A 60948-nucleotide genomic window follows, 5' to 3' on the forward strand; every position below is an offset into this window, starting at 1 on the left:
AGAGTTCCTGAGGATACTGGGATTCTGGCTGCTTGTGGAAAGCAGGGATCCATATCCAGCTGCTCTGGGACAAAAACCTATACCTTTGTGACCGGCCCACTGGCTCAGGCAGTGGAGACAGCCACAGCAGCCGGGAGGTTGGCAACAGCTCTTTCCTCCCCCCAGGCATGAGTACTGCTCCCCTGCAACCCCAACATTGCTTCAGGGGCTGAGCAGCTCCAGAATAGCGCTCCTGGACACTAGACGGTGCCATATACAAACATGAAACGCCAAAGGAACCTTGTCCAGAGTAAAATTGTTAATACAACTCCTGAGAAAGATTTAAATGACATGGACCTCATGACTCTTCCTGAAAGAGATTTCAAAATAAAAATCATCAACATTCTAATGGAGGTATGGAAAGACATCCAAGAACTCAGGAATGAATTCAAGTCAGAGATCCAATCATTGAAGAGCATGATGGAGGGATTAAAGGCAGGTTGGATACAGTGGAGGAGACAATAAATTAAATAGAAACTAGAGAAGAGGAACACAAAGAAGCTGAGGCACAGAGAGAAAAAAGGATCTCTAAAAATGAAAGAATATTGAGAGAGCTGTGTGACCAATTCAAGCGGAACAATAGGGATACCAGAAGAAGAAGAAGAAGAGAGAGAATGAGATAGAAAGTGTCTTTGAGGAGGTAGTTGCTGAAAACTTCCCCAATCTGGGGAAAGAGACAGTCTCTCAGGCCATGGAGATCCATAGATCTTGCAACACAAGGGACCCAAGGAAGACAACACCAAGACATATAGTAATAAAACTGGGAAAGATCAAGGATAAGGACAGACTATTAAAAGCAGCCAGAGAGAGAAATAAGATCACATACAAAGGAAAGCCCATCAGGCTAACATCAGACTTCTCAGCAGAAACCTTACAGGCCAGAAGGGAGTGGCATGGTGTATTAAATGCCATGAAGCAGAAGGGCCTGGAACCAAGATTACTTTACCCAACAAGATTATGATTTAAATTTGAAGGAGTGATTAAACAATTTCCAGGTAAGCAAAAGTTGAGAGAATTTACCTCCCACAAACCATCTCTACAGTCTATTTTGGAGGTACTGCTATAGATGGAAGTGTTCCTAATGTTGAATAGCTGTCACCAGAAGTAATAAAACCACAGTAAAGAAAGTAGAACAGTTAATTATGAAGCAAATGCAAAATTAAATTAACTATATCCAAAGGCAATCAAGGGATAGACAAAAAGTACATAATTTGATACCTAATATATAAAGAATGAAGGAGGAAGAAAAAGGAGGAGAAATAGAAAAGAACCTTTAGATTGTGTTTGTAACAGCATACTAAGTGAGTTAAGTTAGACTCTTAGATAGTAAGGAAAGTAACCTGGAACCTTTGGTAACAACGAATCTAAAACCTGAAATGGCAATAAGTACCATCTATATGCTGCTTACAAGAGACTCACCTCAAACCCAAAGACATGCACAGACTAAAAGTCAAGGGATGGAAAAAGATATTTCATGCAAACAATAGGGAGGAAAAAGCAGGTGTTGCAGTACTAGTATCAGACAAAATAGACTTCAAAACAAAGAAAGTAACAAGAGATAAAGAACAACACAGTAGAGCAGATGGACCTAATAGACATTATAGAACTCTACACCCAAAAGCAACAGGATACACATTCTTCTCAAGTGCACATGGAACATTCTCCAGAATAGACCACATACTAGGCCACAAAAAGAGCCTTAGGAAATTCAAAAAGACTGAAATCCTACCAACCAACTTTTCATACCACAAAGGTGTAAAACTAGAAATAATTTGTACAAAGAAAGCAAAAAGGCTCACAAACACATGGAGGCTTAACAACATGCTCCTAAATAGTCAATGGATCAATGACCAAATTAAAATGGAGATACAGCAATATACGGAAGTAAATGACAACAACAACACTAAGCCCCAACTTCTGTGGGACACAGCAAAAGCAGTTTTATGAGGAAAGTATATGGCAATCCAGGCATATTTAAAGAAGGAAGAACAAACTCAAATGAATAGTCTAACATCACAATTATCAAAACTGGAGAAAGAAGAACAAATGAAGCCTAAAGTCAGCAGAAGGAGGGACATAATAAAGATCAGAGAAGAAATACATAAAATTGAGAAGAATAAAACAATAGAAAAAAATCAATGAAACCAAGAGCTGGTTCTCTGAGAAAATAAACAAAATAGATAAGCCTCTAGCCAGACTTATAATGAGAAAAAGAGAATCAACACACATCAACAGAATCAGAAACGAGAAAGGAAACGTCATGATGGACCCAACAGAAATACAAAGAATTATTAGAGACTACTATGAAAACCTATATGCTAAGAAGCTGGAAAACCTAGAAGAAATGGACAACCTCCTAGAAAAATACAACCTTCCAAGACTGACCAAGGAAGAAACACAAAATCTAAACAAACCAATTACCAGCAACGAAATTGAAGTGGTAATCAAAAAACTACCCAAGAAAAAACCACGGGCCAGATGGATTTACCTCAGAATTTTATCAGACATATAGAGAAGATATAATACCCATTCTCCTTAAAGTTTTCCAAAAAATAGAAGAGGAGGGAATACTCCCAAACTCATTCTATGAAGCCAATATCACCCTAATACCAAAACCAGGCAAAGACCCCACCAAAAAAGAAAATTACAAACCAATATCCCTGATGAACATAGATGCAAAAATACTCAACAAAATATTAGCAAACTGAATTCAAAAATACATCAAAAGGATCATACACCATGACCAAGTAGGATTCATCCCAGGTCTGCAAGGATGCTACAACATCTGAAAATCCATCAACATAATCCACCACATAAACAAAAAGAAGGACAAAACCACATGATCATCTCCATAGATGCTGAAAAAGCATTCGACAAAATTCAACATCCATTCATGATAAAAAGTCTCAACAAACTGGGTATAGAGGGCAGGTACCTCAACATAAGGCTATATATGATAAACCCACAGACAACATCATACTGAACAGTGAAAAGCTGAAGGCTTTTCCTCTGAAATCGGGAACGAGACAGGGATGCCCACTCTCCCCACTGTTATTCAACATAGTACTGGAGGTCCCAGCCATGGCAATTAGACAAAAGAAAGAAATAGAAGGAATCCAAATTGGTAAAGAAGAAGTTAAACTGTCACTATTTGCAGATGACATGATATTGTACACAAAAAAACCTAAAGACTCCACTCCAAAGCTACTAGAACTGATATCGGAATACAGCAAAGTTGCAGGATACTAAATTAACACACAGAAATCGGTGGCTTTCCTATACACTAACAATGAACTAATAGAAAGAGAAATCAGGAAAACAATTCCATTCACAACTGCATCAAAAAGAATAAAATACTTAGGTATAAACCTTACCAAGGAAGTGAAAGACCTATACCCTGAAAACTATAAGACACTATTAAGAGAAATTAAAGAGGTCACTAACAAATGGAAACTCATCCCATGCTCTTGGCTAGGAAAAACTAATATTGTCAAAATGGCCATCCTGCCCAAAGCAATATATGTATTTGATGCAATCCCTATCAAATTACCAACAATATTCTTCAACAAACTAGAACAAATAGTTCAAAAATTCATATGGAAACACCAAAGACCCCAAATAGCCAAAGCAATCCTGAGAAGGAAGAATAAAGTCAGGGGGATCTCGCTCCCCAACTTCAAGCTCTACTACAAAGCTACAGTAATCAAGACAGTTTGGTACTGGCACAAGAACAGAGCCACAGACCAGTGGAACAGAATAGAGACTCCAGACATTAACTGAAACATATATGGTCAATTAATATATGATAAAGGAGCGATGGACATACAATGGGGAAATGACAGTCTCTTCAACAGATGGGGCTGGCAAAACTGGACAGCTACATGTAAGAGAATGAAACTGGATCACTGTCTAACCCCATACACAAAAGTAAATTCGAAATGGATCAAAGACCTGAATGTAAGTCATGAAACCATAAAACTCTTAGAAAAAAACATAGGCAAAAATCTCTTGGACATAAACATGAGCAACTTCTTCATGAACATATCTCCCTGGGCAAGGGAAACAAAAGCAAAAATGAACAAGTGGGACTATATCAAGCTAAAAAGCTTCTGTACAGCAAAGGACACCATCAATAAAACAAAAAGGTACCCTACAGTATGGGAGAATATATTCATAAATGACAGATCCAATAAAGGGTTGACATCCACAATATATAAAGAGCTCACACACCTCAACAAACAAAAAGTGAACAATCCAATTAAAAAATGGGCAGAGGAGATGAACAGACAGTTCTCCAAAGAAGAAATTCAGGTGGCAAACAGACACATGAAAAGATGTTCCACATCACTTGTTATCAGAGAAATGCAAATTAAAACCACAATGAGATATCACCTCACACCAATAAGGATGGCTACCATCCAAAAGACAAACAACAACAAATGTTGGTGAGGTTGCAGAGAAAGGGAAACCCTCCTACACTGCTGGTGGGAATGCAAATTAGTTCAACCATTGTGGAAAGCAGTATGGAGGTTCCCCAAAAGGCTCAAAATAGAAATACCATTTGACCCAGGAATTCCACTTCTAGGAATTTGCCCTAAGGATGCAGCACTCCAGTTTGAAAAAGACAGATGCACCCCTATGTTTATCGCAGCACTATTTACAATAGCCAATAAATGGAAGCAACCTAAGTGTCCATCAACAGATGAATGGATAAAGAAGATGTGGTACAGATACACAATGAAACATTATTCAGCCATAAGAAGAAAACAAATCCTACCATTTGCAACAACATGGATGGAGCTAGAGGGTATTATGCTCAGTGAAATAAGCCATGCAGAGAAAGAAAAGTACCAAATGATTTCACTCATATGTGGAGTATAAGAACAAAGAACAACTGAAGGAACAAAACAGCAGCAGAATCACAGAACCCAAGAATGGGCTAACGGTTACCAAAGGGAAAGGGACTGGGCAGGAGGGGTGGGAAGGGAGGAATAAGGGCAGGGAAAAAGAAAGGGGGACTTATGGTTAGCATGTATTATGTTGGGGGAGCATAAGGAGGGATGTGCAACACAGAGAAGACAAGTAGTGAGTCTACAGCATCTTACTATGCTGATGGACAGTGACTGTAATCGGGTTTGTGGGGAGGGACTTGGTGAAGGGGGGAGTCTAGTAACCATAATGTTCTTCATGTAATTGTAGATTAATGATAATAAAATGAATAAAAGAAAAGAATATGATACCAAGTATATAAAGAATGGAGGAGAAAGAAAAAGGATGGGAAAAAAAGGACCTTAGATTGTGTTTGCAGTAGCATAGTCAGTGAGTTAAATTAGACTGTTAAATAGTAAGGAAGTTACCCTTGAACCTTTCATAACCACGAATCTGAAGTCTGCTGTGGCAGTAAGTACACACCTATCGAAAATCAATTTAATTGTAAATGGTCTGAATGCACCAATGAAAAGACATAGAGTCACTGAATGGATAAAAAAAAAAGACCCATCTGTATGCTGCCTGCAAGAGACTCACTTAAAATCCCAAAACACACACAGTCTAAAACTGAAGGGATGGAAATAGATATTTCATGCAACAAATAGGGAGAAAAAAAGCAGTAGTTGCGGTACGTGTGTCAGACAAAATAGACTTCAAAACAAAGAAAGCAACAAGATGAAAAGAAGAACATCACATAATGATAAAGGGGTCAGTCCACAAGAGGATATAACCATTATAAATATCTTTGCACCCAACACAGAGTACCTAAATTTGTGAAACAAATACTAACAGAGCAAAAGTGGGAAATAGAAAACAGTGCATTTATTTTAGGACACTTCATCACAACACTCAGTCCAAAGGACAGATCAACCAGACAGAAAATAGGTAAGGAGACAGAGGCACCGAACAGCACATTAGAACAGATGGACCTAACAGACATCTACAGAACACTCCACCCAGAAATCAGCACAATACACATTCTTGTCAAGTGCCCATGGCATTGTGTCAAGGACGTATTGGGAGGGTGTGTCAGAATAAGTCTAGACCCTCTTGCAGGAGACTTAACCAAGAAAATGGAAGGGTCTTAGCCTTTTGTTGTATGTGAGTCTGTAGGTGGATTTCTTGGGTTTTGATAGCCTGTTGTACTTCTTTGAGAAGTACGTTTTCAAGAATAGATTGTAAGATAAATTCTAGCTGAAATAAGCAGGCGAAGAGAGGCAACAAAGGGCCAGGTAGTTTATTTGAATGCAAATACCTGGGTGAGATTTCCCCACTCTATAGAAATGGAGGCTGGGGAATTCGCACATAAGCAGACAGGCAGTGAGTTTTTAAAGAAGGTAGGTGGGGGACAGAGCTTAGATTTACAGCAGTGCGAGGATTGGCTATAGCCCAAGGCACATTTTTCAGGTTGGGAGGGGGCAGCAGCTGGGGACTTTGGCACGTCATCAGTGTCCAATGTGCTTGCTCCTCCTATCAGTGCCCCCAGCCTTACATTTCAGCCTTTTGGTTATAATGGGCACCGACTCGATCTGGCTACTTCTGGCTGAGGAGGGGCGATGTGGAGGGGGTTAAGGCTGGTTGACGGCCGGAGGCTCAGTCGGGAGGGGCAAGTACTTGTACAGCAACAGTTGATTGATTTTTATGTGTGTCATTACTGCTATGCGCTGTTGAAGGAACTTAAAAACACATGGACCAATAAGGAGTATGAAACAGATTGCTGCAACAGGGCCTAGGAGAGGCTCTAACCAGGCCATAATAGGGGATTGAAACCAGCTGTACGGACTATTACCTGATATGCTGGTTCCTTGGAGTTCCCTTTTTAGTTCTTGTAGTTTGTGAACATTCTGCTCTACAAGTCCCGACTCATTGATATAGTAACAACACTGTTCCTGGAGGAATAGACAGGTCCCTCCCTTCTCTGCAGTAAGGAGGTCTAAAGCATGGCAGTTTTGGAGGGTTACTTTGGCCAAGGAGGTGACTTGCCTCTGGAGGGATGCCAGAGAGGCTGCAGATGCTTGGACAGTTACCTCGAGCCATCGTTCTAGTTTTTCTAGGGATCTAATACTGTAACCCAGGGCACCAGCGCTCACTCCCATGGCTAGAATGGAGGAAGTGAGGGAGATTCCCACCACTAAAGGCAGGAGGACTGCTCTCTTGTGATGGGATTCTAAGGCCCAGGAGTTGGTGAACTCAGCTCCCCCATACAGGGTCAGCCTAGGGACTAGGGTGACTACCAGGCAAGAAGCATTTGCAAAGTTGGTTTCATATAGGGTCCCATTGCACCACAGGAAAATGCCTGGTGGGAAGCAGAGAAAGGAAGACTGCTTATAGTGATGTCTCGAGGTCACATTTGCTTCAGGTGTTTCGAATAACAGTATCTCACCAATAAGTTTGGGCTTTGAGGGAGGGCTTGGGGGGCAGGGTAGGCTCTCTCTTGGTGGTATCTGAACTGCCACCACAGGGGTTTCTATAAGGGAAGTGCAGAGGAAGCATTGTGTCAAGGACGTATTGGGGAGGGTGTGTCAGAATAAGTCTAGACCCTCTTGCAGGAGACTTAACCAAGAAAAGGGAAGGGTCTTAGCCTTTTGTTGTATGTGAGTCTGTAGGTGGATTTCTTGGGTTTTAATGGCCTGTTGTACTTCTTCGAGATGTTTGGGGGCATTTACCTCTAGGTATCAGCGAATCGTGATAGTCTGGCATGGGTATGCTTGAAAATTATTTAAATAAACACCTCCTGTAACGCCCTCATTCCAGCGATTATGTAAGGGGTCCTCGATGTTTAAATATCTCTTTGCCCGGGGTGCCCAGTGTTGAAAAGTAAGCATATGGCAGCTATCGCCCAGGCGGCCTTCTACCACCCAATTCATGATACAGGAGGCCTAGGGGCACCCAAAATTTTCTTTAACCCACTGTGTTCTGCACTTTCCTGTTTGCTGAAAGGTGAAGCAGAGGGCCATGTGGGTAGGTGTCTCTCCATCAGGGCACCAAACTCGGTTAAGAGGGAGGGCAATTATGGGCTGACAATTGTCAACTTCACAAAAGGCTGTCCCAATCATCTCTTCTCCCCACCCATTTTTTATGGTGTATTGTTGGGTGGCTTCAAATTGATTCCTGATGGGAGAGGGCGAGGCTACTCCACTATGTAGGAGGAGGAGTAGAATGAGGAGCCCTTCAGAGTTGGATCCGTAAAGGTCCAACTTGTTCTGCTTGCCAAACATCATCGGGAAGGGGGACTCTTTTTAGTCGGGAAATATGGTACCACGCAGGGTGTCCTGATAGTTTGGAAGCAGTGGAGGTTGTGAGGATTACAGGGTACACTCCTGTCCAGTGAGGCTGGAGTGATCGAGGCTGGAGTTCATTTACAAGTACCTCATCTCCTGGCTGAAGGAGATCCGCGTCCTCTGGGTTGTCAGACGATGTGGGCTGGGGTAGGAGCTGGTCTGCATGTTCTCTGAGAAGATGTCTCAACAGTGAAAAATAAGGAAGGTAGGAGGCTAAAGGAGGAGAGGCAGCAGGCAGGCTTGTGTTCAGTAAGAAGGGCCTGCCATACATTAGCTCAAATGCACTTAGCCCAACAGGTTCCCAAGGGACAGCACGCAGCCGAGCGAGAGCGATGGGAAGAAGATTGGGCCACGAGAGCTTTACCTCTAGAGACAGCTTAGTTAGTTGGTCTTTTAGGAGACCATTAGCCCTTTCAACTTTATGTGATGATTGGGGGTGATAGGGTATATGGAGGTTCCAGGTGATGTTGAGAGCTTCGGCTGGTAGTTGAGTGACCCGAGAAACAAAAGCAGGCCCGTTGTCCAACTGTAGTGAGGCAGGCAGGCCACAACGGGGGATGATTTGTGCCACTAACGTCTGTGCCACTACTGAGGCTGTTTCTTGGCTGGTGGGGAAGGCTTCAATCCACCCTGAAAAGGTATCAACCGAAACTAGTAAATACCAGAGCTTTTTATGCTTAGGCATGTGGCTGAAATCGACCTGCCAATCTTGTCCTGGGATCGTTCCTCTCATCTGGTGGAGGGCCATCTGGGTTTTCAGAGCACCTTGAGACAAGATGCAATGACAAGTAGTGCAGGTTTGGTACACCTGATTTATGGTCTTGCAGAGACCATAAGGGGCAAATATGGGGGAGAGAAACCGGTGCATGGCCTCCAGCCCAATGTGTGGGAACTGATGAATTTTGGATATGACATCTCTGCCTTGGGTTTGGGGGAGGGCAATTCGTCCCCTGAGGTATATCCATCCCTGATCTCCTAACACCCCCCTTGATGTAGGAGCAGTCGCCATTCATCATCGGGGTGTTGGGGCAGTAGAGAGGAGGAAAGAAACAGCACAGAGGGTGACCTAGACCCGGATGTTAATTGTCGGGCCATGGCATCTGCCAGTGCATTACCCCTGGTTACTGGATCATTTCCAGTCTGATGTCCTTTACAATGCATGATGGCCACCTCCTTGGGGTCCTGTAGGGCCTGTAGCAAGTGGCTGATAGCCCTGCTGTTGATGATTGGGTTCCCTTGGTGGTGAGGAAGCCCCTTTCCTTCCAAATCGCAGCATGAGTGTGTGTAATCAGGGAGGCATATTTAGAGTCAGTGTAATGGTGGCCCTTCTCCCGGCTGCCAGCTGTAACGCCCGGGGAAGAGCCACTGATTCGGCTTCCTGGGAGGTGGTCCCAGATGGGAGTAGGTTTGCTTCTATCACCTGTGACGGAGTCACCACTGCATAGGCCGCCCTTCACGCCCCATCACTCCCCTTCACCGAGCTTCCATCTACAAAAAAGGTCAAGTCAGGGTTCTTGAGGGGCACGTCCTGTAGGCCCTCTCTAGGTTTTCTAAGAGCCTCTACAACCTCTACCCAGGCATGAGTGGGCAGATCTGCCTGATCGCTGACGGGAAGCACGGAGGCTAGGCTAAGGGGTGGAGAGACGTGCAGGGTTACCTGTGGATGTTCAGTGAATAGGAGGTGGAATTCTTGTGCTCTTGAAGGACTCAAGGAGGCCAGGGATTTATGACTCAGAAGATCCTGTAACCGGTGTGGGGAATACACAGTAATGGGCTATTGGAGCGTTAATTTCAGGGCCTCTTCGGCCAGACTTCCCGCAGCTTCCAGGGCTCGGAGGCAGGACTGCCGCCCTCTGGCAGTGGCATCTAACTGTTCGGAGAGAAAGGCAACGGGACGGCACCCCAGCCCCACTGGCTGTACCAGCACTCCGGTGGCCACCCCTGCCCTCTGCTGTATATAGGGTAAAGGGCTTAGTTAAGTCGGGGAGCATCAATGGGGGGAGGGATGAGAGCAACGCATCCCACAACTGACTGAAAGCAGAAGCTACTTCAGTGGGTGAAGTTAGCGGCCCAGTAGGAGTCTCTGTATCAGTCGCATAGAGCGGCTTGGCCAGAAGGGAAAAGTCAGGCACCCAGTGGCTGAAAAACCCTACTAATCCTAGAAAGGATAGGATCTTGGCTCCTGAAGTAGGTGGCAGGAGAGTTTTAATTGCAGCTGCTCGGTCTGCCATTAGGGCTTTAGTGGTGGGAGTTAGAGTTAGCCCAAGGTATGTAACTTGGGGTACAGATAGCTGTGCTTTGGCAGGGGATACCCTGTACCCCAGGTCTGCCAGGAAATTAAGGAGAGATGTGGTGTCTAGAACTGAGGCTTCTTTTGAGGGGCTGCAAAGTAAAAGATCATCTACATATTGGAGGAGAGTACTCTCGCCCATTGAATGTTGCGATAGATCTTCTGCCAGGGCCTGTCCAAAAAGATGGGGGCTAGCTCTAAAACCTTGAGGTAGAACTGTCCAGGTCAGTTGTCTAGATCGACAGGTGTCAGGGCCTTCCACATGAAGGCAAATAGCAGCTGCAATTCTGAGTGGAGAGGTATAGTGAAAAAGGCATCTTTAAGGTCTAGTACAGTAAAATGACAGGTACCGGATGGGACCTGAGACAGAAGAGTATATGGGTTAGGCACTACTGGGTGTAAGGAAATAACAGCCTCGTTAATTATTCGGAGGTCCTGAATGAGGCGATACGCTCCAGAAGGCTTTTTTACTGGCAAGATGGGAGTATTGCATGGAGAGTTAGTCGGTATTAAAAGCCCTTGCGAGAGTAGACGATTAACAATAGGCTGTAATCCCCTTCGGTGAGCTTGTGAAATAGGAAATTGAGGCCGAGAAAGGAAGTGGGATGGGTCTTTAAGGCATATTAAAACTGTGGTTTGGTGGGTTGCCACCACAGGGGTGGAGATGTCCCACACGACTGGATTGACAGCAGTCTAGGGAGTTGGGAGACTCAGGTCTCTGTCGTCTAACTCTCCTTTGCCGACTAAAGCAATGAGGGAGTTTCTGGCATCTTGTAAGCATTTAAAAGGTGGGAGGGAAATAGAGGCTCCTAACTTATAGAGCAAATCCCATCCTAACAGATGGGTAGGACAGGAAGGCATGACTGGAAAGGAATGAGTAAATGGGATGCTTTGAAAGGTGCAGGCTACTGGGCCTGTCTCTAAAGGCTTGGAAGAGGTTCCCATGACTCCAACTACGGAGACCTTGGCAGGGTATAAAGGCCCTTTAAAGGAGGGGAGAACAGAGTAGGTAGCTCCTGTGTCCACCAAGAAGGAGATGGGCTTACCTGCTACCCACAGCTTAGCCCTGGGCTCAGCGAGGGTGATCGGGGTGTCTGAGTCCAGGCATCTTCAATCTTCGAGGATGCCCAGCAGGTCTGAAAGGTAGTCCTTCGAGGGCGTCTGCCCCCCGTGGGGCTCTTCTGCTGGGGGAGGACCACCCCCTAGTGGACAGTCTACTTTCCAATGACCTCACTTACCACAGCTGGGGCATGGTTTGGTCGGTTTGCGTGGGTTGGGGCACTTCCATGCCCAGTTCCCTTCTTCACCGCACTGAAAGCAGGGGCCCGGAGGTTTGAGTCAATCTTCAGGGACACCCCGACGATCTCCACAAGCTGGCCACAGAGCAGCTGTTATAGCGCGGGTCTGTTCTGCCATTCGGGCAGCTGACCTCCTCTCGCTCTCATCCTCTTGGGCATGAAAAACTTTAAATGCCATATCTACCAGGTCTCCTAGAGGGGTCTGGGGACCATCCTCAGGCTTTTCAAGCTTGCTCCTGATGTCAGGAGCTGAGTTATAAAATGCATGACCAGGAGAGAGGAACGTAATATTGAAGCTGGGTCAATCTTAGTGAAAGCTCCCAGAGTTTCTTTCAGGCACTTAAGAAATTCTGATGGGTTTTCATCAGGTTTCTGGATAATTTCTCTAAGCTTATCATAATTGATAGCTTTTTGGGCAGTTGAGTTCATACCTGCCAATAAGTAGCAAACCATGTGATCCCGGACGCTTCACCCTCAGGAGAATTATAATCCCACAGGGGTTCCTGTAGAGGAATAGCTTCTCTGCCCATAGGTTCCCGCTCATCTGTGGCATGGGCCCCATTGGCACAGTGCTGTGCCGCTGCCATGACACGGTCATATCCCTCAGGGGTTAGAGTGGATTGGAGGACTACATGTACATCGTGCCAGGTGAGCTTGTAAGCTTGAGTGAGATACTTAAACTGCTTAGCGAACATTACGGGGTTGAAGGAAAAGGACCCCAATCACTGTTCTACTTGGGACAAGTCTGCCAGGGAAAAGGAAACATGAACCTGCACTACCCCTTCACCCCCGCCACCTCCCTCAGAGGAGCCATCACGTGAGCTTGAGACCGCTGTGACTTAGAGCAAGTCACGGGAGGGCCAGACCATTTGGGCGCCAGCCGCGGCGAGTAAGGCGGTGGTGGGTTTGAAGGAGGGGACGGAGGAGGTGACCTTGGTAGTGGGGGATACAACCTGGGAATCAGTGCAGAACTTGAAGGCAGGGGACTAGGATATGGGGGAGTTTTATCTGAAGTGGAGTTGGCACCTGTGGAGCAAAATGGTGGCGTGACCAGAAGAGAAGGGGAACAAGGTGAAGGAGAGACCGGAAGAGAAGGAGAACAAGATGGAGGACATGAACACTGAGGAAGGGAGCTGGCCCCTGTGGTGGGCCTGGAGGAGCGGGAAGGGGGGTAGCTGAAATCCTCCGCCGAGTCTGCCAGAGAAGAGCCTCCCAGTAATAGGAGTGGTAGAGCCCGGCGGTCCTTGGTGGAGGCCTGGGCCAACAAAACTTGGGAAGGAGAACACTTAACACATAGATCTGGGCCAGTGCGCAAAGTCCAAAAGACCTGCACATATGGGATTTCACTCCACTTTCCGCTCCGGTGGTAATAATTAGTTAAGTCGGTGAGGAGGCCAAAATCGAAAGTTCCCTCAGGGGGTCAGCGAGATTGATTGTCCAAGGGATACTGAGGCCTGGCCTCAGAGCAAAGAAAGACTAGCTTCTATTTGTGAACTTCCTGGGACAAATATAGAGTAGCCAGATTAGAAATGAGACACCACAGCAGGGTCTGAGCCTCTGCTTTTGAGGGCTGGTTCCCCATGTCTGTGTCACCCCCCAACTAATCCCGCTGAGAGAAGCGCCCAGCGTCCCATGTGCGCCAAGTCAGGGGAGACGTCCTGGGAGCCTGGGTGAGGGACGCCTCCCCCACTGCAGGGGGCCAGGGATGGGCTGGATGTCCGCAGAGGGTGGGCCGAATGCCCAGGGGCCGGGTGCCCCACTCTGGACGTAGCTACGATTTCTAATGGACCAGGTGAAATGGAGTTAGGGAGGGAAACAGACTGGGGGAAACTGAGGGACTCACTGGAAAATAGTCCACGCAGCGGAGAGCAGGCTGAGGTCCCGGGTCGGGGAAGGAGGGGGCGGGGCTGCCAGTGGCCAGTCTGGCCCCACACTCACGCTCCTCCCTGGGTTTTGGCACCAAATGTAAGATAAATTCTAGCCAAAATAAGCAGGCAAAGAGAGGCAACAAAGGGCCAGGCAGTTTATTTGAACGCAAATACCTGGGCAAGATTTCCCCAGTCTATAGAAATGGAGGCTGGGGAATTTACACGTAAGCAGACAGGCAGTGAATTTTTAAAGAAGGTAGGGGCAGGCAGAGCTTAGATTTACAGCGGCACGAGGATTGGCTAGCCCAAGGCACATTTTTCAGCTTGGTAGGGGGCAGCAGCCGGGGACTTTGGCACATCATCAGTGTCTGATGTGCTTGCTCCTCCCATCAGTGCCCCCAGACTTACACAGATCATACACGAGGCCACAAAAAAGATCCTCAGTAAATTCAAAGAGATTGAAATCGTACCAACCAGCTTCTCGGACCACAAAGGTCTGAAATTAGATATAAATTACACCAAGAAGACAAGAAAGCCCACAAGCACATGGAGGCTTAACAATATGCTCCTATATAATCAATGCATCGATGACCAAATTAAAACAGAGATGAAACAATACATGGAGACAAATGACAACAGTAACTCAACACTGCAGAATCTCTGGGATGCAGCAAATGCTGTGCTCAGAGGGAAGTATATTGCAGTACAGGCCTCCCTCAGGAAAGAAGAACAATCCCATATGAACAGGCTAAATTTACAATTAATAAAAAGAGAAACAAATGAGGCCCAAAGTCAGAAGAAGGAGGGACATAATAAAGATTAGAGCAGAAATAAATAATATTGAGAAGAATAAAATAGAAAGACTCAATGAAAGCAGTAGCTGGTTTTCGAGAAAATAAACAAAACAGATAAACCAATAGTCAGACTTATCAAGAAAAAAAGAGTCTACACACAGACAGAATCAGAAATGAGAAAGGAAAAATCACTACAGACACCACAGAAACACAAAGAATTATTAGAAAATACTGTGAAAAATTGTATGCAACCAAATTGGATAACCTACAAGAAATGGACAACTTTCTAGAAAAACACAACTTTCCAAGGCTGACCCAGGAAGAAACAAAATCTGAACACACCAATTACCAGCAATGAAATTGAATTGGTAATCAAAAAACCACCTAAGAACAAAATTCCTGGAACAGATGTCTGCACTACTGAATTTCATCAAACATTTAGTGAAGACCTAATACCCATCCTCCTTAAAGTTTTTCAGAAAGCAGAGGAGGAGGGAATACTTCCAAACTCATTCTAGGAGGCCAGCATCACTCTTGTATCAAAACCAGGCCAAGACACCACAGTAAAAGAAAATGACAGACCAATATCCCTGATAAACACAGATGCTAATATACTCAACAAAATGTTAGCAAGTCAAATTAGAAATACATCAAAAGAAACATCCATCATGATCAAGTAGGATTTATTCCAGGGATGCAAGGATGGTACAATATTTGAAAATCTATCAACATCATCCACCACATCAACAAAAAGAAGGACAAAAACCACATGATCATCTCCATAGATGCTGAGAAAGCATTCGACAAAATTCAACATCCATTCACGATAAAAACTCTCAACAAAATGGGTATAGAGGGCAAGTACCACAAAATAATAAAGGCCATATATGACAAACCCACAGCCAACATTATACTTAATGGTGAGAATCTGAAATATTTTCCTTTAAGATCGGGAACAAGACAAGGCTGCCCACTCTTCCCACTTTTGTTCAACGTAGTTCTGGAGGTCCTCACCACGGCACTCAGACAACACAAAGAAATAAAAGGCATCCAAATTGGTTAGGAAGAAGTTAAACTGTCACTGTTTGCAGATGATATGATATTTTATGTAGAAAACCCTAAAGAATACACCCCAAAACTACTAGAACTAACAACTGAATTCAGCAAAGTTGCAGGATACAAAATTAATATACAGATATCTGTTGCATTCCTGTATACTAACAATAAACTAGCAGAGAGAGAAATCAAGAAAACAATTCCATTCACAATTGCATCAAAAAGAATAAATACCTAGGATTCAACCTAACCAAGGAAGTGAAAGACCTATACCCTGAAACCTACAAGACACTCATGAGAGAAATTAAAGAAGATAACAGTACATGGAAATTAATATTATTAAACACTATGTGGGACACCTAAATTGGAAAAATATTACATCAACTACACTTCAGTTAAAAAACCAGAAAATGTATATTTTAAGGATAAATATAAACTATAGTTGTAAATATTATAAATATTCAAGATGACATAAAATAGTGAGAATGACGCATCAAGGTAAATAATTAGTCCTTAAGGTAGATGAAAAGCATGACGACATACTCAAGCCAAAACAAAAGACAGGAAAAATAATCCCTCAGTGAAAAGCATGTTGGAAGCCCTTGGGCAGGGAGCGCTTGTCCCAGGCCTGGGGACACTGGGCTCGCAGATGAGGCAGGGGGTGGCCCGAGAGGCCCCACCGGGTACACAGAAGGGCAGGCAGCAAACTTCCCAGTCACGTGGGAACATCCTAGGCTCAAGGGCCACGTGGTCCCTGTCACACCCACCCAATGCTGCCTTCCTGGGTGCAAGCAGCCGGACGACAATGGGGAAACCAGTGCGGCTGGGTTCCAATAAAACTTTGTTTAAAAACACAAGCAGCCTGCCCTCAGGAGAGGGACTGCTGATCCCTGAGTTGGGGGCTCAGGTGCTGGGACAGGTGGTTCCCTTTAGGGTGGTAAGGGCATGTGCCCCCACTGACAGCAAAGCAGGGGTGTGGGTGCATGGTGGCCGGGAAGGACGTTGCCAGGCGACTAGCCAGGGTGACAGGGTTTTTATGGATAGAGCAGGGTGTGCAGGAGGAAGCGTTTGTTTTAGGGGAACCCAGAGGGCAGGCGCGGCTGGCTGGCAGGGCTGTGTCTGTAGCTTGGGTGTGGGGTTCTTTGTGAGAACAGTGACAGGCAGGCGGGTCTGAAGGCCTGGGGGCGCACGCAGAGGGGGTGGCAGCTACGGGCACTGCCAGGCCCCAGGACAAGGTCACATGCCCAGTGCATGTTAACCGGAATCTAAAGAATGCGGGTGACGTTCCTGTGGACCAGGTGAGCGTGTGTAAGGAGCTGTGCACGTCAGGGAGAGGCTTGGGACTTACTTACCAAACCTCTTTTTATACAGGTTTTTTAATACACATTTTTACTGAAGTTGATACACAATATTATATTGGTTTCAAATATACAACTTGGTGGTTTTACTGTTTTCCACATTATTTAGTCCTCACCACAGCTAATGAGGTTACCATCCATCAACATAAGAAGATGTTACAGAAACACCGACTGCGTTCTCTATGCTACACATTCATCCCCGTGACTAATTCATATCATGACTGAGACTCTGTGCCCCTGTATCGCCTCTACCTGTGCTGCCCCCGACGCAGACCCGACCCCGTGGTAACCACCAGTCGCCTCTCAGCGCCTATGATTCACCTGCTGTTCTGTTCATTTGGTTTGGTTTTATTTTCAGAGTAAACACATGTAAGTGAAACCACTTATAGGCGGACCTGCCCATCATTGAGAAAACACTGTGAGGACAGGATTCTGATCCAGTGAGTGATATTAGGAAATACTTCTGAGTAGGTTTCATTAATTTCATGATCAAAGTAAGAGGCCCTTGTACACACGTGAGTAAATGTATTTGAAACCAGCCATGTCCGTGTCCTGAGGATTGAATTGTTGCTAAGTATTTGGTGGGACAGTCTCTGCCCTGATTCAAAATGCACATTCACCACAAAACACACCCCTCCTGTTCTAATTCATAATGACAATAAAAGAGGGGCCATACCCATAAAAAGAAAAACATTCTCAGGATAGTATGTTCTCTCCTTTTGAAATAGTTGAGTGCAGTTCCCAGGACATTTCACAGGACAGGACCGCCTTCCCTCTGATGGGATTGAGGCGCAGAGCAGTGAGGGGAGCAGGAGGGGGACCACGGCCACTGCACCCGGGTGGGAATCTCAGTCTCAAACTGTTAAGGAGCGAGGGCCGAGGACCCCAACCTCCTGGGAAGACCAGCCCCCAGATCATATGCTGATGATCAGCGAGCACGCCCTGTGGATCTCGTTTGGGACAGGGACAGAGCCCAGAGGGGAAGCCCAGGACACAGTGAGGGGGGCCCCTGTGCACTGCGTGTCTGCCACCCGGTTACCACTTCCATCCTGACCGTATGCCCCCATGGGAACAGGATACTTTCTCTCTGCTCAGCTGCTCACAGAAACTTTTCAGTAATTGCCAGCACTTGTCTCTAATCGCCTGCGAGGCTGGAGGGTGATGGCACTGGGGTGGGATTCGCTGCTCGCTGGAGACACCCTGAGCCTCCGAGCAGACAGTGCCTCCAGGACTAGCCAGGATGTGGTAATGCACCCCCGTGGGGACGTCAGGTCCGGGAGCCCTGCCCAATAAGTACGGCCCTTCCTGAGTGACATCCCTGCAGAAGCTCAGGAGCAGAGCCTGCAGGTAGGTGCTTCCCTGCTGTCCGGGAGCCAGCAGGGAGGCGTCTCCCCAGGAAGGACACAGAGCCGGGTCAGGGGACCCAGGATAGCACAGGCCCCCCTGCCAGGTCCTCTGCTGACCTTCCTGACCTGAATGGGCAGGAGGATGGTGGGCACACATTTTCCTCTTTGAAATCCCATTTGTTGGGATACAGCGTCTCAGGGATTTCTGCCCAGATGTCTGTGGGGTTCTTATGTGTGCAAATGCTGCTCATATTTTTATCCCTGGATTTGAATGTGGAAACAGCCCTGTGCTTCCTGAACCTGAGGGGCAGGCGGAGAATGAAGAGTTATAGAGAGATGAGAAGTGGTTTATTTTGAAAATGGTGTGAATGTTGGAAATAAGCCATGTACAGGGCTTTTATTTAATGAGAAATAGGAATTTGACCCATAACCTCTGAGATGACTAATTTCACTGTAGCTGGAAATATGGTGGAATGTGCCCTGGGCCAAGCACATCTGTCTGAATGTCTGTCCCCCCAGGATGCATATGTTGCAGTCACAACCCCAGAGACAACAGGAGGCTAGTGGGGCAAACAGTGCTCACAGGACAGACACATGCCCTTTGGTTTGTTTTAGCGGAAGCACAGCTGTGTCCTCAGGAAAGTGGGTGGAGATAGGGCTTCAGAGTCGCCCGTTTTCTCCCGAACAGTTCACACCCACTTGCCCAAGGACACGGGGAGTGACCTGCGCATGCTGTTCCCTGGGCCTGTGGGTGGAGACGGCCCCTGGAGAGCAAGCCCTGGGTGTGGGGTCCTGGGACAGCACAGGCCACCTTCTGTGGGGGCCCGTGGCTCTGGCTGTGCTGGGGCCTGTGTGACGGTGGAGGAGGTCACTCAGGGTCTGTGCAGGGCAGGCATGTCTGCCTTCTGCCTGGATGGCTGGTTTAAAGTGAAGCCCTGCATGTGGGCGATGTGTGTGCCCACAGTATGTGCCACCTCAGTGTGACCACAACCCTTCCCAGGGACCCTCAGCCCAGAGGAAGGCGGCTGGGCAAGGTTGAGATGGGCAGGGGGCACCTGTGTTCTTGGGAGTCAGGGGCCCGGCCGGAGGCCAGAGGGTGTGTGGAATTGAGGCTGAGAGTCAGCTCTCCTACCACAGAGGAGCTGACTGTCCACTCCAGAGATAATGGAACTGCTCAGGCCACTGCAGTAAAGAGAGTCTGAGAAATGCCAATTCCCAGGAGTCTGTCCAGCAGGGGCTAATCGGGGGAAGGCGGGGAGGCAGCGCTGGGGCCGTCAGGGAGGGTAAGGACGCTCAGCAAACAGGGAACCCAGGCTCACACACCGTGGATGGTGTTACTTTGAGCAAACTCACTAAGATTAACAGTAGGAAATGTAAGTATTTTATTTTAACTCATTTTTCCCTTCTAACACCCTCCTTTCTATGTGTAGACCCATCCCTGACCCACGGCATCTTCCTGCCTCCAAAGGGCTTCCTGCACCGTCCTGCGCGGCAGGCCCACGGCACCAAACCCCGTTTTACTTTGAGCCTTTACTTCTCCTTCGTTTTTGGTGGATAATTTCAAAGGGCCCAGAAACCACGTCGTTGGGATTTTTGTCTCAACACTAATATTTTACTCCACTCCCCTCTGCTCGCATGGTGTCTGCGGGTCAATTGGATGTAAATCCTCTCCATGCTGTTTTGTAGGAAAGTTGTTATTTTTCTCTTACATTTTAAAGAAATGTTTTAATTCACGATGTCCCCCACGTTCCAATGTTATCTGTGGAGGGAGTTGAGGGGGTTTTGTTTCATGTTGGTTTCTGTTTTCTTTGCATTTCTCCTGCTTGGTGTTTGCAGGGCGTCCCTCGGCTCGGCTGAGGTGCTGACATCCCTGGGGGTATTGTCTATCGCTATGCGTTTCTGTATCTCTGCTGTTCCTTCTCTGCAAGTCCAGTTATGCAGAGTTACCCCTCGGTGTTCATCCCACAGTCCAGGGATATTCCGACCTGTGTTTTCTCTCATCTCTCTTCTGTTTGCTTTCCAGTTTGGGCATTTCTGTCAACACGTCCTTACACTCAATGGGACATGCCTCAGCCATATTCAGTCTACGCACAGGCCCATCACGGGCACTGTGGTTTCTCTTACAGTGTTTTATTTTCTCCATTATTTTGTCTTGGTTGTTAGCCTTCCCTTCCTCTGCTCAGTTGTCTAGCCCTTCTCACGTGCTGTGTGCTTCACCCATCAGAGCTCATGGCATATCAGTTACAGGTGCTTTAAACGTTGTTCTGATAATCTGACTTTCCTCCACATCTGCACCTAAGGCGATCTCCATGTTCCAAACCATTGTTACTGTGCCTTTTAGTCTAACTTGTCGTTGTTACTCCCGGTGGACCTGATGTGGAGGATCAAGGAACTTCTCTCATCATCCTTTCAGATGTGTGGGAGGTGTTGTGTGAAGGTACCACCTGTGCTGCTAGGATGAGGCGTCAGTGACTGGGAAGCGTGTGCCTCCGGGCTGTGAACTGCACAGGCACCCTCAGCCTTGTCCCCTGTAGGCAGGACAGGATGGCTGCAGGGGCTGGGCTTGGGTATCCCCTTTCCCTGGGCAGTGGGCTCAGATAACACCCCAGCGGGTTAGGCCCCAGGCAGGAGTGTCCTGGGGGAAGGCCTTGTTAAGAAGAACCCAGTGCTCTCCTGTTTTCAGAAATCGTCTTTCACCTGCTGCACCAAAAGCCCAATTGGGAAGTTCTCTGTTACAGAGAGAACTGGTCCAGCTCCTGGAGGTGAAACTGACAAAATGAGCTCATCCCTCATTACTTGGTCTCCCTGGAGAATCTTGGACTCAGACTTTGCACACTGAGCCCCCAGCCCCTTGCGGACTACAGGGTGAGCTTCCTACCCCCACCACAGCCCTGATGGTGGTCTCCTCTCAGGGTCTCCAATCCAGGAAGCCTGATGGCCTCTATTCCCTTCCCCTCTCTCACAGCACCAAGGCAGTGATGTCCCCAGGGTCCTCAACTCTCTTAGGGATCCAAGAATTATCAGATTTTTGGTTGTTAAACTATTGTTATAACGTAGTGGTGACTTCTGAGCACATTACATGAAAAGCCAGATAGCAGAAACTGCTACTGATTTTGTAAACTTATTTTGTATCTGCTCACTCTATGGATTATGGTTTCAAAGTATGTAATGAAATTAGTTTGTTAATATTACAGTCTCAGCAATATTTTTGAACTCTCCCCTTCATGGTTGTAGGTGAGCCATCCGTACAATAGGTGGGGTGACCAGGGTCTGTCAGGGGAGCAGCACGAGCCCTTGTCCCTTGGGGCACAGTCACACTCGGGACAGGCTATGGGCACTTATTGGACAGCAGTATGTGGAACACGACAGATGGTTCCTAATTTCAAGGACTGTACATTCTGGAAAACCAAAAAATAAAGTTAAATAAATACAAAATTATATTGTTGTAAATAGTAACTGGCATCAGGTGTATGTCCTCCAGGTAAAGCCATCTCTACAGAGGATGAAGTGTCTCCCTTTGCAGGAGAAGAAAGGGAACGGATCCTTTTCCAATGCTGATTAAGTAAGAAGGCTGCTGACGTTACCACCAGCACAGGCCCCTTTGTCTCCAGGCCTCCCTGAAGCCCTCTCCATGCTTTTTGATAAAGATGCCCTACGAACTACATGGAACGTGTCTCTGAAAACCACCTTTCTGTTACAGATTGGATTTGGGACACTGGCCAATGTCACCCTCTTTTTCTACAATGTTGCCCCAGTCTTGCGTGGCCACAGGCAGAGACCCACACATGTGGTTCTCACCAACATGGCCTTGGCCAATCTCTTGCTTCTTCTCTCCTCTGGGATTCCCCACACAATGGCAGCTTTTCTTTTGAGCAACCCCCTGTCCAGTCTTGGGTGTAAAGTTGTATGTTATACACAGAGAGTGGCTCGCAGCTCCACCCTGTGTTACACCTGTGTCCTGAGCACCTACCAGTTCTTCACACTCATCCCTGGGAGAGCAGAGCGGATGACACTCAGGAGAGCCCCCAAGGTCCCTGGTCCTTCCTGTTGTGTCTGCTGGGTGTTTGCTGCCTTAACAAATATCCATATTCCCTTGAAAGTCACTAGTGCACAGAACACGGGTAATGATACTAACACACAGGGCAGGTGGTTTTGCTCATCTTCATTTCCCAAGACCACCGTTAGCGTCATGTCATCATGTCCAGATGCCGTGTTTATTGGCCTCATGGTCTGGGCCAGCGGCTCCATGGTGGGTCTCCTACGCAGACATCACCAGAGGGTGCAGCATATTCTCACCCCCAAGGGCCCCCACAGGTGCCCCCCAGAGACCAGAGCCACCCACACCATCCTGATGCTGGTGGTCACCTTCGTCATCTTCTACATGATGAATTTGGTTTTTACTTTTTACATCACTGTCATTTTAGACCTTCAGCTCTGGTTGATACAGACATGTAATATTTTGGCTTTGTGTTTCCCCACTGTCAGCCCCTTCCTGCTGATCCTTAGGGATCCTAGAACTCCCAGGCTTTGCTCTTAAATTGTTAGAAATCATTCTTGAAATATTAAATACATAGATGTCAGCTTCTATATCATCCCTAATATTATACTTAGTAATCATTTACCAGTTAACTGCTTTTATAATTTGTTCTTGTTTGTGACTGTGCAGAATATCATATTCATGACTTAACCATTTCTAAGTGCATGTCTTTAGCATTAAATACACTTACAACATCTGTGAGCCTCAGCACTCTCTGTACCCAGGGCTTTTCATCATCCCCAACCAGCTGGGGCCCATTAAAGAATAAATCCCATTTCTTCTTGCTCTCAGTCGTCCCTCTGCTCTTTTAACTCTCTTGCGTGTGCCTGACCTGGTACTTCACATGACCAGATTCGTACAGTGTTTGTCCTTCTGTGTCTGCATTGTCTAAGTCAGCAGAATGTTTTCAACGTCACTCCAGTTTGTAGCACACACGAAACCTTGATTCACTTTTGTGGTTGAAACTGGAACCATTTTATTTATGTATATGACATTTTGTTTACACATTCATCTGTGCATGAACAGTTGTTTTGTTTCCACCTTTAGACTAGTGAAAATAACACCATTTTGAACACTGGTGTAGAAATATCTGGGAATTCACTGCTTTGAATTCTTTGGGACACATACCTGAGAGTGAAATTTCTTTGTCATGTGGTACTTCTATGCCTATCCATTTGGTAAATCACCAAACTGTTGTTGCAAAGCTCCTGCATCATTTCATATTCCCACCACCAATGCACAAAGGTGTCAGTTTTTCCACATTCTCTCCAAAACCCATTTTCTATGTTGGATTATAGCCAATCAAGCAGGTATGAAGTAGCATATACATGTGGTTTTCATTTACGTTTACCCAGTATGCAATGATGTTGAGCATATTTCTGTGCACGTGCTGGCAATTTGTATATTTTTGGAGAAACAGCTACTCATGCTCATGGCCCATTTTCATATTGGGGTGCTGTCATTCATTTATGAGGTGTTTAAAGATATATAATCTGTATATTGATCCCTGTGTGTATAAGATTCACAAATTCTTTCTCCATTCTGTAGTTTGTCATTAAGTTATGGTGTCTTGAGGACAATCCTTTAAGCACGGTGACTCTGTCACAGCAGAAGGGCACACTGAGCCAGCCAGTACAGGGAACATGACGGGACATCAGATTCCCACGGTGCCACTGTTAACAGGAGTCTCTTGATGCCCTCAAACGTTTATTATTCAACTTACACTGCTTTCGGTCAATGATGTTTACCTACGTTTCGCTGTGTGGCTGGAGTGAAAGCTACAATCACTCAGAACATCCGGAATGCAGCACAGCAGCCGTTCTGCTCCTCGACTTCTCCCACTGTTCTCCACTTCCTTTTGAACTCATTGAGTTAACTGCTGCAGGGTTCTCCCCCTGTAAATATATCATCTCTGCATCTTTTAATAGACTCATTACTGTTCCTAGTTATAATCATCATTCTCCAGGAGAAGGAAATATGTGGAGGAAATATGTGGTAAAATGACATCTCCTCATGATAAATGATTGTTCAGAGAAGACAAGGGCGTTCCCAAAGTGCATGTGGAGTTAGATACTACTGTGTATAGTGTTGTGGCAGAGTCCATCCATTCAAATTAGTATCTTTCCTTAACATTCTCAAACTATTTCAAATAATAACAGGAAGGAATGATTCCACATTCATTTTGAGACCAGTATTATTGCAACACCTTAACCTAACAAAGACACTACACAAAAGAAAATTAAAGACCAATATCCATAGGAATGTACACGCAGAAAATATCAAGAAAAATATTAGCATACTAAATTCAAAAGGACACTAAAAGGATCATTGCACACAGCCAGGTAGGATTTACATAAGGGATGCAAGGATGGCTCAATATCTGCAAATCCATGAATGTGATACACCTCATTAACAGAAGACAGGATAAATATCACATGATCATCTCAACAGATACAGAAAAGGCTTTTGACAAATTCAACATTCACCCATAAAAGCTGTCACCAAAGAGGGTACCAAGGAAACGTAGCTCAACATACTAAGGCCCACACGTGACAAACTCTCCACTCAGCACAGTGAGTGGTGAGAAGCTGAGCCACAACAGGATGCCCACTGCACAACTGTCACTCAACATGATCCTGGAAATGCCAGCCACAGCACTCAGACAAGAAAGAGAAATCAAAGACATGCAAATTGGTATGGGGAAGTAAAATCATCACTATTTGCAGATGACATGCTATAATTAGAAAACTAAAACTCCACCAAAAAAACTTAATTAAAATTAAGAAATGAATTCAGTAAAGGTGCAGGATACAATATCGCTACATGTTTCTGCATACTAAAATGTTGCATTTCTATATAATAATAATGAACTGGGAGAAATAATTATGGAAAAATACCATTTACAATTTCAATACAAGGGAAAATTTTTTTAGAATTGGTGGAGGGATTAAAGATTATAGAATGAGAGGTGAGACAGAAACCTCCTCCCAAAACCATATATAATATGAAGATATAAGAAATCCATCAAATCCTGAAAGAGCAATGGGAGGGAAGGCTGTGGCAGGCTGTCTACACCTGGGGATGCCAGCAGGACTCAAGGAAAAGGGTAACGTACCATAGCCATGATCCAGAGAGACAAAATCCCTTCCCCCACTGCAGCTCAATGGAGGGAGGAAGAGAAGCAGAGTAGGGAGAGGGTGGAGGCCTAGGACTGCTGAACAATCCACCCTGGAGATCACCTCTGGGAGCACAAACCTACACTACATGGTGCTCTGGAGATTAGTGGGGTTTGAAAGCTAAGACAGGCAGAATACTTGGAGAGACTGAGATTCCAGCTGCTTGTGGAAAACAGGTTCCATATCCAGCCACTCTGGGACTAAAGAAAGGCAGGCAGTCTTAGAGACTTCCTAATAGTGAGACGGCTGCAAAAGGGACAAGGTTGCACTGAACTTCCTGCTCAGGAGAAAGAACAGGTGGAGAAAATTTTCCAGACACAGCAGGTTGGGAACATTCAGGAACCTCAGGTGCTCCATTCCCTCACTAACTATGCAGCTCTGATGCCACCAACCATGATACACATCCTGCCTCACCTTCCTCCTGGCCAGCATCGGCTTACAAACTGACTGCCCCAACTATTGTGCCAGGCCAGCCAGAGGGTGACACCACTTATGGCAACAACAATTGCAAAGCACAGATGCTTCCACTTGCACGCTTGACCCACTGGCCCTGGCAGTGGAGGCGGCACTGCAGCCAGGAAGCAGGAAGGACCACTTTCTTCCCAACAGGCACCAGCGCCACTCACCTGAGACCCCCGTCACCACTCCACAGGCTGAGCATCGGCAGAGAGTAGAGCTTCGGGGCAGTAGAGGGCGCCACCTACAAAGTTGAAATGTCAAAGGAACCTGGTTCAAACCAAAATCAATCCCACAAACAGCAGAAAGAGGTCTTAGTGAAACTGAATTCATCAATCTTCCTGAAATGGATTTCAAAATAAAAATCATAAACATGCTCATGGAGCTACAGAAAAATATTCAAGAATTCAGGGAGGAATTCAGGAATCAGATACAAACATTTAAGAATACTGTATGTGAAATGAAACATACAATGAAGGGATTTAAAAGCATATTAGATGAAGTAGAGGAGACAGTAAATGAACCAGAAATCAGAGAACAGAAATACAAAGAAGCTGAGGCACCGAGAAAAATAGAATCTCTAGGAATGAAAGAATATTGAGAGAGCTGTGTGAACAAAACAAATGGAACAATATTTGCAGTATACGGTTAGCAGAAGTAGAAGAGAAAGGAAAAGGGATAGAAAGTGTCTGTGAGAAGGTAACTGTAGAGAATTTCCCAATATGGCGAAGGAGATAGTCTCTCCAGCCATGGATAAAAAACAGATCTCCCAACACAAGGTACACAAGGAGGACAACACCAAGACATAACAATAATTAAAAGGGCAAAGATCAAGGATAACGACAGAGTATTAAAAGCAGCCAGATACCCCGAAAATGAACTAAGATACGATATGAAAAAGAACTTCCAACATCAGCACTCTCTGGAAGACTCATGACAGAAGATGATCAGCAAAAAAAAAAACCCCAACAACGATCCACGCACTGCTACAGCTGTAGATGCACTCATCCCACCAGCTCCTGGACTTGCCATGGGAATGAGGAAGGAGATATCTAAGCTGGCCTGTGCATACAGTAAAACAACAAATTTGACTGGATCTATACTGTTGGAACTCAAACAAGAATTAGGAGAAGTGCAAATTGTAGCGCTCCAAAGTCTTACAACTACAGACTATTTACTGTTAAAAGAACATATGGCATGTGAACAGTCCCCAGGAATGGGTTGTTTTAATTTGTCTGATTTCTCTCAGACTGTTCAAGTTCAGTTGGACAATATCCACCATATCACAGGAAAGTTTTCACAAATGCCTAAGGTGCCTAACTGGTTTTCTTGGTTTCACTGGAGATGGCTGGTAATTACAGGTATGCTTTGGTTATGTAACTATATTCCTATTATGTTAATGTGTGTGCACAATTTAATTAGTAGTTTAAAACCTATCCATGCTGAAGTTACTCTACAAGAAGATATGTCAAAGAAATAATCAATCTTCCCAGGTTTTCTTCTGCCTGCTACTTCTATAGCTTTTCTTCTTCCTTCCTAATTACAACCCTTAAATAGAATTCGTGCCTCATATCAAATTTACCGAGTATCATAATTCTCCCAAGTGGTAAAAATACCTCAAGACAAATGCTGGGCATAGAAGCCACAGGGCATAAATATGCAAAGAAGTAAAAAGCTAACCTTTTCAAACAATAAGGCTTCTCTCTCACTTACCAACTTTACATTTCCCTGTATGGCCCCGGAAGATGGCTGGTTAGCCAGAGACGGGTAAGATTCCTCAAGGGAGGAACAACCTAAGACAGGCACAGTCGCAGGGGAGCCATCAGGTGAGAAATTGGGGATCAACAGAGGTGAGGCTTAGAACCTCACCCCACCGTTCTGAGAGAAATCTTCTGCATACGTGGATGTTTACTGCCCTCGTCTAGCTCGGATTCACACATAGTCTACAGGCACACACCTGATCATCTACATTTGCTCTCTTACAACACTAAACTCTGTTTTCTACCTTTATCTCGTATCTACCTACCACTTCAGCATTTTATTAAAAATAATAATAATAGAGAAATGTGGTATCCACATATAAATCAAGTTTAAAAATCAAATGAGTATTCATATTTGAACTGACTGTTTATAGTTCATAATGCATGAACAAAACCAAAAGCTTCTGTGATGACTGCCCTTGTACTGTTCACCATGTAACTTATTCACTATGTAAGAATTTGTTCTCCATGTAAGAATTTGTTCGTTATGCATCAGAAGATTGGAGACTGACGAAAATTAGGCTTGGGGTGGATTAATGATTGTGCATTGAGTATTGACCCCCCTATACAGAAATTTATTGTTGTTAACAACTATTTGATCAATAAATATGAGAGATGCCCTCACAAAAAAAAAAAGTTTATATATATATATATAAACACACTTCCAATTGTAAAATAAATAAGCAACCGGGATGTAATGTATAGCATAAGGAATATAGTCAAAATATTGTAACAACTTGGTATGGTGATAGCTGGTACCTAGAATTATCATGTATATAAATGTTGAATCACTGTGTTGTACACCTGAAACTAATGTAATGTAATACTGTGTGTCAATTACCCTTCAATAAAAAAAAATAAAATAATAAAAAAAATAAAAAGCAGCCAGAGAGAGAAACAAGATCACCTAAAAAGGAAAACCCATCAGATTATCATCAGACTTCTCAGCAGAAACCTTACAGGCCAGAAGGGCGTGGCATGATATATTTAATGCAATTAAGCAGAAGGGACTTGAACCAAGAATAGTCTACCTGGCAAGATTATCATTTAAATTTGAAAGAGGGATTAAACAATTTCCAGATAAGCAAAAGCTGGGAGAATTTACCTCCTGCAAACTGTATTTTATGGGGACTGCTATAGATGCAAGTGTTTCTAAGGCTAACTACCTATCACTAGAAGAAAAAACCATAGTAAAGAAAAGTAGAACATAATTACTCAGCAGATGCAAAATCAAATCAACCACCTCCAATGTCAGTCAAAGGATTGACAAAGAGTACAAATATGATACATGGTATATAAGAATGGAGGAGAAAGACAAAGAAGGGGGAAAAAAGAACCTTTGGAATGTGTTTGTAATAGCATACTAAGGGAATTAAATTAGACTGTCAGATACTAAGGAAGTTACCCTTGAACCTTTGGTAACCACGAATCTGAAGCCTGCAAGGGCAATTGGTAAATACCCATTGATAATCCCATTAAATGCAAATGGTTCAAATGCACCAATGAAAAGACTTATAGTCACTGAATGGATAAAAAAAAAGAAGAAGACCTGTCTATATGCTGCCTACAAGAGACTTCAAAACCCCAAAGACATACACAGACTAAAAGTGAAGGGATGGAAAAAGATATTTCATGCAACAAATAGGGAGAAAAAAGCAGGAGCTGCAGTATTTGAATCAGACAAAATAGACTTTAAAACAAAGAAAGTAACAAGAGGCAAAGAAGGACATTACAGTAATAAAGTTGTCAGTCCAACACGAGGATATAACTATTATAAATATCTCTGCACCCAACACAGGAGCACCTACGTATGTGAAACAAATACTAACAGAATTAAAGGGGGAAATAGAAAACAATGCACTCATTTTAGTAGACTTCATCACACCATTCAGTCCAAAGGACAGATCAACCAGACAGAAAATAAGTAAGGACACAGAGGCACTGAACAACACACCAGAACAGATGGACCTAACAGACATCTACAGAACTCCCCACCCAAAAGCAGCAGGATACACATTCTTGTCAAGTGCACATAGAACATTTTCAAGAATAGATCATATACGAGACCACAAAAAAGAGCCTCAGTAAATTCAAAGAGATTGAAATTGTACCAACCAGTTTCTAATTCCACATAGGTATGAAACTAGAAATAAATTACGCAAAAAAAGCACCAAAGCCCACAAACACACGGAGGCTTAACAACATGCTCCTATATAATCAATGCATCAATGACCAAATAAAAACAGAGATGAAGCAATACATGGAGAAAAATGACAACAGTAACCCAACACTGCAGAATCTGTGGGATGCAGCAAATGCCGTGCTCAGAGGGAAGTATATTGCAGTACAGGCCTCCCTCAGGAAGAATAATAATCCCATAAGAACAGTCTAAATCCACAATTAATTAAAATAGAAATAGAAGAACAAATGAGGCACAAAGTCAGTAGAAGAAGGGACATAATAAAGATTAGAACAGAAATAAATAATACTGAGAAGAGTAAAACAATAGAAAGAATCAATGAAAGCAGTAGCTTGTTTTTTGAGAAAGTAAACAAATAAACCCCTAGCCAGACTTATCAAGAAAAAAAGAGAGTCTACACACATAAACAGAATAATAAACAAGAAAAGAAAAATCAGTACAGACACCACAGAAATACAAAGAATTATTCGAGAATACTATGAAAAATTATATAGTAACAAATTGGATAACCTATAAGAAATGGACAATTTTCTAGAAAAACACAACCTTCCAAGGCTGCCCAAGAAGAAACAGAAAATCTGAAGAGTCCAATTATCATCAACAAAATAGAACTGGTAATCAAAAATCCACCTACGAACAAAACACCTTGACCACTTCACTGATGAATTTTATCAAACACTTAGTGAAGACCGAATACCCATCTTCCTTGAGGTTTTCCAAAACGTAGAGGAGGAGGAAATACATCCAAACTCATTCTAGGAGGCCAGCATCACTCTAATACCAAAACCAGGCAAGACACAACAAAAAAAGAAAATTACAGACCTATATCTCTGATGAACATAAATGCAAAAATACTCAACAAAATATTAGCAAATCAAATTCAAAAATACATCAAAAAGATCATCCATGATCAAGTAGGATTTATTCCAGGGATGCAAGGATAGTACAACATTCAAAAATCTATTAGCATCGTACATCAAATCAACAAAAGGAGGGACAAAAAACACATGATTGTCTCCATAGATGCTGTAAAAGCATTTGACAAAATTCAACATCCATTCATGATAAAAACTTTCCACAAAATGGGTATAGAGGGCAAGTACCTTCACATAATAAAGGCCACATATGACAAACCACAGCCAACATGATACTTAAAAGCAAGAAGCTGAATTTTTTCCTGTAAGATCGGGAACAAGACAAGGCTGCCCACTCTTCCCACTTTTGTTCAGTGTAGTTCTGGAGGTCCTCACCACGGCACTCAGACAACACAAAGAAATAAAAGGTATCTAGATTGTTCAGGAAGAAGTTAAACTTTCACTGTTTGCAGAAGACATGATATTGTATGTAGAAAACCCTAGAGAATTCACCCCAAAACTACTAGAACGAGTAACTGAATTCAGCAAAGTTGCAGAATACAAAATTAATATACAGAAATCTGTTGCATTCCTGTATACTAACAATAAACCAGCAGAAAGAGAAGTCAAGAAAACAATTCCATTAACAATTGCATCAGAAGGAATAAATGCCTAGGATTCAACCTAACCAAGGAAGTGAAAGACAGATACCTGAAACGTACAAAACACTCATGAGAGAAATTAAAGAAGATACCAATAAATGGAAATAAATATTATTAAACACTATGTGGGATGCCTAAAATGGAAAAATATTACATCAACTATACTCCCATTAAAAAAACAGAAAATGTCTATTTTAAGGAATGAATATTAAATAGTTGCAAAAATTATAAATATTCAAACTGACCTAAAATAATGAGAATGACACATCACTGTAAATAACTAGTCCTAAAGGTAGACAAAAACCATAAATACATACTCAAGCCATAACAAAAGACAGGAAAAATAATCCCTCACTGAAAAGCATGTTGGAAACCCCTGGGCAGGGAGCGCTTGTCCCAGGCCTGGGGACACTGGGCTCTCAGATGAGGCAGGGGGTGGCCCGAGAGGCCCCACCGGGTACACAGAAGGGCAGGCAGCAAACTTCCCAGTCACGTGGGAACATTCTAGGCTCAGGAACCACGTGGTCCCTGTGACACTCACCCAGTGCTGCCTTCCTGGGTGCAAGCAGCCGGACGACAATGGGGAAACCAGTGAGGCTGTGTTCCAATAAAACTTTATTTACAAACACAAACAGGCAGCCCTCAGGTCAGGGATTGCTGACCCCTGAGCTGGGGGTTTAAGTGTCTGGTTGGGGTTTCCCTTCAGCGTGGTAAAGGCATGTGCCCCCACTGACAGCATGGCTGGGGTGTGGGTGCGCAGTGGCTGGGAAGGATGGCGGCACGGGACTAGCCGGGGTGACAGGGCTTTTATGCAGAGAGCAGGGGTGTGCAGGAGGAAGCGTTTGTTTTAGGGGAACCCAGAGGGCAGGCGCGGCTGGCTGGCAGGGCTGTGTCTGTAGCGCGAGTGGGGGGTCCTTTGTGAGAACAGTGACAGGCAGGCGGGTCTGAACGCCTGCGGGCGCACGCAGAGGGGTCGGCAGCTACGGGCACTGCCAGGTCCCGGGACAAGGTCGCATGCCCAGCATGTATTAAGCGGCATCTAGAGCAGGCGGGTGACGTTCCTGTGGACCAGGTGAGCGTGTGTAAGGAGGTGTGCGCGTCAGGGAGAGGCTTGGGACTTATTTACCAAACCTCTTTTTATACAGGTTTCTTAAATACATATTTTTATTGGAGTTGATACACAGTATTACACTGATTTAAGTACACGACATGGTGATCTTACTGCTTTCCATGTAATTCAGTCCTCACCACAGCTAATGAGGTTACCGTCCGTCAGCATAGGAAGATGTTACAGAATCCCCGGCTGCGTTCTCTATGCTGCACTTCCATCCCCGTGACTGATTTATATCATGACTGAGGCTTTCTGCCCCTGTATCGCCTCTACCTGTGTTGCCCCCAACCCAGCCCCTCCCCCACCGTAACCACCGGTCGCCTCTCAGCGTCTATGACTCACCTGCTGTTCTGTTCATTTGGTTTTGTTTTGTTTTCAGAGAAAACGCATTTAAGTGAAACCAAACTTATAGGCGGACCTGCCCATTATTGGGAAAACAGGTGAGGACCAGATTCTAACCCAGCGAGTAGTATGTTACAAAATACTTCTGAGTAGGTTTCATTAATTTCCTGATCAAAGTAAGAGGCCCTTGTACACACGTGAGTAAATGTGTTTGAAACGAGCCATGTCCGTGTCCTGGGGATTGAACTGTTGCTAAGTATTTGCTGGGACAGTCTCTGCCCTGATTCGAAAACTGCATTCATCACAAAACACACCCCTCCTGTTCTAATTCAAAATGAAAATAAAAGAGGGGCCATACTCATAAAAAGAAAAACATTCTCAGGATAGTATGTTCTCTCCTTTTGAAATGGTTAAGTGCAGTTCCCAGGACATTTCATAGGACAGGACTGCCTTCCCTCTGGTGGGATTGGGGCGCAGAGCAGTGAGGGGAGCAGGAGGGGGACCACGGCCACTGGACCCGGGTGGGAATCTCAGTCTCAAACTGTTAAGGAGCGAGGGCCGAGGACCCCAACCTCCTGGGAAGACCCCAGATCATATGCTGATGATCAGCGAGCACGCCCTGTGGATCTCGTTTGGGACAAGGACAGAGCCCGGAGGGGAAGCCCAGGACACAGTGAGGGGGGCCCCTGTGCACTGCGTGTCTGCCACCCGGTTACCACTTCCACCCTGACCGGATGCCCCCACGGGAACAGGAAACTTTCTCTCTGCTGAGCTGCTCACAGAGACTTTTCAGTAATTGCCGGCACTTGTCTCTAATCGCCTGCCAGGCTGGAGGGTGATGGCACTGGGGTGGGATTCGCTGCTCGCTGGAGACGCCCTGAGCCTCCGAGCAGACAGTGTCACCAGGACTAGCCAGGACGTGGTAATGCGCCCCCGTGGGGACGTCAGGTCCGGGAGCCCTGCCTATAAGTACGGCCCCACCTGAGTGACGTCCCTGCAGAAGCTGAGGAGCAGAGCCTGCAGGTAGGTGCCTCCCCACGATCAGGGAGCCAGCAGGGAGGGGTCTCCCCAGGAAGGACACAGGGCCTGCCTGAGGGTCCCAGGATAGTACAGGCCCCCCTGCCAGGTGCTCTGCTGCCCTTCTGTCCTAAATGGGCAGGAGGTTGCTGGACACACATTTGCCTGTTTCAAAGCCCATTTGGGGGGGATGCAGCATATCAGGGATTTCTACCCAGGTGTCTGTGGGGTTCTTCTGTGTGTTGTGTTGTGCGTAAGTGTTGCTCAAAAATCATCTCTGGAACTGAACGGGGAATCGGCTCCTGTGCTTCCTGGACCTGAGGGACAGGCGAGAATGAAGAGTTATAGTGAGATGAGATCTGGTTTATTTTGAAAATGGTGTGAATGTTGGAAATAAGCCATGTACAATGCTTTTTATATAATGAGAAAAAGGAGTTAGACCCATACCCTCTGTGATGACTAATTTCACTGTAGCTGGAAATATGGTGGAATGTGCCCTGGGCCAAGCACATCTGTCTGAATGTCTGTCCCCCCAACATGAATATGTTGCAGTCACAACCCCAGAGATGACAGGAGGCTAATGGGGCAAACAGTGCTCATAGGACAGACACAATGGCCTTCAGTGTGTTTTAGCGGAAGCACAGCTGTGTCCTTGGGAAAGTGGGTGGAAATAGAGTCTCCCCATTTTCTCCAGAACAGTTTGCACCCACTCACCCAAGGACACAGGGAGTGACCTGCACACGCTATTCCCCGGGCCTGTGGGTGGAGGCGGCCCCTGGGCAGCAGGCCCTGGGTGTGGGGTCCTGGAATTGCACAGGCCACCATCTGTGGGGGCCCCTGGCTCTGGCTATGCTGGGGCCCATGTGATGGTGGGGTGGCGCTCAGGGTCTGTGTGGGGCACACATGTCCGTGTGCCTTCTGCCCGGACATCTGGCTTAAGTGAGGCCCTGCGTGTGGGCGATGTGTGCTCACGATATGTGTCCCTTCAGGGTGACCACATCCCTGCCCTGGGGAACCTCAGCCCAGAGGAAGGCGGCTGGGCCACCTGGAGACGGGCAGAGGGGTGGATACCTTCTCGGGGAGTCAGGGGCCCCGCGGGGTGCCTGGGTTATGCAGAAACAGGGCTGGGAGTCAGCTCTGCTCCCACAGAGAAGCCGACCATCCACCCTGGCATCATGGAACTGCTCAGGCCACTGCAGTAAAGAGAGTCTGAGAAATGCCAATTCCCAGGAGTCTGTCCAGCAGGGGCTAATCGGGGGAAGGCGGGGAGGCAGCGCTGGGGCCGTCAGGGCAGGTAAGGACGCTCAGCAAACAGGGAACCCAGGCTCACACACCGTGGATGGTAGTACTTTGAGCCAACTTCTCACTAAGATTAACAGAAGGAAATGTAAGTATTCTACTTTAACTCATTCTTCCCTTCTAACGCCCTGCTTCCTCTATGTAGACCCGTCTCTGACCCACGGCATCTTCCTGCCTCCAAAGGGCTTCCTGCACCGTCCTGGGTGGCAGGCCCAGGGCACCAAACCCCGTTTTTCTTTGAGCCTTTACTTCTCCTTCGCTTCTGTTGGATAATGTCACAGGGCCCAGGGACCACGTCGGTGGGATTTTTCTCTCTACACTAATATTTTCCTCCACTCCCCTCTGCTCGCATGGTGTCTGCGGAGAAACTGGGTGAAATCTTTCTTAGATCCTGTGCAGGAAAGGTGGTTCTTTTTCTCTTAAATTTTAAAGAATTGTTTTAATCTATGATGTTCCACATGTTCCAATGTTATGTGTTGGGGGAGTTGAGAGGGTTTTGTTCTGTTTTGGTTTCTGTTTTCTTTGCATTTCTCCTGCTTGGTGTCTGCCGAGCGTCCCCCAGCTGGGCTTCAGTGCTGACATTGCTGGGAGGGATCATCTATCGCTATGGTTTTATATATTTCTGCTGTTCCTTCTCTGCCAATCCAATTATGCCGACTTACCCCTCGGGTGGTCATCCCACAGTCCAAGGATATTCCGACCTGTGTTTTCTCCCATCTCTCTTCTGTTTGCTTTTCAGTTTGGGAGTTTCTGTCAACGTGTCCTCACGCTCCACGGTACGTGCCTCAGCCACCTTCAGCCCAGTCACTGGCCCCATCAAGGGCACTGTGGTTTCTCTTACAGCATTTTGTTTTCTCCATCATTTTGTCATAGTTCTTAGCCTTCCCTTCCTCTGCTCAGTTGTCCAGCCCTTCTCGCGTGCTCTCCGCTTCACCCTTCAGAGCTCATGGCATGTCAATTACAGTTACTGACTTCCCTCCACATCTGGGCCGGATGTGTTCTCCATCTTCCAAGTCGTTGTTGCTGTGCCTTGTAGTCCGCCGTGTCATTGTGCTCATGGTGGACGTGCTTTGGGGGGTCAAGGAACTGTTGTAATCGTCCTTCTGGGTGAGTGGGAGGTGTGGGGAGAGGGCACCATCTGCCCTGCTAGGATGAGGCCTCGGTGACTGCGGAGCCTGTGCCGCTGGGCTGTGAACTGCACCGGCACCTCTCAGCCTTGCCAGGACAGGATGGCTACAGGGGCTGGACTCAGGTATCCCCTTCCCCATGGCAGGGGGCTCAGATAACACCCCAGGGGGTTAGGCCCCAGGCAGGAGTGTCCTGAGGGAAGGCCTTGTTGAGAAGGACTCAGTGCTCTCCTGTTTTTCAAAATGGTCTTTCACCCCCTGTGCCAAAAGCACAAGGGGGAACTTCTCTGATATTTACAGAGAGAATGTGGCCAAGCTCCTGGAGGTAAATCTCAGAAAACTGGAGATCCCTATATCACTTTGTTGCTTGGAGTTTCTACATCTCAGACTTTCCACACTGAACCTCCAGCATTCTGTGCATTTAGGGTGGTTCTCCTGTCTCCACCATTATTCCGACAGTGGTCTCCACTCAGGAGCTCTGTTCCGGGAAGCCCTGACGGCTCGTGTTCTCCTCCTTGTCTCCGATCTCTGAGGCCGTGGTATCCTCAGGGTCCACACTGCCCCTGCAGATTCAAGAATTTTCAGTTTTGGTTGTTTAAGTTGTTAGGATGGAGTGCTGACTCCCAAGCGCTTAACAGGAATATAATAAGAGATCAGGGACCACTACTGAATGCTTAAATCAATTGTGTATCCACTAACCCTTATGCATTGTCTTCAAATCTGTAAAAATATTAGTTGGATAATCTTATAATCTGAACAACATATCTGGACTCTCCATTTCATGTTTTTAGCAAAGATTCCCCTCTAGTAGTCAGGATGACCATGAATTCCCATGGATACAGTGTCTGTTACCTTTACCTCCTGTCACATATTAACACACTCAGTACATGTTATTGAGCACCTATTACACTGAACAATACAGGGCTAGCTGTGCTGGTGAACAACAGGCATGCTTCCTCATTTCAAGGACTGTACATTCGGGATGGGAGTCACAAAATAAAAAGCAATAAATACAAAATAATAAGAGTGTAAAAACAAAACTGGCATCAGGTGTATGTCCTCCAGGTAAAGCCATCTCTACAGAGTACGAAGTGTCTCCCTTTGCAGGAGAAGAAAGGGAACGGATCCTTTCCAATGCTGGTTACGTAAGAAGGCTGCTGACGTTACCACCAGCACAGCCCCCTTTGTCTCCAGGCCTCCCTGAAGCCCTCTCCATGCCTTTTCAGGGACATGTTCTAAGAACATCTGCGGAAGTGACTCTGAAAACCACCTTTCTGTTACAGATTGGATTTGGAACGCTGGCCAATGTCACCCTCTTTTTCCATAATGTCTCCCCAGTCTTGCGTGCCCACAAGCAGAGACCCACACACGTGGTTCTCACCCACATGGCCTTGGCCAACCTCTTGGTTCTTCTCTCTTCTGGGATTCCCCACATGATGGCAGCTTTCCTTTTGAGCAACCCCCTGTCCAGTCTTGGGTGTAAAGTTGTATATTATACACACAGAGTGGCTCGCAGCTCCACCCTGTGCTGCACCTGTGTCCTGAGCACCTGCCAGTTCTTCACACTCATCCCTGGGAGTGTGGATTGGATGACGCTCAGGAGTGCCCCCAAGGTCACTGGTCCTTCCTGCTGTGTCTGCTGGGTGTTCGGTTTCTTACTGAATATCTATATTCCTGTGAGTGTTACTGGTGCCCAGAACACAGGAAATGATACTGATCCACAGGGCAGGTGGTTCTGCTCATCCTCGAGTCCCAGGGCAGGTGTTGGCATCTTGTGGTCCTGTCCCGATGCCATATTTATTGGCCTCATGGCCTGGACCAGCAGCTCCATGGTGGGTCTCCTTCGCAGACATCACCAGAGGGTGCAGCATATTCACACCCCCAGGGGCCCCCACAGCTGCCCCCCAGAGACCAGAGCCGCCCACACCATCCTGATGCTGGTGGTCACCTTCGTTGTCTTCTACACGACGAATTTTATTTTTATTTTTTATATCACTGTCCTTTCAGATCTGCATCTGTGGTTGATATACACATGTAATATTTTGGCTTTGTGTTTCCCCACTGTCAGCCCCTTCATGCTGATCCTTAGGGATCCTAGAACTCCCAGGTTTTGCTCTTAAATTGTTAGAAATCACTGTTTAGAGAGTAAAGAGATAGAAGTCAGCTTCTGTACCATCCATGATTATATATATACTAATCATTTACCTGTTAACCATTTTTATAATTTTGTCATGTTTAAAGTATACATAACCTCATAGTCATGACTTAACCATCTCTGAGTGCACATCATTGGCATTAAACACATTCCCTATGCCTGGAACCATCACCGCTGTCCATACCCAAGGGTTCTCATCATCCCCAAGCAACTGTGGACCCATTAAAACAATACCTCCCATTTCCTCTCTTTCTCAGATGCCCCTAAACTCTGTGTGTCTCTAGTTCTTGCCGGTTCTAGGTACCCCGTGTCAGTGGAATCATACAGCACTTGTCCTTCTGTGTCTTATCTCAGTAAGCGATAGTTTTCAAGGTCATTCCATGTTGCAGCATGTATCTAGATTTTGGCCCTAATCTATTCCATGACATTTTGTTTATCCATTCATCTGCACATGAGCACTTGGGTTGTTTCCACCTTCGACTATTGAAGATAGCCCTGCACTGAACATTGATGTACATACATCTGTCAAGTCCCTGCCTTGAATTCTTGTAGATATATACCTAGAGGGTGAAATTTCCATGTCAGATGGCACTTCTATGTTTAACCACTTGAGAAGTCAGCAAACTTTTCCAAAGCTGCAGCATCATTTCACATTCCCACCAGCAATGCACAAGGGGGTCAGTTTCTCCGCATCCTCTCCAACACTTATTTTCCATTTCCAGCCCAGCAGGCATGAAGAAGTATCTCATTGTGGTTTGATTTGCATTTCCCTGGTGATTAGTGATGTGGCGCATCTTTTCATGTGTCTGTTGGACAACTGTATGTCTTTTCGGGAAAATGTCTCTTCAGGTCCTCTGCCCATTTTTAAAATTGTATTGTTTGTTTTTTGGTGTTGTTGAGTTGTACAAGTTCTTCGTATATGTTTGTTATTAGTCTCTTCTCAGATGAGTCATTTGCAAATACCTCTCCCTCTCAATAGTTGCCTTTTCACTTTTTGATGGTTTTCTTGAAGCTTTCAAGTTTGATGTAGTCCCAGTTGCTGATTTTTGCCTTCGCTGTTTTTGCTGTCAGTGTCACATCCAAAAAATCACTGCAAGGACCAAGGTCAAGGAGCTTCTACCATGTTTTCTTTTGAGAGTTTCATGTCATCAGGTCTTACGTTTAAGTCTTTAGTCCACTTTGAGTTACTTTTTGTGAGTGGTGTGAGGTAGGGGCCTGATTTTCCTGCATGTTTATCTTATTTTCCAACACAATGTGTTGAAGAGTCTACCCTTTAAGGAGTGTCTTTGGCTCGCTTGTCAAATACATTGACCATACGTGTGAGAGTTTATTCTGGGCTCTCTATTCTCTTCTGTGAATGTGTTCTTATGCTGGCACCATGCTGTTTTAGTTTCTATAGGTTTGCAGTATATTTTGAAACCAGGAAGTTTGATACCTCCGGGTGTGTTCTTCTTTCTCATGATTGCTTTGGCTATTTGTGTTTTTTTGTGGTTTCACACAAACTTCAGGAATATTTCACTATTTCTATGAAAGATATCAGTGGAATTTTGATCCAGATTTCATTGAATCTATAAATTAAGTTTGGGTGGTACAGACAATTTACTGATATTAATTGTCCCAATCCAGGAACACACACTCTCTCTCCATTTGATTGCTTTCCCCCTATTACTTCATCAAGGTTGTGGAGTTTCCATTGTACAGTTTTCATTTTCTTAAATGCATTCTCAAGTATTTCATCATTTTTGATGCTATTGTGGAAGGGACAGTTTTCTTCCTTTTTCTAGGATATTTTGTTGTTAATGTATAGAAATGCAACTGTTTTCTGTATATTAATTTTATATACTACAATTTTACTGAATCCATTGATTAGTTCCAACAGTGTTGTTTTGATTCAGTCCTTGGGGTTTTCTATATAGAAGAGCGTATCATACTCAACAGTTTTACTTCCTCCCTTCGGACATGGACGGATGTTATTTCTTTGTCCTGCTCACCTGCTCTCGCTGGGGTTCCTTTGAGTAAGAGCGGTGGGAGGGGCGCCCCTGACTTGTCCCAGGTCTCAGAGGACAGGCTCTCAGCTTTTCACCATTGAGTATGTCAGCTGTAGGTGTGTCATATGTGGCCTTTACTGTGCTGTGGTATGGGCCTTCTGTACCCAGTTTCTTGAGGGTTTTAATCATGAAAGGATGTTGTATTTTATACATCAACACATCTGTGTACAACTCCTAGGTCCCTGGGTACAGCATCAGGACACAAGTGCCCGTTGATTCCATCTTCCTAATTCTTAAAATTATAAAGGAGATCTTGTCAATCATTACAATCTGTGACACATTTTTCACTCACAGTTTATTCTGAAAGGCATACGTGGGATGCTGGAGAATAACCCTCTCTCCAGCCTTTCCAACAATTCTGTGGGCAATTAAGATCTTTGCAAGGATCTTAAATCAATGGAGAAAATAAACAATTCATAAGAAACTACACAACTAATAAGCAACAGGAGACAACTGGGCACATTCCTGGCACTGTCACCTAGAGCTGAGTGCCAAGGCGGTCAGAGGGCCTCCTGAGTCAAACTAGGAGGCCTGTGGGGGATGCCCTGGACCTCATGACCCAGGGAACCAGGAAAGTACTTGAGGGGATTTATTCAGTGACCCAATCCTGAAAGACACTATGGCCAGACCCTGTTGTGACTTTTTAGTAATCATACACTCTTTGAGAACAAACTTCATTATGTGTTAAAATAATAACAAACCTAAGGGAGTTTGGAAAATAGAATACGGATCTCCTGAGTGAAGGACCACACACTGACGTGGTTCTCATGGGTCTGGGGAAGAAAGTGAAGATTTTAATAATTAAAGGATTTAGAAGAGGGTGAAGGAGGAGAAAGCAGATCAGGAGGGAAAAGAAAAGTTATGAAGAGAGAAGTGGAGATGTCTGAATGCAGAGACTCAGGGGCCAGGAAGATTCTGGGGGCCCAATGAGGCAAGAAGGGGGGGCTGTGGGGTGGACAAGCAAGGACCCGGTGGTGTCCCACCCACCAGTCAGACCTCACCTGCTTCCTGGGTCACACACTCCCAGAGCTGGGGGAGGCCCTGTGCCCACCCAGGGCCAGCCGCTGGCTGGAGCTCAGCCTGCCTGGCCTCCTGCTGCAGACCTCTTCTTTCCCTCCCTAGGCCTCTGTGAAGTCCAACCCATAACAGTAAGCCCCCAGGACTCTCCTGGGCCCACACTGCCCACTGCCGGAATGGCCATCTAGTCAGTTCAGCCCTCAGGAGACCCATCTAGCTGACCCCAAACTTGGGGCATTTGGTCAACTCAGGAACACTTTCATTCTTGCGATCGGGTGAGTTCCCGAGTCTGTTTATTGGGCGACCTCAGAGCTACCTAGACAGAGACTAGATCTTCTCACCCTGCCAGCACTGGACACAAATTTCTCTCACATAACATAGCCAAATCCTCATCACACAGTGATCTGAGTCCCGAACTTGAGTCTCACCACTACAAAATGGTCAATGAGAGAGGTGGGGGCTCAGAACAACCAGTTGTGTTCACTCCCCACTCTCCTTTCCTAGGGTTCTTGCGCCCACCTAGCGCCAGACCTGAAGTCCACACATATACCAAGGAAACATCAATGCCACACAAAGATCAGAGCCCTAGACCAAAGTCTCACCTCATCAACATCTCGTCAAAACACACACACACACACACACACACACACACACACTGGGCCCAGACAACTGGTCAACCCAGCACATAGCGGAAAGAAAATATTTCATGCACACCCCACTGAAAAACTTATTCAGAAAAAGATGCAAGGGAGGGGCAGAAGATGGCGGCGTGAGTAGAGCAGCGGAAATCTCCTCCCAAAACCACATATATCTATGAAAATATAACAAAGACAACCCTTCCTAGAATAAAGACCAGAGGACACAGGACAATATCCAGACCACATCCGCACCTGAGAGAACCCAGCGCCTCGCGAAGGGGGTAAGATACAAGCCCCGGCCCCGCGGGAGCCGAGCGCCCATCCCCCCAGCTCCCGGCGGGAGAAGAGCAGGCAGAGCGGGAGGGAGACGGAGCCCAGGGCTGCCGAACACCAAGCCCCCGCCATCCGGGCCAGAGTGCAGGGCCCTCGATACTGGGAAAACAGGGCAGCAAGAACAGTGAGCAGGCACTGGAGGCTGGGTGACAGAGGACATAAGAAAAGCGCGCGACCATTTTTTTTTTTGCTTTTTTGCTGCTTTGTTTTGGCGAGCGCTTTTTGGAAGTCTTAAAGGGATAGGGACCCCAATACTAGGGAAACAGGGCAGAAAGACCGGTGAGCAGAGGCCTGAGGCTGGCACCGGAGAATAAAGAAAAACGAACGACCACATTTTTTTTTTTTTAATTAAAAAAAAATTTTTTTTTTTTTGTGGTCGTTGTTTTGTTTTGGCGGGTGCTTTTTGGAAGTCTTAAAGGGGCAGGGCGGGTCACTTAATCCAGAGGTAGGGAATCCGGGATCTCTGGGCACCCTAACCCCTGGGCTGCAGGGAGCAGGGAGGCCCCTTACGGAGATAAATAGCCTCCCAGCAGCTCCTGCTCCAACGCGACTCCACCACTTTGGAGCAGCTGCCCGAGCCAGGCCACGCCCACAGCAACAGCGGAGATTAACTCCATAGCAACCGGGCAGGAAGCAGAAACCCTGTCTGCGCGCAGCTGCGCAGCACAAGCCACTAGAGGCCGCTGTTCTCCCAGGAGAGGAGGGCCACAAACCAACAAGAAAGGAAGTCCTTCCAGCCGTCACTCGTCCCAGCTCTGCAGACTATTCCTATCACCATGAAAAGGCAAAGCTACAGGCAGACAAAGATCACAGAGACAACACCAGAGAAGGAGACAGACCTAACCAGTCTTCCTGACAAAGAATTCAAAATAAGAATCATAAACATGCTGACAGAGATGCAGAGAAATACGCAAGAAAAATGGGATGAAGTCCGGAAAGAGATCACAGATGCCAGAAAGGAGATCGCAGAAATGAAACAAACTCTGGAAGGGTTTATAAGCAGAATGGATAGGATGCAAGAGGCCATTGATGGAATTGAAATCAGAGAACAGGAACGCATAGAAGCTGACATAGAGAGAGACAAAAGGATCTCCAGGAATGAAACAATGTTAAGAGAACTGTGTGACCAATCTAAAAGGAACAATATCCGTATTATAGGGGTCCCAGAAGAAGAAGAGAGAGGAAAAGAGATGGAAAGTATCTTAGAAGAAATAATTGCTGAAAACTTCCCCACACTGGGGGAGGAAATAATCGAACAGACCACGGAAATACACAGAACCCCCAACAGAAAGGATCCAAGAAGGGCAACACCAAGACACATAATAATTAAAATGGCAAAGATCAACGACAAGGAAAGAGTGTTAAAGGCAGCTAGAGAGAAAAAGGTCACCTATAAAGGGAAACCCATCAGGCTAACGTCAGATTTCTCAACAGAAACCCTACAGGCAAGAAGAGAATGGCATGATATATTTAATACAATGAAACAGAAGGGCCTTGAACCAAGGATACTGTATCCAGCACGACTATCATTCAAATATGACGGTGGGATTAAACAATTCCCAGACAAACAAAAGCTGAGGGAATTTGCTTTCCACAAACCACCTCTACAGAACATCTTACAGGGACTGCTCTAGATGGGAGCACTCCTAGAAAGAGCACAGCACAAAACACCCAACATATGAAGAATCGAGGAGGAGGAACAAGAAGGGAGAGAAGAAAAGAATCTCCAGACAGTGTATATAACAGCTCAATAAGCGAGCTAAGTTAGGCAGTAAGATACTAAAGAGGCTAACCTTGAACCTTTGGTAACCACGAATTTAAAGCCTGCAATGGCAATAAGTACATATCTTTCAATAGTCACCCTAAATGTTAATGGGTTGAATGCACCAATCAAAAGACACAGAGTAACAGAATGGATAAAAAAGCAAGACCCATCTATATGCTGCTTACAAGAAACTCACCTCAAACCAAAAGACATGTACAGACTAAAAGTCAAGGGATGGAAAAACATATTTCAAGCAAACAACAGTGAGAAGAAAGCAGGGGTTGCAGTACTAATATCAGACAAAATAGACTTCAAAACAAAGAAAGTAACAAGAGATAAAGAAGGACACTACATAATGATAAAGGGCTCAGTCAAACAAGAGGATATAACCATTCTAAATATATATGCACCCAACACAGGAGCACCAGCATATGTGAAACAAATACTAACAGAACTAAAGGGGGATATAGACTGCAATGCATTCATTCTAGGAGACTTCAACACACCACTCACCCCAAAGGATAGATCCACTGGGCAGAAAATAAGTAAGGACACGGAAGCACTGAACAACACAGTAGAGCAGATGGACCTAATAGACATCTATAGAACTCTACATCCAAAAGCAGCGGGATATACATTCTTCTCAAGTGCACATGGAACATTCTCCAGAATAGACCACATACTAGGCCACAAAAAGAGCCTCAGAAAATTCCAAAAGATTGAAATCCTACCAACCAACTTTTCAGACCACAAAGGCATAAAACTAGAAATAAACTGTACAAAGAAAGCAAAGACGCTCACAAACACATGGAGGCTTAACAACACGCTCCTAAATAATCAATGGATCAATAACCAAATCAAAATGGAGATCCAGCAATATATGGAAACAAATGACAACAACAACACTAAGCCCCAACTTCTGTGGGACACAGCAAAAGCAGTCTTAAGAGGAAAGTATATAGCAATCCAAGCATATTTAAAAAAGGAAGAGCAATCCCAAATGAATGGTCTAATGTCACAATTATCGAAATTGGAAAAAGAAGAACAGATGAGGCCTAAGGTCAGCAGAAGGAGGGACATAATAAAGATCAGAGAAGAAATAAATAAAATTGAGAAGAATAAAACAATAGCAAAAATCAATGAAACCAAGAGCTGGTTCTTCGAGAAAATAAACAAAATAGATAAGCCTCTAGCCAGACTTATTAAGAAGAAAAGAGAGTCAACACAAATCAACAGTATCAGAAACGAGAAAGGAAAAATCACGACGGACCCCACGGAAATGCAAAGAATTATTGGAGAATACTATGAAAACCTATATGCTAACAAGCTGGGAAACCTAGGAGAAATGGACAACTTCCTAGAAAAATATAACCTTCCAAGATTGACCCAGAAAGAAACAGAAAATCTAAACAGACCAATTACCAGCAACGAAATTGAAGCGGTAATCAAAAAACTACCAAAGAACAAAACCCCCGGGCCAGATGGATTTACCTCGGAATTTTATCAGACATACAGGGAAGACATAATACCTATTCTCTTTAAAGTTTTCCAAAAAATAGAGGAGGAGGGGATACTCCCAAACTCATTCTATGAAGCTAACATCACCCTAATACCAAAACCAGGCAAAGACCCCACCAAAAAAGAAAACTACAGACCAATATCCCTGATGAACGTAGATGCAAAAATACTCAACAAAATATTAGCAAACCGAATTCAAAAATACATCAAAAGGATCATACACCATGACCAAGTGGGATTCATTCCAGGGATGCAAGGATGGTACAACATTCGGAAGTCCATCAACATCATCCACCACATCAACAAAAAGAAAGACAAAAACCACATGATCATCTCCATAGATGCTGAAAAAGCATTTGACAAAGTTCAACATCCATTCATGTTAAAAACTCTCAGCAAAATGGGAATACAGGGCAAGTACCTCAACATAATAAAGGCCATCTATGATAAACCCACAGCCAACATTATATTGAACAGCGAGAAGCTGAAAGCATTTCCTCTGAGATCGGGATCTAGACAGGGATGCCCACTCTCCCCACTGTTATTTAACATAGTACTGGAGGTCCTAGCCACGGCAATCAGACAAAATAAAGAAATACAAGGAATCCAGATTGGTAAAGAAGAAGTTAAACTGTCACTATTTGCAGATGACATGATACTGTACATAAAAAACCCTAAAGACTCCACCCCAGAACTACTAGAACTGATATCGGAATACAGCAAAGTTGCAGGATACAAAATCAACACACAGAAATCTGTGGCTTTCCTATATACTAACAATGAACCAACAGAAAGAGAAATCAGGAAAACAACTCCATTCACAATTGCATCAAAAAAAATAAAATACCTAGGAATAAACCTAACCAAAGAAGTGAAAGACTTATACTCTGAAAACTACAAGTCACTCTTAAGAGAAATTAAAGGGGACACTAACAGATGGAAACTCATCCCATGCTCGTGGCTAGGAAGAATTAATATCGTTAAAATGGCCATCCTGCCCAAAGCAATATACAGATTTGATGCAATCCCTATGAAACTACCAGCAACATTCTTCAATGAACTGGAACAAATAATTCAAAAATTCATATGGAAACACCAAAGACCCCGAATAGCCAAAGCAATCCTGAGAAAGAAGAATAAAGTAGGGGGGATCTCACTCCCCAACTTCAAGCTCTACTATAAAGCCATAGTAATCAAGACAATTTGGTACTGGCACAAGAGCAGAGCCACAGACCAATGGAACAGACTAGAGAATCCAGACATTAACCCAGACATATATGGTCAATTAATATTTGATAAAGGAGCCATGGACATACAATGGCGAAATGACAGTCTCTTCAACAGGTGGTGCTGGCAAAACTGGACAGCTACATGTAGGAGAATGAAACTGGACCATTCTCTAACCCCATATACAAAAGTAAACTCAAAATGGATCAGAGACCTGAATGTAAGCCATGAAACCATTAAACTCCTGGAAGAAAACATAGGCGAAAACCTCTTAGACATAAACATGAGTGACCTCTTCTTGAACATATCTCCCCGGGCAAGGAAAACAACAGCAAAAATGAGTAAGTGGGACTATATTAAGCTGAAAAGCTTCTGTACAGCAAAAGACACCATCAATAGAACAAGAAGGATCCCTACAGTATGGGAGAATATATTTGAAAATGACACATCCGATAAAGGCTTGACGTCCAGAATATATAAGGAGCTCTCACGCCTCAACAAACAAAAAACAAATAACCCAATTAAAAAATGGGCAGAGGAACTGAACAGACAGTTCTCCAAAAAAGAAATACAGATGGCCAACAGACACATGAAAAGATGCTCCACATCGCTAATTATCAGAGAAATGCAAATTAAAACTACAATGAGGTATCACCTCACACCAGTAAGGATGGCTGCCATCCAAAAGACAAACAACAACAAATGTTGGCGAGGCTGTGGAGAAAGGGGAACCCTCCTACACTGCTGGTGGGAATGTAAGTTAGTTCAACCATTGTGGAAAGCAGTATGGAGGTACATCAAAATGCTCAAAACAGACTTACCATTTGACCCAGGAATTGCACTCCTAGGAATTTACCCTAAGAATGCAGCAATCAAGTATGAGAAAGATCAGTGCACCCCTATGTTTATCGCAGCACTATTTACAATAGCCAAGAATTGGAAGCAACCTAAATGTCCATCGATAGATGAATGGATAAAGAAGATGTGGTACATATACACAATGGAATACTACTCAGCCATAAGAAAAGGGCAAATCCAACCATTTGCAGCAACATGGATGGAGCTGGAGGGTATTTTGCTCAGTGAAACAAGCCAAGCAGAGAAAGAGAAATACCAAATGATTTCACTCATCTGTGGAATATAAGAACAAAGGAAAAACTGAAGGAACAAAACAGCAGCAGAATCACAGAACTCAAGAATGGACTAACAGGTACCAAAGGGAAAGGGACTGGGGAGGATGGGTGGGTAGGGAGGGATAAGGGGGGGAGAAGTAGGGGGGTATTAAGATTAGCATGCATGGGGGGGTAGGAGAAAAGGGAGGGCTGTACAACACAGAGAAGGCAAGTAGTGATTCTACAACATTTTGCTATGCTGATGGACAGTGACTGTAAAGGGGTTTATAGGGGAGACCTGGTATAGGGGAGAGCCTAGTAAACATAATATTCGTCATGTAAGTGTAGATTAGTGATAGCAAAAAAAAAAAAAAAAGGGCAGTTCCTGTGTGGTAACCTCCAACGAGTTCTACACAAGGGTATAAAGGGCATATAAAAGTGTAGGCAAAGGGTCTGTTTGTGTTTATACAGAGGATCAAAGCCTAATTGGGCTACCCCGAAAATGAACTAAGATACGATATGAAAAAGAACTTCCAACATCTGCACTCTCTGGAAGACTCATGCCAGAAGATGATCATCAAAAAACCCCAACAAAGATCCACGCACTGCTACAGCTGTAGATGCACTCATCCCACCAGTTCCTGGACCTGCCATGGGAATGAGGAAGGAGATATCTAAGCTGGCCTGTGCATACAGTAAAACAACAAAATTGGACTGGATCTATACTGTTGGAACTCAACCAAGAATTTGGAGAAGTGCAAATTGTAGCGCTCCAAAGTCTTACAACTACAGACTATTTACTGTTAAAAGAACATATGGCATGTGAACAGTCCCCAGGAATGGGTTGTTTTAATTTGTCTGATTTCTCTCAGACTGTTCAAGTTCAGTTGGACAATATCCACCATATCATAGATAAGTTTTCACAAATGCCTAAGGGCCTAACTGGTTTTCTTGGTTTCACTGCAGATGGCTGGTAATTACAGATATGCTTTGGTTATGCAACTATACTCCTATTATGTTAATGTGTGTGTGCAATTTAAGTAGTAGCTTAAAACCTATACATGCTGAAGTTACTCTACAAGAAGATATGTCAAAGAAATAATCAATCTTCCCATGTTTTCTTCCGCCTGCTACTTCTATAGCTTTTCTTCTTCCTTCCTAATTACAACCCTTAAATAGAATTCGTGCCTCATATCAAATTTACCGAGTATCATAATTCTTCCAAGTGGTAAAGATACCTCAAGACAAATGCTGGGCATAGAAGCCACAGGGCATAAATATGCAAAGAAGTAAAAAGCTAACCCTTTCAAACAATAAGGCTTCTCTCTCACTTACCAACTTCACATTTCCCTGTATGGCCCCGGAAGATGACTGGTTAGCCAGAGACGGGTAAGATTCCTCAAGGGAGGAACAACCTAAGACAGGCACAGTCGCAGGGGGGCCATCAGGTGAGAAATTGGGGATCAACAGAGGTGAGGCTTAGAACCTCACCCCCCCTGTTCTGAGAGAAATCTTCTGCATACGTGGATGTTTTATTGCCCTGGTCTAGCTTGGATTAACACATAGTCTACAGGCACACACCTGATCATCTACATTTGCTCTCTTACAACACTAAACTATGTTTTCTACCTTTATCTTGTATCTACCTACCACTTCAACATTTTATTAAAAATAATAATAATAAAGAGAGAAATGTGGTATCCACATATAAATCAAGTATAAAAACCAAATGAGTATTCATATTTGAACTGACTGTTTATAGTTCATAATGCATGAGCAAAACCGAAAGCTTCTGTGATGACTGCCCTTGTACTGTTCACTATGTAACTTATTCATTATGTAAGAATTTGTTCTACATGTAAAAACTTGTTTGTTATGCCTCAGAAGATTGGAGACTGACAAAAATTAGGCTTGGGGTGGATTAATGATTGTGCATTGAGCATTGACTCCCCTATACAGAATTTTATTGTCGTTAACAACCATTTGATCAATAAATATGAGAGATGCCCTCACAAAAAAAAAAAAAAAAAAAAAGGACAGACTTCCAATGGTAAAATAAATAAGTAACTGGGATGTAACGTATAGCATAAGGAATATAGTCAAGATATTGTAACAGCTTGGTAGGGTGATAGCTGGAACCTAGAATTATGTATATAAATGTTCTACCACTGTGTTGTACACTTGAAACTCATGTAATGTAATACTGTGTGTCAACTACCCTTCAATAAAAAATAATTATTTAAAAAAAAAAAAAAAAGAAAAAGAAAAAGATGCAGACCATTGGTCAGCCAGAGCCCTTTAGGGACAGAAACAAAGTCTCACTTGCAAAGGACATCTGCCTGATGATGTGTCAGGGTGTACACATGCACAGGAAGTATCCAGATGGTCTTGATAGCCCGACAAGGACAGGAAAAGCACTTCTGTGACTGTTTGAGTTGTGAACTGAACTAGAAACTCTCATGGAATATAATTTTTACTTGAACAGATTGCTGTCAGGCTATGGTCAGAGTTAGGTATTTGACACACATTTACTTGAAAATTAACACAGTCTGTCAACTCAAGCAAACTATTGACAGCATTGAATTTTTTTAATTGAAATATTGACATACAATATAATGTTGGTTTCAGGCATACAACATAGTGATTCAACAGTTGTATACATTATTAAATGCTCACCATGATAAATGTATTTATATCTGTCAACATACAAATATATTACAATATTATTGACTATATTCCCTGTGCTGAACTTTCATCCTATGACTAATTTATTTTATAATTGGATGTTTGCACCTCTTTATCGCCTTCACCTATTTCACCCACCCCTGCTCCCACTATGGCAACCATCAATCTGTTCTCTGTTTATAAATCTATTTCTGTTTTGTTTCTTCAATTCCACATAAAGTGAAATCATATGGTATTTGTCTTTGGCTTATTTCACTTAGCCTAATACCCTCTGGGTCCATCAATGTTGTTGCAAATGGCAAGGTTTCATTCTTTTTTACAGCTGAGTAATATTCCGTTGTGTATATGAACCACATCCTCTTTATCTGTTCATCTATCGATGGACATTTTGGTTGCTACCATATCTTGGTTATTGTAAATAATGCTGCTATAAACATAGGGGTACATACGTACTTTCAAATTAGGGGTTTTGTTTTCTTTGGGCAAATTCCCAGCAGTGGAATTACTGGGTCATATGGTAATTCTATTTTTAGCTTCTTGAGAAACCTCCATAATGTTTTCCGTAGTGGCTACACTGATTTGTGTTCCCACCAACAATGTACAGGGGTTCCCTCTTCTCCACATCCTCTCCAAAACTTGCTATTTCTTATCTCAGTAGTAGCCAGTCTGACTGGTATGAGGTGATACCTCTTTGTGGTTTTGATTGGTATTTCCCTGATGATTAGTTGTTGAGTATCTTTTCATGTATCTGTTGGTCATCTATATGTTGTCTTTGGAAAAATGTCTACTTGGATTCTGTGCCTGTTTTTTAATTGGAGTAGTCCTTTTGGTGTTGTGTTGTACAATAATTCGATATATAATTTGAAAATACCTTTTCTCATATAGTAGGTTGTCTTTTCATTTTTCTGATGGCTTCATTTTCTGTGCAGAAGCTTTTTAGTTTGATGTAGTCCCACTTCTTCAGTTTTGCTTTTGTTTCCCTTGCTTGGTGAGACATATACAGAAAAATATTCAAGAGTTTACTGCCTATCTTTTCTTCTATGAGTTTATAGTTTCAGGTCGTCTATTTAGGAAACTGACACCATGTTTTTGCTGGTAATAAAATTTAACCTTTCAAGCCAAAATGGTAACTGTGAAAAACTGGTATCCACCACAATATGTTATCTATTTTCCCCATACCGACTTTTCAAATGAGATAAATGAAGGTATTATAGAAAAGCCTTTAAAATATTGTATAATAAAACATGGAAACATTTAGAAGATCTGCATACTCGGTGATCTAATATTTCCCAAATGACCAATGCAAGATGTTACACAATTGTCCATGAGTAAAGGACCTATTCAAACGCAAGACTGTCTTATAAGTTTTATGTAACAAAGAGATCACTGATCTGATTTCGGATTGTACATTGCAGCCAACCATGAAGAAGTTGCCATATCTACAGACTCACTGCAACCTGTAAAAAAAATTCAATGTCATTCTTTACAGAAATAGAAAAAACTATCCTATAATTTGTATGAAATTACAAGAGACCCTGAAGAGCCCAAGCAATCTTTTTTTGTCTTTGTCCCAAGCAATCTTGAGAAAGAACAAAGCTGGGGGGTTCACACATTCTCATTTCAAAATATATTACAAAGCTAATATAATCAAAACAGAATAGTACTGACTTTAAAAAAGACATATAGACCAGTGGAATAAAACTGAGAATGCAGAAAAAATTCACACATTTATGGCCAACTAATTTCCCACCAGAGTGCCAAGAACACACAGTGTGGAAAGGACAGTCTCTTCAATAAATGGTGATGGGAAAACTGAAGAGCAGAGGTGGACCTGTATCTCACATCACATATAAAAGTCAACTCAGAATGACTTAGTGACTTAAGTGTAACACCTGAAACTCAAAGCCCTAGGAGGCAACATGGGGAAAAAACTTCTTGACACTGTTCTTGGCAATGACTTTTTGGATACGACACTAAAAGCACAGGTAACAAAAGCAAAACAGACAAGTGGGGCTGCATCAAACTGGAGAGCTCTCAGACAGCAAAGGGAACAATGGAGTGAAAAGGCGACCTACAGAGGGAGAGCGAAATCTGCAGAACTCATATCTGATAAGGGGTTAATATCCAAAACATACAAGGAACTAGCAAACAGCAATGAAACAGCAAACAACAAACAAACAACCCAATTTAAAAAGGAGAAAAGACCTGAATAAACATTTCTCCAAAGATGACGTACAAATGTCTGACAGGTACATAAAAAGGTGCTCCACATCACTAATCACCAGCAAAACACAAATCAAAACCACAGTGAGATATTACCTCATGCCTGTTAGGACGGTTATTTAAAAAAGAGACAAGTATTGGCAAGGGTGTGGGGAAAAGGGAACCCTCATATCCTGCTGGAGGGAATGTAAGTTGGTGCAGCCTCCATGAAAAACAATACTTATAATCCAGAAAAGGATTTTCAGCTCCTAAGAACTCCAAAACCTGTCCAACTTGAAGAACCCTGAAACCTACCTGATTTATTCCCCTTCATCCCTGAGTCCATCGTAGATACAGTAGCTCCAAATGCTTAGAAATGGGGTACCACAAGTATGGTGTCAGAGCTGGAAAAGTTATTCAAGGATTCCCAGTTTCCATTTCCCTTTTTTGAAAGAAATAGTAAAAGGGAGAGGGTTTTCCGAGATCAGACCGCACATTTCCCTGCAGCTTAGGGGGAGGTTTCCTTGAATTCCATGGGACACTCTTGTCACTTTGTGAGCAAAGAGGGTAAGATAAAGGGAACAGATACTAGTTGAGGCATAAGCAGATCAGGGACGAAAGAGTTGACATAGAAACACAAAGGAAGAAAGGTAAGATAAAAGTTTCTTTTCAAAAGATACCTTTTCGACGACTCTACTAGCTGTGAAAAGACCGTGGGTCTTCAATACATTTCCTCCGCTTCATATTGCCCACTGATAAAGGAGTCATATTTAATACTTTTTCCCCATGCATTTTGACCTTTTATTACTTCATATAGTGTTTTCATTACTCTTGGGAACGGTGTAAGAAGTGGTTGACTTGATCAAGTCACAGAACAATAGGAATGACTCGCCAAAATTCGACTTTTCCTGCATCTGGGTCAGACACAATTTATGAATATGATTGAAGGGGTTTCTTACACACTGAAGTTGACTTCTTGAGCCTAAACTTTCTGGGCATGTGGAAACAGATTAAATGCCAAGTGAAGTTGGGTATCATTTAAACTGACAGAGTGAACATGTATCACCAAGACCATCGCTGTCTTTTCTGCCTTCCTTGTTAGCCCAAGATGGATCAGTGAAGACCACTCTGGTATTTTCCTCTTTTGCAGTCATCAGCAACTTCATGGTTTTTGCATGCATATAATTTATTTGAAGTCTGAGAAAATACACAGGGAAAGTTCTCGTAATTTCATATGCTCTGTTTCAACTTTGTTGCATCAGTGACTCATTCCCCATGCATCATTCTTTGGGAATTCTTGGGAGTCTTGCATGCTGCCTCTGAGGAGGATGGAAATCTTCTCTAGACTAAAAACCATCACTGTGGTAGATAGAAAACTCTCCATTATGCTTTGGAGCATGAGGCATGAAGCCCAGTGGAAGAGTAGTTTGAAGTTAATACTAACCATTGCCACTGGGCACTCAATGCTTTACATGTATATATCAATACACCCTCACAATGGATGAAACCATCAATGACGTTATAGACCACAGCACTGAGGGTCAAACTTTTTATCTAAAATACATGTATGTGGCTAGAGAACAGAGGGGCACTTACTCCAGGGCCCAAGCTCATACATTTGACTCAGTCTCTTCAAATCAATGGCAGGGATTCATAGTCATATTTCATTTGCGCCCCCCTATAGATGTGAATGTCCCAGTTAGCATGTAGGTAAAAATATCTTTACAACCTGAAATATATTCATTTCTTCCATTTGTTTTTATTGAATGCCTGGGTGCTAAGATAGAGCACTGAAGTGGGGGAATAGTCCCTGCCCTCAGGGAACTTATATTCTAGTGGAAGGAGATGGAATAATCAGAATACACATATTATACGGTATATAAAAGATGAGAAAAGCCTTGGGGAAAAATAAGGAGCAGAACGAATACAAGAAAGTGTGCAGTGTTTGAGGGGGCGCTTCTATGCATCTCAAAGTGTTGCTCAATATCCATATTTATAAAAAAGTATTTAGAGAAGATAAGGGAAAACAACTCATATGGAGTCCTAAGTACACTGAGTTTGTGATCTAATTTAAACTGCAAGAGTTCTAAGATAAACATCCCCATTTTCCAGTTGATAAAACTGGGGGCACCTGAGAAATGAATCACCCTGTCTGCACCTGATCAATGGTAAAAATCCAGGATGTTTGTACTTTGTGTTTAGTTGAATGTTCAGAAACCTGAATATTGTTTTCCTTTAAGAAAACAAAGTGGTTGTTAGAAATAGTCTCAAAAACTCCTAGAAATAAAAAAACAGGAAAGGACTTGATATTGGTCTTGGTAAAGATTTTATGGATGAAACATTAAAAGTATGGGCAAAAAAGCAAAAAAAAAAGTGAGAATTCATCAAACAAAAAATTTCCTTACAGCAAAAGAAACAACCCACAAAATGAAAAGGCAACCTATGGAATGGGAGAAAATATTTGTCAACTCTGTGATAAGGGGTTAATATCCAAATATATAAAGAATTCATACAACTCAAGAGCAAAAATAATCTGACTTAAAAGTAGACATTTTTCCAAGGAAGATATTTGAATTTCCAACAAGCACGTGAAAACGTGCTCCGCGTCACTGACCAGCAGGGAAACGCCAATCAAAACCACAGTGAGATGCCACCCCACACCTTTCAGGAATGAGCTACAAAGGTTCGAGAACACAGTATCTGAAATGGAACATGCAATGGAGGGATTGAAAAGCAGATTAGGTGAAGTAGAAGAGACAGTAAATGAAATAAAAATTAGAGAACAGGAATACAAAGAAGCTGAGGCACAGAGAGAGAAAAGGATGTCCTGTCAAAAAGACAAGAGATGTCAAGTGTTGGTGAGGATGTCGAGAAAAGGTAACCCTTCTACACTGTTGGTGGGAATGTAAATTGGTGCAGTGATATGGAAAGCAATATGGAAGTCCGATTAAAATTAAAAATACAACTACCACATGATCCAGCAATCTGCTTCTGTGTATATACTTGAAGGAAATGAATCAGTATCTCAAGGAGACATCTGCACCCCCATATTCACTGCAGCATTACTGACAATACCCAAGACATGGAAACACCCAAGTGTGCATCAACAGATGAATGGATAATGATGTCACACACACACCCTGAACAATTATTCATCCATAGAAAGAAAGAAATCCTGCCGTTTGAGACAACATGGATGGACCTCGAGGGCATCATGTTAAGTGAGAAGTCAGACAAAGACAAGTACTGTATGATCTCAATTATATGTGAAACTTAGAAAAACTGAACTCATACAAACAGAGCAACGTGGTGGTTGCCAGGGGCTGAGGGTGGGGAGAATGGTTGAAGATGGGTGAAGAGTACAGATTTCCATTTGTAAGGTGAATAAGTTCTGCGGTATGTAATGTACAACGTGATGACTATAGTTCACAATACTGTACTGCATACTTGAAATTTGGTAAGAGTAGATCTTAAAAGTTCTCATCACACACATGCAAAAATTGTAGCAATGTAAGGTGATGGATATGTTAACTAACTTACTGTGGTTATCATTTCACAACATATCAAGTCATTACCCTGGACACCTAAACTTATACAATGTTATATGTCAATCATATCTCAATAAATCTGGGGGAAAATATTGACCCAATGAAAACCAGAAAAGAGAAAACAAGGCAGGTAGAAATGGAATGCTAAATATTGTCAGTTTCTAGATCCGTGGACACAGTGTGAATGGAAATTGTGGTTGGCAGCCTCTGAGATGATTTGCAATGATCCTCACCTATAGCGGTTGCTCTTAAGTAGAGGTGGGACCTGTTCAAGCTCCTAACCAATAGGCAGAGTGATGACCCTCCCTTGGGGAGATTACGTAAGAATGTTACTTCTGCCTTGCTAACAAGCTACTGCCCTGCAGAATTTAATGAAGGAAGCGTCCGTCTTAGAGAGGCCCACATAGCAAGGAACTGAGGGTCACTTCCAATCAACAGCCATCTAGGTACTAAGACCCTCAGTCCGATGCCCCAACAGGAGTAAGGTTTTTCAACAACACATGGGCTTCAAGGTAGACTATTTCCTAGTCAAGCCTTAAGATGTGACCTCAGCCATGGGTGTCATCTTGATTGCACTCTTGTGAAAGACCTCAAAGAAGGGGTTCAGCTAATTTGTGACTGGATGCCTGATCCACACAGACTGAGATAATAAACATGTGCTGTTTAAGCCCTGAGTTCGTGGTAATTTGTTTTGCAGCAATGGTTACCTGATGCAGAAAGGAGGAGAATCTGGGCTTTGTAAGAAGGAATCGAAGACCCAGGATTTGGAGCTACACAATGGCAGGCTGAGAAATGAACCTTTTTTCCTTTTCTAGAAATAACAGATGCATCCAAACAGGGGAAGGTAGGAAAACAGAAAATACTTAAATATAGAATAATCTTAATCCTATATCTAGTATAACAAGTAATAGAATTGTTCCTTTTTACTTAGCATGACTGGATCCTATGTTCTAAGCAATCTACATGTAGTGTTAATCTCCCAACAAAGACTGCTCTAACTATTTATTAGGCATCTGTAGCTGACACTGGGAGTCGTCAGCATCTCATGGGCCCTGGACCATCTCACCACAGAATTTTCCCCATCCCTTTAGGAAAAGAGCATCCGTCTTGCCCAGCTGTGCAGAGTATACAGTCTGCGTGTCCTAAGCCCTCAAGAAAAGTGCAATTTCTTCATCACCCAGCTCATCTCCAAGCAAACTGAGTTTTTTCAGAGTTTTGCTGCTGATAAGAACGGAAGCAAGGGACTCACGGCAGGCCCCGGTAACATACACTCCGCTAGCTATTAGCAGGACGCACGTGAGGGAGACGGGACCCAGTCCCTGGGGAGAAGTGGCAGGCATGGCAGGCAAAGCACACAGGTACGGACTAGATGTTCACCAAACACCCTCCTCACAAGGTTCAGTAAACGTGAATCTACCAGCAAGTAGAGCAGAACCTCCAACCCCAGACCGTGCTCCCTGAGATTTCTCATTCCCCAGCCCACCTCCTTTGGTATTAACCCTTCTTCAGCTTCTCCAAACTCCAGAGAGGGAACTTTCACACTAGGTACCTACCCAATGTTCTCTAATTTGCATTTTGGATGTCTCAAAGCATTACGCAACAGCTTGACCCCTGCAGCCCCTATATTATTGCTTGCAAGCTCCAGGCTCCTGAGGGTCAGATTGTCGGTCAAAGCTGAGGCAGTATCTGCACAGACATCACTTTGACAAAACAGCCATTCAGCCTGCAAAAGATAAACATGAGCTGGAACGACCACCTGTCCCAAAGTGGAAAGTGTTCCTGGACTCATCTCATGGTATCAGCGAAGACGTGACTATGAGAACAAGAGTAACAGTGACATTCGTAGACCATTTATAACAAACCAGGCTGTATTCAAAGCTCTAAGTGCGTATCAACTCACAGCAGCCACAGGACTCCTACCATCTGGGTTTATAAACAGGGAAACCAAGCCCAGAATGCTTTAGCAGTTTTGCCCAAAGATGCAGCTAGCTGGGTACAGATATCATTTCTAATCCATGTTTTTGTGATAATGAACTTGAGGTCAGCTGAGTCATTTTAGACAACCTCTTCCAATGTTCATTTTTCTACCTCCCAGTACTCACGTCAAAAACCAGCGTCCCTGAGGAAACTGAACGAACTGTCTTTATAGCAAAGGGGACTGCACCACCTCCTCCCACTTGAGGTGCAGGCCCCGTCCACAGCGCACATGCTCCCGTGTGATCTCGCACGTCGTTTCACCTCTCCCATACCTTCATCTACTACGGTTCTACTGACTGCCTCACCACACTGTCCTCCTGAATGTATCCTGAGCAAGCAGACTGTCCCATCCTCACGCCTTCACACTGGCTGTGCATTCGCCTTGAAAGCAGCCCTCTATTCATCCATATGACACAGTCCCTTACCTCCTCCAAGGACGTTCAAATTTCTCCTTGTCACTGAGGGTTATACCTGCTGATCTTGCTTTTAAAATGGCCACACCCTGCCATCAGCTCTTCTGATCACATGTCCTGATCAACTTCAAAAAACAAACCGAAAAAGTCCATAGCAATTATTACTGTCTGATGTGGGAGTTGACAACCATTTCCTATAAAGAGCCAGATACTACATATTTGGGCTTTGTGGGCCATGCAATCTCTGTCACCATAACTCAACTTTGCTATGGTAACACAAAAGCATACATAGACATGTGGATCAATGTTTGTGTTCCAATAAAACTTTATTTACACAACAGGTAGATGGCCAGCTTTGTCCCCTGGGCCGTCATTTGCTGGCCCCTGGTCTGGCATGATCATGATACACAGCTTTCTTATGTCTTGATTTCCTGTTTCCCCCATAGCCAGTACAAAGTCCATTAGGACATGAATGTTTGTTTTGTTTACTGATTTACTCAACCACGTTAGAAGCCCAACTGACAGTACACACTCAGTGACTATTTATTGAATACTTAGATATTGAGCAGATACTAGAAAATTCCAATTTTATTCGTTCAGTAGTTTTGGAGCATTAACAATGTTCCAACCAGTGTGATAATTTTAGAATAAAGATAATATGCATCTGCGCTTTCAAACTCAAACGGACCTGTGATAAACAACATAGTTTTATATGCCCTGCAAGACCTCAGAGAAGAGGCCCCAACACAGGTAAGGGTAGGCAACAGAAGAAATGGAAAGTTATACTCAAGGGGAATTTTTAAGGATGACAGAAGAGTGTGTGGAGTCTACAGGAGAAGACAGCAACCTGCAGTCCATGAGCCAACTTCCTGAACTTGCAAATAAAGTTTTATCGAAACACAGCCATACCCATTAATTCATATATCATCTGCAGTTGCTCTTGAGGTACAACAGCTGAGCTGAGTAGTCACAACAGAGAACATATGGCCCACATAGCTCCAAATATTTACTCTCTAACAGAAAAAGTTTGCTGATCCCTGGTCTACAGCATTAAGTCTATTTACTTCAAACCGCTGAGCACAAAGGAAAGGCTAGAGTTAAAAAAACAAGAGTTATTTTTCCAAAGGCAGGTCCTTATAGACATGCCAGAGGAAGCAAAATTATAGAAATAAAAGTTTTCCTCAGAATCTTCTATGTTTTCCTTGACCTGTCTATCCCCACCAAAATGAAGTAAAAAACAAACAAACAGGAATTTAATTAAGTTGGTTGCTCTGATCAAGTCCACTGAGTGCCTCAGTTCAGGAGCCCACAGTCCGTAGTGCTGCTGTCTTATGCACAAGAGATACCTTTATGATCTAGATTTCTCCTTTCTGAGCCAAAAAGAAAAAACAGACGTTTGAGGAAGGACATTTTCAAAGAACCACTTCGAAGAATTTAAAAGTTACTAAGTTACTCCGTTTTTTTCAGACTAGATGACAGCTCCGGTTCTGAAAGTGGACCATAGGTGGCCACCCATCCAAAACCTACACACACCTCAATGTCTTCTGCTGCCACAGCCCCAAATCTCTACCCACAGCTTTCTTATTGGGAATAGGAAATCGACAGTACCTGAAATAATGCACAGGGTGGAATACAGAATAAACCACACAGAACAGGGCATGAGAAAAATCAGACCCCCATTTTCATTAACTAGATAACCTTACAGCAAGGATGGTTCAATATATGCAAATCAATCACTGGCTACATCACATTAATAGAAATTACTTCTACAACTTGGTTTCCTCATTGTTTGGGATGGTGTGCTTGACTACGTTTTATCCTGAAATTCTTTTTGGTTTTGAAATGCTATCAGTCTAACAGAGTTACTTTGCTGATCACACTGTAAGAACTGCAGGAGACTTAGAAGAGAGGAATGGTAAAGACAGAAGGCACTGCGGATGCCTCTCTGTTC

The 60948-nt window shown here is 43.9% G+C and overlaps 2 protein-coding genes across 2 annotated transcripts; both read left to right on the forward strand.

Moving 5' to 3' along the window:
- The first annotated feature begins 21769 nt into the window (after positions 1-21769).
- Positions 21770-23080, forward strand: LOC118932712 (vomeronasal type-1 receptor 4-like). The gene has a single exon (XM_036926418.2). The coding sequence runs from the start codon at positions 21951-21953 to the stop codon at positions 22854-22856; it is 906 nt and encodes a 301-aa protein (XP_036782313.2). The 5' UTR covers positions 21770-21950; the 3' UTR covers positions 22857-23080.
- A 14493-nt stretch (positions 23081-37573) lies between these two features.
- Positions 37574-39131, forward strand: LOC118932682 (vomeronasal type-1 receptor 4-like). The gene has a single exon (XM_036926346.2). The coding sequence runs from the start codon at positions 37574-37576 to the stop codon at positions 38477-38479; it is 906 nt and encodes a 301-aa protein (XP_036782241.2). The 3' UTR covers positions 38480-39131.
- The last annotated feature ends 21817 nt before the right edge of the window (positions 39132-60948 follow it).

Source organism: Manis pentadactyla (genome assembly GCF_030020395.1).
Source record: "Manis pentadactyla isolate mManPen7 chromosome 15 unlocalized genomic scaffold, mManPen7.hap1 SUPER_15_unloc_1, whole genome shotgun sequence".
Taxonomy (NCBI): Eukaryota; Metazoa; Chordata; class Mammalia; order Pholidota; family Manidae; genus Manis; species Manis pentadactyla.

Bases quoted from the DNA above. Each gene is read 5' to 3' on its own strand.
- LOC118932712 (XM_036926418.2), top strand. From the start codon at position 21,951: ATGCTTTTTGATAAAGATGCCCTACGAACTACATGGAACGTGTCTCTG.
- LOC118932682 (XM_036926346.2), top strand. From the start codon at position 37,574: ATGCCTTTTCAGGGACATGTTCTAAGAACATCTGCGGAAGTGACTCTG.